This window comes from Rattus norvegicus, chromosome 9 (assembly GCF_021556685.1).
Source record: "Rattus norvegicus strain SHRSP/BbbUtx chromosome 9, alternate assembly SHRSP_T2T, whole genome shotgun sequence".
In the NCBI taxonomy this organism is placed as follows: domain Eukaryota; kingdom Metazoa; phylum Chordata; class Mammalia; order Rodentia; family Muridae; genus Rattus; species Rattus norvegicus.
The window spans coordinates 25,177,456-25,249,544 of record NC_141542.1 but is presented as its reverse complement, the minus strand read 5'-3'; the positions used below and the strand labels follow the sequence as shown (position 1 = coordinate 25,249,544).

Below are 72,089 nucleotides of genomic sequence, written 5' to 3'. Positions count from 1 at the left end.
TTTGTAAGTCACAAAAAGCAACTCACACTTCTTTCTTGGCTCCCACAACTGTCAAAGAGAACAACATTGTCGCTGTCCATTGTGCTTCCCTATCAATCCTGCTATAGATGGTAATACATTCCAGTCTTTTAAATGTGTAAACAGGCCACCAATTGAGGGGAAAGGTTATTATAATTACCCAAACCTGTATATTCTCTAAAATTTTCACATAGCATTTTACTGATATCACAATGCAAATTCACCACAAATATTTAACCAATGAAAAGAGAAATATTGAATAGCTCTGCAAATAGGATCAATAATCATATACACTTGAAAACAACTATCATGGAAACAAACGACATACTAGGAGAAAAGATACATCATTGAAAGGTACAGAAGCAGCAAAAAAGACACTACATTTCTTGGTTTAAAAGTTAGGTGATACACTTGATCTTTAAAGACAGACAATGTACTTGATCTTTAAGCCCTTCAACTGTGCCCTGTCCACATAGAAACTGCAGTAGATGACAATCTTTTGTAAGATTTATTTATTTATATGTCAGAAAATGCATCTGTCTTCAGACACAACAGAAGAGGGCATCAGTACTCATTACAGATGGTTATGAGCCACCATGTGATTGCTGGGATTTGAACTCAGGACCTCTGGAAGAACACTTGGTGCTCTTACCCACTGAGCCATCTCTCCAGCCCTCACATCGGCCTCTTACACAGCATCACAGTGGTCTATTTCACTAGATGGCTCCAGGATGATAACAGAGAAACTTTCACAGTTCCTGAGCACTTCTGAGTTCAAATACCACCAGTGCCAACTCTGTGCTGTTGGCACATTCTGACCTGTCTCCTAAGGGTTGTCAGCAACAAAAGGGACGGGTTAGCACCAGACAGTATTCACTGCCCTATCCTAAAAACCCCCTCGATTCTGAAAAAGCCACATTCCATGCTTGCTCCATATTTGAGGAAGCCAAATGCTTGATCTGGCTCAAGGCTCGACTTTTCTTAGCTCATCAACTTTCTTTTTCCACTTCTTGTCACAAGAAGTATTTTTTTTATGTTGCAACTACAGTGCAATGTGTGAAGGAAACCACCATAAACTCTGGGTGCCACCTCTTGAAATTTAAAATTCACAAAACAATTCATGGCTTTCTAATCAGCACCATGGAAAATAAACAAAAACAAGCAAAACCATTCCAAAGGAACTTGCTGATCTGAAGGTCTGCTCATAGCAGGTAGGAAAGAATTAAATTATGCAGAACTGTAATCTCTCAGAGCTTTGGAGGCTAAAAAAGAGGAAATCTCTGTTTATGTTCCCTTTCTCCGAGTAATTGAAGGAGGGTATTTTACATCCTCCAAATACAATCTCTTGCAAGGGGCAACCAATTACAAAGTAGATCAGAAGAAATCTATTAAATAATACATTCATTGCCTAAGGTTTTTAGAAAATATTTTCCCTTGATCCCAGGCCTTTATCTTACATTAGAAACATTACAGGGAGTGTGCCACCAGGCTAAGCTGCCTCTGAAAAGCCTATCCTGCCCTGGCAGGTACTGGCCATTTAATTCCAAATCAACTGGAGAGAGGTGACAGCCCCAATTTGCTCTGGGGATGTCAGAGCACAGCTCTCATGCACACTCCAGATTACCTCTCCACTCTTTCCCAATGCCATAGGCTTTCCAATCCCTGCTTCAGCTCTCCATACATCCCTGAACTCTCTCTTCCCCTACCCAATGGGCTCACTTTGCATTGCCTCCTTCTGTCACTGCTTTCGCAGGGCGGGGGAGGGCGGGCAGAACCAGTCCAATGAGGGGAGCAGGTCTCCTACCTACCTTGATGATGCTCCTCTTAAGGTGCAGCCCGCCCTGCTTGCTGCTTGCTGTCCCTGGGGACCAGACCGGAGGTCGGCCTAGGGGTCAGCGCGAGCACCAGGCCTCGAGGTCCCCTGGCAGGACTGGCCTCTTCCTTGGACACTGTGAGGCTGTAGTCTCCATTGGAAACCCCGCCGCTGTCATAGCATGCCCTCTGCTGGCCGAGGTGATGCCCAAAGGCGCTAAGGCCCCCTTCCCTGGCCGCTTCTTCTGCTTTTTCTTTTTTTTTTTCTTTTTTTTTCTTTTTTTTTTCTTTTTTCGTTCTCGGAGCTGGGGACCGACCCAGGGCCTTGTGCTTGCTAGGCAAGCGCTCTACCACTGAGCTAAATCCCCAACTTCTGCTTTTTCTTTTCTTTTCTTCTTTCTCTTTTTGTTCTCGATGTGGCTGCCCCTCTGCTCACTTTTCTGTTTCACAGACACAAGGCTTTTTTGTCCCAAGAAAGCCTCCTGGCTTAGCTGTGTGACTAAATGCTATTTGCCCTCTTCAGTGGACCTCTATTCTCAAGATTCTCTTGTTTTCTCAGCATCCCATTTGAGATGCTTGTTAGTAAGTGTTACAGGTCTTCTTTACCACTGAGGAAAGACGGAATCCTACTGGAGGCCAGAAAGAATGTTCCAGACATGGATACAAGGCCTTCACTTCTGCCTGTTGAATTCAATACGCCTAAAGGTAGGGAGTGCTCCAGGTCTGCCGCCAGGCTCCAAGGGTGGGTCTCTGAGGGGCTGGAAAATGCCCCACCAATCTGGCTAAGATAAGGAAAGGATATGAAGAGAAAGTTACAGAAATTTGAAGGGCTAAGCTAAGTCGCTGAGAGTTAGTATAAGTTACAGAGAAAGTAAGGTTAAAAGAGAAAGAGGTAAAAAGAGCAGGAAGCTAGGGAAGAGAAGAGATAGAAAGTTAAGAAGAAGTTAGAGAGCTAAAGAGAGATAAAAGACGAGAGAGGAACTTATACTGGCCACAGTAGTTAGGGAACCTAGGAAGATAGTACCTGGCAACAGAAGAGAATTCCTGGCTAAAGATCAGTGTGCCTAATGCAAAGAAAAAGGACACTGGGTCAGGGTCTGCCCAAGAAAGAACAAGAGGGGCCACTGGAGAGCTTCTTGGTCCTAGTGTGCTGGACAGGGACCCAATGCTCTGTGCTCCTATGCCCCCCAGTGGGCCAATATCCAAAGACCTTGAGTGCAAGGGGCTACTGAAAACGAACAATACCTATGGACTGCCCGAAGAACAGTGGACCTTGGCGTGGGCCGGGTAACCCACTAGTTCATAGTCATCCCTGACTGCCCCTATCCCTTTCTCATGTGAAAATTGCTCTCCAAAATGGCTTGCGTGGGCCAAAATGGCTGGGTGAGGCCATGTGTATGCATATCTACAGACTGTGTATGTGGAGCTTAAGACCTGTCTCAGTGCACCAGTACCTGATGCTGGGAGATGTGTGACTTAGTCCTGTTCTGCCTGGAACACATCACTCCTGCCAACCGGGCACTAACAATTATCACCCAATCAGGGCACTAACAATTATCACCCAATCCAGGACTTAAACTGTGATAGAGTGGCTGATGTTTTGCCTTTAAATAGAGTGTCCCAAAAGATGGGACCACTGGTCAGCTTCCATGGACTAGGTTCTCCACCAGTTGGGGACAATCTGGTCACCTTGCTGCCCAATCCGGACCTGGAGCCACCACAGCACGAGTGTCAAGTACTGGCAGAAGCCCATGGGTGGAGGAAAGACCTCTGCGACTGGCTGATTGACCCCTGCTGAAAGCCGAGGACCTTGTCCACAGACAGGAACAGTTCTCTTCATGAATGAAGGTCAGAGACAAGTGGGTGCTGCCATGGTGGACAACACAATGTCATCTGGGATGGCTGAACCTCTACCCCCCAGCACATCAGCGCTGCAGATGCCTTTACCATCTCTTGGATGCCCTGGTGAAGCCAACAACTGCAAGAGACAGCCTCGATAATCATCAAGAAGATACTGGAAGAAATCTTCCCCAGTCTGGAGTGCCCAAGGTAATCTGGTCAGACAACAGCCCTATTTTCGTTGCCAAGGTAAGCCAGGGTGTGGCCAAGTATTTAGAGGTCGATTGGAAATTACATTGTATCTACAGACCTCAAAGTTCAAGACAGGTAGAGTAAATAAATAAAATTTTAAAAGAGACCCTGACCAAATTAAATTAACCATGGAGACTGGCGAAGACTGGGTGACACTCCTTCCCTCTTGCTCTCTTCAGAGCAAGAAATACCCCTTCCAGATTCAGCCTTACCCCCTTTGAGATCTTATATGAGGCCTCAGCCCCCCTGACTGTATTAGATGATGTTACTGAACCAACACGTCATGGTGCCATAGTAATAATGATTTGTGTGCCAGACTAAAAGACCTACAGGTGATACAGAAAGAAATCTGCTCACAGCTGACAGCAGCCTATGCCCCGGAGACCCCTGAGACATCCCACCAGTTCCAGGTCGGAGACTGCAGCTACACTGAGCCCAGACACTCGAGCCACGCTGGAAAGGAACATACCTGGTGCTGCTGACCACCCTGACAGCTGTCAATTCTCAGCCCTCACCAGTCGTGTACTAGCTGTTGGGGCTGAGAGCTGGGACCTAGAGGGAAATTCAGTCATATTTGTCCTTGGTTCTATCAGGATAGGTGTGGGATAGGCTTGATTTCCATTACAAATGATGTAACATTACATATGTTTGTACTCCTAATACTTCTTGGGACTGTGCTTCAGGGATCACAGTCTGTATAAGTTTAGAAGTTCTAAAAGCTAGTCATGACCTTGGTGTATAGGCTTAGATAGTGTCCAGATTAGAATCCTCATGTTAAGACAACAATACCAAGCTGTTATGCTAGATGAAGCTGAGTTCTCCATGAAGTTCTAGGATAAGAACTACTCCCAAAAGGAAGTGGGGAATGAAGAATTAAAATTTCAAAAAGTTAGGACATGCCTGAGAGGGTATTAGAGATAGGACTTGCCAAACCAGCTATCAGCCCCAAGGACATTGACCATCTATAGCCACCCCCTCCCCTTCCTTCACCCCCCTGAGTGAGATGAGCCACCCTACCTGCCTGCCGAGCTGCTAGAGAGCAGGTACACCTTGCTGATGTAATTTCGCGCAGAAAGTAACTGTGCACCATTTGAAATGACCAATCATGTGTAACCTCGCGAATGCCCCTATATAAACCCCCGAGTTTGGAAGCTCAGGGTCGATTCCTCTGTCTCCTGTGTGGGATACGTGTCGACCCAGGATCCCGCTATACCGGGGATCTCGTTAATAAAAGCTACCTCCTGCTGTTACATCAAGATGGCTACTCGTGATTCCTGGGGGCACCCCATCCCGCAATTGGAGTGAGAGACGCGGCTCCCAGTTTATGGTCTTTCACCAGCTGCCCCAGGCTTGAGGCTTGGGCATGGTGATTGTGCTTGCCACTCTCCTAGGCCGGCTCAGCAGGGTGCAAGCCACCACCTGCTGTCCTCACCTGAAGGCATCCTGATGGGGCTTCAGAGCCCAGGTCCAGCAGGCGAGCCTCAGGGCACGGGGCTGGGGTCTTGGCTCTGCACCTTGTTGCCAGCCCCACACACATATGGCAGCATCACACATATGGCTCCTTCTACCAACCGCCACTAATTACCATTTGGACATTCCATCACAGTGTTCTCAAGAAGAAAGATTGTAAACAAACACAAAAAGAATGAAATTTAAAATCTTTTTTATCAGGCTGGAGAGATGGCTTGGTGGTTAAGAGCGCTGCTTCTCCAGTGCACCCATGTTCAATTCCCAGCAACCACATGGTGACCGACAACTATCTGTAGTGGGATCCAATGCCCTCTTCTGTCTGAAGCTCTCTTCTGACATGCAGGCACACTCGCACACAGAGTGCTCATGTACATAAATAAATAAATCTTTAAAAATAAAACCTTCTAATCAGTTAATGTATCTACATCTAGAAGCTAGAAAAGGGTCACAGCAATATTAAAAATAATTCAGAAATAGTAAAGGGATGTACGAGAGTCACAAAATTCACTGGGCAAGATGGTGTATACCTGCAATCCCAACACTCACAAGGCTGAGGTAGGTGGATTGCCTTGAGTTCAAGGCTAGCCTAAAGTGTGAGACCTTGTATTAGAAAACAAAACAAGTGGGGAGGGGATGGAGAGAGAGACAGAGAGACAGAGAGACAGAGAAAGACGGAGAGGGTGACAGAGACAGAGAGCCAGCGCCAGAGAGAGACAGAGAAAGAGACCTCGATGTCATTTCTTGCACTGATGACAAGCTACTGAAGAATGTGAATGTCTCCTACCAAGCACAGAGAGTGCTAATGACAAAATGGGTTTCTTATTAAGATATCATAAAATGTAGATGGAAAAATAAAGGAATGTATAATAAATAAAAGAGAAATCCTAAATTTGGAAAGCCTAAATTTAGAAGATTGTATAAGTTTAAGTCATACGGGTGGGGATGAGACGATGTGGGGGGAGAGAATAATCACAATAAATTATATATGTGTATGAAAATGTTAACTAAGAGCAACCAATGAAAAGAGAAAAGCAGGTTTGTTTTACGATGAAATTCATTTCCCATATGACACTATATAACATTTTGTAAATGGATTATATAAATTATCTGCAATAAAAAATCAATTGTTATTAAAGATGTGGTGGTGTTCATATTAATTTCAAGTGTTTTAACTTCTTTTTTTATTTGCTAATTTATTGATTGATTTTTTTAAGATAGGGTTTTTCTATGCAGACCAGGTTGACTCAAAAAAGAGATCAACCTGCCTATGCCTCCAAAGAGTTAGGATCAAAAGTATATACACACACATGAAATTTACATTCTTAAAGTGATAAAAAATTACAGCTATAACTTGGTACAATTTTTGAACAGTGATCAAGTGAATAGAAATATCAGAAACACATGTAAGGCATTAGGTTACTGTTGTTAAAAGGATCTTGAGCAGCATATATAATTCAAATCATCCAGGAGATACATTGTAAAAAAAAAACATGAAACTGGGTAAAGATGATTTAAATTTTTTTAATATTTAAAATTTTAAAGTGCATTCGATATGAAAGCTCTAAGTGATATACTTCACACTTTTGCTTATATACCATCTTCAATTTTATGTGCATTCTGCAGATATTGTCCATGTTTATTCAGGCTCTTAATATTTCCCCATGACTGATAACATTCACAGAAATCATATTGAGCAAACTGTATATGTTGACGTATAATAGAATTGTATTCTACACAGTATAGCATGGAAATATGTATACATAACTTCCCATATATGTGTGTATATACATATGTAAATGGCTCAAGAAAATGAGTATCACTTTATCATTGTGGTATTATTGTCATCAAAATCCTGAGAACATTGAAATGGCATCAAATAGTGACCAGATCGGCAAAAAAATCCACAAAATAAAACTCTTACAAAGAATCTAACAATACTAGTAAAAGATGCAAAAATATTAAAGTCTCAATGAAATAAAAAGCCCAGAGGAAATATTGTACAATATTTTCTCAACTCTAGGATAATGTATTTTTGTAAAACTATCCATAAAAGGCCTGAAGTTTGAAGAAATCAAAAGTAGTACAGTATAACTTTGCAGTGGTCAATATTGATGCATACCATTTTGCATAACTGCATAAACTGTCTTTCTTTTGTTCCGTGGTCTACCGTCGAACTCAGATAGATTTATGGGGAACCATTACATTGTAGACTTAAACTGGATTAATTTGGGGGTGAGTAAGTCATATTTTGGTAAAGTTGCTTTAAAAATAAACCTTTTGATATTAGTACAGCAAATAATTCTCCCTGAAGGAAAAACCAGACACCAAGAACCTAGACCACTGCTGTCCAGGAGAAATTTCTAGATGATAGAAATATTCTATATCTGCTGTGTTTCTGGCTATGGATTCTGGCTGGCTGTTTGCCTCCTGGTTTGCCTGCTGTGACTAAAGAGGCAGATTTTAGTTCTAAGTTTAGTTCATCTCAAATAGCCATGTGTGACCAGTGGGTGCCATTTGGACAGTGTAGCCACAGAAAACTGAAGCAGTGTAACCAAAGACTCACCTAGGAGTCAGTTGACCTCCTAGAAGGTGACTTGGGAAAACGTTGGCAATGATAGCCTCTTGGGGAGCTCACCTTCACCAAAAGCAAACTGTGAATCCTTTACTCTTCTGCAATAGTCAGAATGCAACTGGTCTCACACCCACCCCAACCCTCACCAAAGACACTTGAGAGGGAGCCTTACCCACTGTGTGCTTTAGATTTCAGTTTAGAAAGCACTTCCTTCAAAGTGGAGCAGACTGAGATTGCCAAGTCCTTTGTGTGGCTCCAGGGGCTTGGGCCTGACCAGGGGTGAGGAGGAAATGAAGAATGACATTGGACGCACATACATGGGGAAGGCTGGGTCCGTGAGCTGGAGAAAATGCAGCATCCCAGAAGCTCAGCATGTTTATTATATAGAGCTGGCCAGGAAGCAGGGCTGTTGCACAGGGCAGCAAGGAGGTGGGCATTACATGCAGATAAACAAGGAGGGGAGGACTATGCATATGCAACTGACAAGGGGCAGATTTAGCTAATCTCAGTAGGAGCAGTCTCTGCAGGGAGCAGTCTTCAGGCTGTAAATATCCAGATGGGGCCAGGGAGAAAGGTAGAGTAGACTTTTTCTGTACACACTATCAATGCCATCCTGAGAAGGCTTTGTTGTCTCTGAGTCTCAAGGGGCATGGGGGCCTTTGCCTTTTCCCCATGGATAAACGGCATTGGGTCCATGGCATGGTCATATCAGGTTTACAGCACACATCCACTCAGGGCTGCACTTCCTCAGGGCTTCCTCTGCTCCCACAGTGAGATCTCAAAAGAAAAACAGAAACCAAAGAAAAAATGTGCTCAGTTAACTGGTTAATTCCCTAAAGTATACAGATCCAGTGTCCTAACTAGGACTTCTTCAAAGGCTACAGAAAATCCTGTGGACCTAAAGTAAGCAAGAAAAAAAAACCCAAAGACCCTTCGTCCCCCAAAAGATGAATGGGAGAAAAAAATTATTAAAGGTTTTCATAGAAAATTGTTTAAGAAAAACACACGGGAATTGTACTTAATAGAGTTAGTGTGCTGAGATGTGAGGCCCACTCACAACATGCAGCATTTGGAAGTCTCAGACAACTTAACAGAAGAGGACTCCTAAATGTTCTTTGTGACCACTCTCCACATACTACTCACAGCTTAACACTAATTTCCAAAATTGAGTTGGGGACAGTGTTCACCATAGCAGATAATTGAAGCGTTAGTGCACACAGACACAGAGACAGACAGACAGACAGACAGACAGACAGACACACACACACACACACAAAACAAACACACACAAAAACACACTCACACACAAAACACACACAAAACACACACTCACACACACTCACACATACACTCACACACATACACACACACTCAAACACACACTCATACAAAACACACACACTCACACACACTCACACATACACTCACACACATATACACACACTCAAACACACAAGCACACACACATACACACACTCACACATACACACACACAAAACACACCAAACACACACACTCAGTAGCACACACAAGAGAAATATATATTCTATGAAATTTCTTGGTATATTTTTATTTGTAAGCCTCAATGCTGGAGTATTCTTGGTTTTGCATAAAGTGGGGGGAAAAGTCAGGCTTCATTTTCCCCCTTTTGAAATGACAGGTATCTGTGTGTTAAACATACTCTGATGGCTGTCCAGGCTGCCTCGGCCTATTTGACAGCATCCAGGTCACCTTGGTCAGGACACTGGTTGCTCTTCTTATTGGCAACTGGTTTGCATCACAAGAGTTTTTCACATCCTTACCAATATTAGAAGTTTGGTGACACAAGCAGCTTGACAAACAGTAAAATTATTGTGGTTTTGCCTTTCTGGAGGACATTAAAATTTACATGTTTTGCATACTGCTTTTTTTCTTAGCATTTAGTCCTGCTTTAGCACTGTTCAAATGTGGCCATGCAGCCAGCATCCCTTTGCTCCAGGCTCTCAGCACCCCATTCCCATCACTGATCTGATACATACTTGGTCCCAGAGATGGAGAGCAGAGGGATTTGACACACAGCATCCACTCTGCTCCACTGCTTTGCTTTTTGTAAATTCTTTACAATGGCTATTTCTTGATTTATTATTACTACGACCATGACTTGTCTTGATATTTTGAGATAGGATCTTCTTAGGCAGCCCAGGGTGGCCTTGATTTCACAATTCTCTGGACTTGGTCTTCCACCATTCCTGATTCTGAGTTTGTTATTAGAGGTAGTTATATGGCCCCATTTCCAAATAAAATGTTCTTCTGGCTCTATTACTTTGCCCTTTCAACAGACTTTTATTAATTATGCAAAGTAGATGGTGCTTAATGTCTAAATACTAGATATATTAACTCGTCAGTCCCAAAGACATCTCTGTGAATTAAACACTCGTTATCATCCTCACTGTGAAGATAAGGGAATTGAGTCACACAAAGGTAAAATAACTTCTCCACAGTTGAACATCTAATGGGTGTGAGAGCCAAGCTTTGAGTCCAACTACAAAGTAGATCGGCCTATAATGGGCTGGTCTGTGCTGCTGTATATTCAAATGCTAAATTCTGTCCCCTAAGGTCTGGTTGCTCCAAGACAAGGAGATCCTCATGTATACCAGATTTTTTTTTTGCCTCCTAAGTTATCCCTGATAGGTTAATAAAATCCCTACAACACGGGCTGGGCAGAAGAGAGGGGACAGAGCAAAGTATCCCTGGGCCTGGGGGCTCAGGCAGGGTCCACGAGGAGAGGGAAAAGACATGGAGGAGAAGGAAGGAGACAGCACCCCATAGGGTAGGTGGATCGTGAGTGTATTACCATGAGGGCTAGCCTGTTAGAACAGGAGTGGCCCAGGCAGAGCATGGCAAGCAATACCTCGGGGTTATTGACAGGGAAGCAGAAAAATAGCACAGAGGGTTGATGTCTGCCCAGCTCTAGTACTTTAAGGCTTATTCTAAATCTGAAAGTTTTGTGTCTTTTATTTGGGAACTAAATAATCTACGGTGGGGTAGAAAACCCCTAATAATATTTACTGTAGCAATGGCCACTCATTTATTGTGGTATTTTAAATATAACACAGATTGAATTTCACAATTCAGATGCAAGGCTTTTTATATTTCCAATGTGACTGTACATTTGAGGTCATGTGTAGGTATAGAGACATAACATGGCAGAAATACCTAGAACATTTTCAGGTCACCACAGGGAACAATGAAAGCCACAGGCTATACAGACTATGATGGATGAGGAGAAGGCTTAGTGCTCTCTGGGAGTCCCCTTCCCTAGTCTTGAGATAAGACTTCCAGTAAGCCAAGACCATAATCCTCTTTCATTTTCACTGAGCCAGGGTTAGACCCACATACATGATTTCTTAGCCTGCAGTGTTTTTTTTCCAAGCGCTGCCTTGTTTGAGGACTTGGCAAAGGTAAGCACCATCAGAGGAAGGCCAGCATATGAATTCTGTATAACTCTGCTCTGACAGCATGTACCTATCAAGTACTGGAAGCCTTGCTGGAAAGATTAATCAACCTCTAGGATCAAAAGGAAACAACCCGAGGGCCATATGGCTGTAAAGCAAGTCTGGAATCATAGCCCAGTATGGAAGTTCAGCCTTGGATCTTACATCAAACAGCAATAGCATCCAAAAGAAAAACGAAACTGAAATGGCAAGGTGACTGGTAATGACCTCATGGCAAGGATATCTAAGTCATGTGGAAAGATCCCAGTGCAAAGACACATGTCCACGAAGCTGTCACCAAGAATCCCTATTCTGTGTTCTACAACAGTATATATACACACACACAGTGAATACTCATTTATGGTCAGTTATGGGGATTGATTCTCTGGGAATCTGACTTTGAGATTGACATAGATGTATAAAGGTGTTTGACAAGTGCTCTTGGGGACCATGGCTGTGACAAAGAGGAGAGAAGAGGATGGGGCAGAGAGCACTCTGGCTCTAATGCAGTCACAAGGGTATGCAGGCAGCCCTGTGTGGGTCTCAGGAGCTGGCCTGACCCTGAAGTCTTAGCCTGCACTGGAACAAGCAGGAGGCCCGGCCTTAAAGTCTCCATTGGCTAAGGACGAGGTTCCTGGTCAGAACACAGTTACGACATTGTAACCACATAGCCATCCCTTCTCCAATATCATTCTTCCTGAATTTCCAAGTCCTATCATGAGGATATTTGGGGCTCCACTCTGATCTTTTGCTCATAGCAAACATAAAAATCAGGTGGATGGGCAGGGAGTGGAATGGCCTAAGGTTAGGCTATACCTCAATTTTAATGTGTCCATAAGTTCAGGAGGGAGTCCATTGGCATTGTCATCTGTGGCTTCTGGGTCCTTATCCCGGGTGAGCTGACTCTGTGATACGATGCCACCTCACCTCACAGATGTCAGGGTGAAAATCATGTATGACTTTTCTGGGAAGAACTCTGCTTTTTCCTACCATCTGGAGTTATACAACATCTCTATGCACAGCTCAGAAGAGAGGGGTGGAGATTGTGGAGGCCTTAGAAGTTGAGGATCTTTTCTGATTAAGGCACATATTTTTTCCTATGTAATTTTCCCCTTGCTCTTTCCCTAATGATGGTTGACTTCATTCCTGGCCTGAAGTAAACTGGATTCCAAGGTTTTGGATTAGGGAAGCCCCTAATTTTGAGATGACAGGCCCAGCAAGGGATCCCACTGCATACAGGTTCCTATTCCCAAGGAAGTTGTTGCTGCAGAATGACAGCATGGGGGCAGCAGCACAGGATATCTCCCAGCTTTCTCTCCTGCACCTGCTGCAACTGTAATAAGGCTGTTTGTTTGTTTGTTTGTTTGTTTGTTTGTTTGTTTGCTTTTTATTGGAAATACCTAAAAGCTGGTCAGAGTTAATACATGCCTTTAATACCAGCACCCACAAGGTATTTTTGTTTTTGCTTTTGTTTTTGTTTTATTTCATTTCATAATTTCTGTAATTGTTGTTAGGATTCTTATTGTTTTCTTTGGTAATTTCCTCTAGCTATTCACTCTGTACCTAGAATGTGAAGCCCATGCTCTGCATGGTCCTGTTATTCATGTTAAGGATTTTATTCTTACCACCGATGCCACAGATGAACACAATATTTACTTTCTAATCAGGGAAACAGGCATAAAGAGGAGAGCTATGTAGTTTGGTCTCAGGTAAGCAGGCAATCAGGAGTGTAGGATGGCTTCCCAATGTTTTGGATTAGGTAAGCTTCTGTTATTGAGATGAAAGGCCCTTGCTGAAACCTTCAGTTTAGTAACAGAGAGCCTGTAAAGACTGAAAGAGTGGTTGCACCTTGAAGGTGAAGGCTGGCCCTTCAGTGCCTCTGCAGCCTGAGGCAGAGTAATTTTGGGAACACAAGAGCACTTGGCCAGAGATCATAGGGGACTGCATTTTGCTTGAGCCCTGAGACCTGGATGAGAGGAGGCCTCCACAGTCCTGATAAAGGGAAGCAGAGTCACATAGATGGGAGGGAACAATGGATCTGTGATCTACATGTTATCCACTACATTTATCTTTGCTGTGTACATAGTATATGTAAACGACAAGGGCATCCTACTTTATCACATCTAGTCTCTCTAGATGTTAAAGCATGTGCAAGTGTAAACACAGTGGAGTTAGTTCAGCAATACATTGTGTCCCATTTTGTTAAAGACCTTTATTTTATTTCTATTTATATATCTTTTCTTTTTCACTTTACGTTCTGCTCACTGACTACTGATACTTAATTACTCTCTCCCACAATCCTTCCCCAATTCTCCTGGCACAGTCTTCTCTGAGTGTATGAGGGCCAACTGTCTCAATACCTCCCTTCTTTTAACAAAGCCTTCCCTGGTGTCATTGATGAGGATGCTGGTTTTGAATGCCTTGGACTTGGCTTTCTTCATGCTCCAGTTTGCTGGCTTTGAGAATTTGTGAAGAACTGTCTGTGAACTTGGTACTTCATCCAGATGGTACACAAGAGGCAGTGGTTTTGTTAATATTTTTGAGAGTATATTTCAATCAAACCTCTCCTACTAATATCCTAACAATGACAAAGGTAATGGGAGGCTACACATCTATTTCATTAGTTTTTAGTTCTCCTCAGACCAGCAGTGTAGAAGCCCACAAAGCTGGCAAAGTGAAGTGAGGTCACGCAGGCGTCCTAAGAGCATAGTCCTGCTTTCTTAGAGTAACTCCTAGGGACTTACCATATCCATACACCCGTAGCTCCATATGCACTGGACCCCAGTGAAGTGCTCAACATTCATTGCTTTTGCCACGCAGTTTGCCACAAATGTTAGAAATCTGAAAAGTTCAGCAAATTTGAAGGTGTGAATAACTCCCAGTGACTGGAGTAAGCTCAAACAGTCTGTGACAACGAAGAAATGATTAAGTATCCAAGAGAGAAGACCCTCACCAGGATCGTAGTCCTATTCCTGTAAGAAAATTTAATAATAAGGATTCAGGTGAAAAGATAAATTAGGAGATCTAGGCCAAATATTTTATCCTCTGCCCTCAGGGTTGCAGCCACTCTGTCAGCCTTTCCTGGCCTCTCACAGGATCAGAGTTCTCACCTGGAAGCAGGAATATCTTGAAGGCACATAATACATATCCACAGACGACTCTTTGGGTACAAACTGACAGGCAACTTCAAGGCTTAAAGTTATTCTCTCTCTCTCTCTCTCTCTCTCTCTCTCTCTCTCTCTCTCTCTCTCAATCTCTCTCTCTCTCTCTCAGCTTGAGGCTGCACACACTCTCATTCTTTTGTGCACTCTGCCTTTTTTATTGCAGTTTTCTTTTCTCAAACTCCCACAATCATTCACACGTCTGTTCATTACCCTTTCATTCTCACACACACTCTTCATACACACCTCATACATATCTCACACACACCACATGCACTCTCCTTTCACGCACACACACAATCTTCATACACAACTCATACATATCTCACACACAGCACGTGCACTCTCCTGTCACGCACACACACAATCTTCATACACACCTCACATTCTCTCCTCACTCATTTTCAAATTCTCCTCTTATGCTCTCTCCCTGGCTCTCATATTTGTTCTTACATTTGCTCTGTGATTTACTCTCTCATTCACTCCCTCATGCACTCTCTCATTTACTCTTCACATGTTCTGTAGTTATTAATAATCCAAAAGCGGGTAGAAAAAAGAGCTTTTATAATCATTGCCAAATCAAATGCAAAGAATGAATAAATCCCACCAAGAACTAAGAATTACAACTGTTCCCCAAAGTTTCAGGCTTGCCCTATACCCAGGCCTGTGGCCAATATAATAATAATAATTGTAAACTTATCATGATTTAAACTTTAACCATTTACTTTTATACTTCAGAGTCCAAAGCTCTGAGGTCAGCTAATTGCATTTTCCTGTGACACTCTAATGATAAATGACATAGGCAAAACTGCCAGGCAGTGGCCAGAAAGAATCAAGGTAACCCTTAGCACACTAATTCCACTAGCGTTCTGTTCCTTGCACACAATGACTCTCATAAGGGTTCCAGTAGTTAGACTTAGTTTACTAGTATATTATTTTATATATTCTATACTTCCTTAACCAGTCTATAATATTATGTAAAACTTACTTCCTAACTTCAATAACTTTTTCCTTTCTTGGGGTCCCAATGTTGGCTCTAATTCATTTTCTCTTATTTTCTTCAAGCTGTCTTTGCAAGTAAAACCCAAATCTAGAACTACAATTCTGCAGTTATTACATTTTTTTCCAAGATGAGAATACACAGTATGCACCTGGGCCACTAGGGCTGTGCTGTGCTATGCCCCTATGCATCAATTTCCAATTGTCTAAGAATCATAACATCAAGGAACATCTAGTTTCACAGAATTCACCAGAGCAGAAGGAGAAAGAAGTAGGAAAGTCAGATATAATACAATAATTGTGCACACCAAGGCCAACCGATAGGCAGTCACACACAAATGAAATCTATACAGCCGTTGTCCAGGGCTAAGGTTTGGAGAAATGGAAACAACCAGTTTTTACAAAAAGCTACTGCGGGCTACTGAGATGTCTCCATTGTATGTTGTCCCCAGTATTAGCCAGAACTCAGACAACAAAGAGAGGTCAAAAGGATACAGATTGGAAAGGAAGAAGTCAAAATATCATTGTTGCAGAGGATAGGGTAGTATACATGGGACACCCCAAAAGTTACAACAGAGAACTCCTAAGCCTGATAAACAACTTCAGCAAAGTGGTTGGGTATAAAATTAACTCAAACAAATCAGTAGCCTTCCTCTACACAAAAGATAAACAAGCTGAGAAAGAAATTAGGGAAATGACACCTTTCATAATAGTCCCAAATCATATAAAAATACCTCAGTGTGACTTTTATCAAACAAGTGAAAGATCTGTGTGACAAGAACTTCATGATATGAAGAAAGAAATTGAAGAAGATCTCAGAAAATGGAAAGATCTCCCATGTTCATGGCTGGCAGTATGAAGATAGTAAAAATGGCCATTTTCCCAAAGTGACCTACAGTTGCAATGCACTCTCCATCAAAATTCGATTCCAATTCTTCATAGGGTTAGACAGAACAATTTGCAAATTCATTTGGAATAACAAGTAACGCAGGATAGCTAAAACTATCCTCAACAATAAAAGGACTTCCCTGGGAATCACCATCCCTGAACTCAAGCAGTTTACAGAGCATTAGTGATAAAACTGTATGGTATTGGTACAGAGACAGGAAGATAGACCAGTGGAATAGAACTGCAGACCGAGAAATGAACCAGCACACCTATGGTCCCTTGATTTTTGACAAAGGAGACAAAAGCATCCAGTGGAAAAAGGACAGTATTTTTAGCAAAGGGTGCTGGTTCAAATGGAGGTCAGCATATGGAGGAGTACAAATCATCCCCTTCTTATTGCCCTGTGTAAAGCTTAAGTCCAGGTGGATCAAGGACCTCTACATCAAACCAGATCACTCAAACTAATAGAAGCAAAAGCGGGGAAGAATCTTGAACACATGGACACTGGAAAAAATTTCCTGAACAAAACACGAATGGCTTATGCTCTACGATCAAGAATAGACAAATGGGACCTCATAAAGCTACAAAGCTTCTGTAAGACAAAGGACACTGTGGTTAGGACAAAACAGCAACCAACAGATTGGGAAAAGACCTTTACTAATCCTACAACTGATAGAGGGCTAATATCCCAAATATACAAAGAACTCATGAAGTTGGACTGCAGGGAGACTAATAACCCTATTAAAAATTGCAGTTCAGCGCTAAACAAAGAATTTATAGCTGAGGAATATGGAGTGGCTGAGAAGCACCAAAAGAAATGTTCAACATCTTTAGTTATGTGGGAAATGCAAATCAAACAACCCTGAGATTCCACCTCACACCAGTCTGAATGGCTAAGATAAAACACTCAGGCGACAGAAGATGCTTGCACGGATGTCAGAAAGAGGAACATTCCTCCATTGTTGGTGAGATTGCAGACTGGTACAACCATTCTGGATATCAGTCTGGAGGTTCCTCAGAAAATTAGACATTGCACTAGCTGAGGACCCACCTATACCTCTCTTGCACATATACCGAAAAGATGATCCAACATACAACAGGGCACATGCTCCACCATGTTCATAGCAGCCTTATTTATAATAGTCAGAAAATGAAAAGATCCCAAATGCCATTCAACAGAGGAATGGAAACAGAAAGTGTGGTACATCTACACAATGGAGTACTACAGAGATATCAAAAACAATGACTTCATGAAATTCATAGGCAAAGAGAATGAACCAGAAAATATCATCCTGAGTGAGTTAACCCAATCACTAAAACACACACATGGTATGCACTCACTGATAAGTGGAATTTAGCCCAATTGCTCAAGTTCTCCAAGATTCACAGACCAAATGAAATTCAGGAAGGATGACCAAAATGCTGATTCTTCACTCCTTCCTTTAAGGAGAAGAAGAATCCCTATTGAAGGGATAGGGAGGCAAAGTTTAGAACAGAGCCTGGAGGAATGGCCATTCAGAGTCTATCCCACGAGTGGCCTATACATATACAGCCTCAAACTAGATAAGGTGGATGAAGCTAAGAAGTGCAGGCTGATAGGAACTGGATATAGATGTCTCCTGAGAGGCACAGCCAGATCATGTCAAATACAATGGCAAATGCTAGCAGCAAACCATTGATCTGAGAAATGGACCTCAGTTGGAGGAATTACAGAAAGATTGAAAGAGCTGAAGGGACTTGCAACCCCATAAGGACAACCATGCCTGCCAAGCAGAGTTTCCAGAGACTAAACCAATACCAATCACTATACAGGGACTGTGCCATGGCTCCATCTGCATGTGTATCAGAGGATGGTCTTCTTGGGCACAAATGGAATGAGCAGCCCTTGGTCCTAGGCTGGGAAAGTAGATGGCTGGTGAAGGGAATACTTTTATAGCAGAGGTGGAGGGCAATGGTATTCAGACTTATTTCTGGAAAACAAGGAAGGAATAACATTTGAATTCGAAATGAAAAATATCCAACTAAAAATCAACAACAACAAAATGGTATTTTGAGCTTTGAATCAAAAAAAGCCACAGTCAGGAAACAGAGAATTGTATGCTTCTGGTTTTCTTCAAATATGCTCAGGGCCCAGGTAGGTTCTGGGCCCAGGCTGAACCAAGCAGGTTCCTGCCACTGACTTCTCCTCTATTCCTGTTTCCAGAGGCATCATGCAGATTAATATTGGGCCAGAGATGTGGGCAGAGCTGGTCAGAAGTGGCTTTCTTTCCTGTGGTCTCAGGATTATCTGCATTCCAGGGTGATCAGCATTTTCTGCCCCGGGATTTGGGTGCAGGGTTCCCGATGGCTTTAAACTCCCTTATACCATGTTTATATGTCCTGGGAGGTGTTACAGAAAAATTAATGTTTATCCTATTAATTTGGTCAAAACTCTCATCGACAGAGTATAATTTAGAGGTAACTATATATTTGACAGCAAGCATACACAGTGGGTAATGTATGCATGATGAAGTTGAAATTCAGAGTTGGAAACACAGTGCACAGTGACTGTATAAATTCCTGTGAATCTCAGTCTGACTGGGAAGTGATTTGATGCCCAGTCCCCATGAGAATGCAGAGATCCATCCCTCCCTGATAGCTGTGGGACTTCAGATGTTGACACTAATGATCAATAAAGAAGGTTCTTAAGAGTGAAGAGTTTGAGATTACTCCTTTATTGACCAGAATACATCCAATTTACTTGATAGTAACCAGATGCAGGTAGTCAATATATACAGTCTATATCCTTATCAAAATAGAAAAGCAAATGAAGAAAACAAAAACAACAGATAAATAACAAATCTTCAAATGAATAGAAGGAAAACCAAATAACCAAAACAATTAAAAATTAACCAAACTTTAAATAGAGGAATTGCACTAAGCATTTTTTGCTGCTCCTTTTGCAGAATAGACTTATAGCCTGTGGCTTGCCTTGGAGACATAGTAGACAAGCAGTTAGTGATGGTAATAATCTTTTCAAGAGGAGTGGAAGTAGGTCTGTTTTGTTGGAGTGGGGGTATTAAGGAAAAAGCCATCCAACACTGAGTAGAAATTATATTACAGACTTTGTCACAAAGTCTTTCCAATATTGTGAACTGATCTCCATGAAACTCTTCTGGATGACCCACCAGGACAAGTACAAATTTACATGTGCACAGTCTTTCTGGATGACCAGCAGCTCTTGATTGATGTGCATCAGCACTTCTCTGAGTCCCTCAAAAAGTGTACACTTGCTGGAGAGAGGCATGGTGAAAATACAGCGTATTCAATCCAAAGAAATCAAACTAGAGGAGGAAAATGCAGTCCACAGTTGCTATGGACATTACAGGTGAGATGCAATAGTGGTGTATTTGCTGTGCACACTTAGTTCTCCTCCTGTAGCTCTTCTCTCCAAGGGAGATCTTGTCCTGGACTGTGTCATGTTCGAGTTTCTGCTTGAGAATTTCAGACCTAGCAGAGCAAGGGAAAAAAAGGTTTAGTGAGTGGTTGTCAATTCGGCTCTCCCTCATATATCAGCTCTATTCAGTTGGACAATCCAGCATGACCTGTCAGCTGAGGTCAGTCCCTGCATCCCCAAGTGTCCTAGAGTACCTGCGCTTGGATTTATATCTCACCTTTCAAACTGTTAGAATTTGAACTGTGGATTATGCACTGTACTGGGATTAAGAGAAAAATGAGCATTTTTTTCCCACTGGTCCAGGTATATGACATTGAATAATAACATTGTAGCTATGTCTGAATCTGAGTTCAAGAGAGGTATGAGCAACCTAGAATACCATGTGGATTCCTTCTGGAGAACATGCCCAGAATTGAGGTGAAATTTCTGATTATGTTAGCACTGAAGGAACCCGTCTAGTTTCTATTTGTAACCACTGAGTCTGCAAATACACAGGGAAGCCATCTCACATCAAATCCATGGGAATTGCATAGATCCTGTAATCACTGAGAATGTGCTCCATGCAAATCTTCCCAGCGTACACATGGACATTAAAGGTGATTGTGATGTAGAAACAGAACAGCACCCCAGTAAGTCTATGGCTAGTGTAAGGCAATTTGTGAGAGGACAGAAGAGAAAATGTCCTCAGATCTTTCCGGAGAGATCACAGGAAGAAAGGAGTAGAACATAGCAAGAAATCCAGAGGATCATATATATTGTTTCATGGGCAAAATTCACATGAACTGTACCAGAACAATACTCTGAGTAGATCTTTAACTGCCTGAGGCTGAAATCCAGGTGGGGTGGTCATCCACCCAAAAAGGGTATTTATATAGGGAAGGATATTCAAATGGCTTCTTCCAGCCTGTGTCCCTACCTGAACATTAATGCTTAATGTAAAGATTCCCCAGGATTCGCTGGAGGCATAAAAAAAAATGTTGAGTGGGATATGTACATAGTGGCCAGAGCCTATAGACAGCTCAGTCAGTGATGTGCTGTCCTCCCATAAACCGTCATAGAGTCAGGGTTCTTTTTCCATTAACAATCTGGCTTAGCAAGTCCCAAAGGCTGTGTAGAGCTGTCTTGTTGCTCAGCAAAGGATCATATATTGGTGGTGGACTAGACTCTTTTTCTTGTTCACTCTTTCAGACTTTCCCCAAAGTGTGCAACTTCTTCTAATTGGAGCTGTCTTTACCATAGCCTGAGTGACTTCATGCCCAAAGCTAGAATCATAGGAAATCTCCATAACCAGGATCCAAATCAACAAATTTTCTCCCCGTAATGTGATTGCTCCAAAGATAATTTGAATAAGTAAGTAAAAGCTTGCATGGATTATCTCACACTGAATCAGAATCTATGGAAGGGCTCCATCGTATGGTACACTTTTACTCCTTGGCTGATGGACGTCTGGATAGATTCTCCTTCAAGGTTACTCTGGGACCACTACAACATTGATGCTCCCAGTTGCAATGGCAATACCTACTCCTTGTTGTGGAATCACTGGGTTAACTAAAACTTCTGTTCCACTTTCTGAACATGGCTTCTCATAGGGCTACCTGTTCTTACACTGTCAGACCCATTTGAAGCTCATCATTTCTCCTAACCCATTGAGGCTGAAATTAACTGAGAGAAAATGATGTTGATTGACAGCACTTGCAGAATGCTACACAGATAACATAGAGGAGCGCTTTGGATTATCTGTGCACCTAAAGGGGTCCCTGAAACTGCCCTGTTCTTGCACCACAGCATAGCTATGGGGCTTTTTTCTGGATGACGATACAATTCCAAGCAACTCAAATTCTCAATGAATAAAATCCAAGCCAAACTCCCAGGGGAAGTTGTAGTGTGCCAAGGTAGCTCGAAAGAAATGGTAGCAGGCAATGTGAAAAGCAACCTTGGAGAAGACACAGTGAGTGACATAACCTTCCAATGGGCTTTCACAATTCACAAAGAACAGAGAAGCAGAATAAACTCATGGATTTTTCTAGAGAAGCCTTGCCCTTACCTCCCAGTACTCCATTCCTTTGATGTGCTCCAAAGGATTTCAATGCAGATCAGTAGTTTTGCCCCTAATCACTTGAAAATCTAACTTTACAGGTGTTTTTGTGTCCTCGTTTTGGGGGTTGCATTTCTAAAGGATTTTATTGTCCTGCTTCTACACCATAACAAAAAGGGACCTGCAAGCTCTAGGCCTGTACCATTTGTTACCCCTGTGAAACATGACTCACTTGAACATATTTCCACTCCTCCCCCAGACTTCACAGGATAATTCTGTTCTGAAATTTTTGGAAACAATAAATTAGTAATTTAAGTGTCCTTTTCCTGTACAGAGCTAGATGGAGATGCCAAATGACTGGGCAGCTCTATTTCATGTTTCATGGATGTAAAGTGAACGCTTAGAGTACTTTTCTCATGAAACTTGGAAATAGAGGGAAACACACGTTCACTACTGCAAACACACACACACACACACACACACACACACACAAACACACACAAACACAGACACCCAGATACACACTCACATGCACAAATGAAAACTTTGCTCTTATGCAGCACATTTCCTGTTGAGTGAGGAATTAGTGGGAACAATGCTGTGTACAAGTCTCTTAGACTCAAGCAATATGTGCTGCCCTGACCTGTACTCATTTCCACTTCAGGAAACCTTTCTATGCAGATACTTGCTGGTCCGATAAGTAAGTTACATGTTCTGCACAGATAGCCTAAACAACACAACATCAAATCCCCAAGAGAGAAATTTCTAGGAAAAGACTCCATCAAGCTCTATGCTGACTCATCATAGGCCCCTCACTAAAACTACCCTGTTTCCTTCATAGAAGACTTTGGAAGCACCAGAGAAGACAGTAACTCATGGTCAGTTCCGAGGATCATTTGATCACATTAGAGTTCCTGTGATATAAAAACAACCTCAATGTCAGTCAGTAAAAGGCTAAATAAATAACATACAGTGAATTTTCTGAAATGCAGCACTGTGTACAATATTGGGAGGGAATCTATCCTGAAAGAATGCAGTGCCCATGATATAGTCAGCAAAGCAATGTCAGCAGAGGGTTGCACTCTAGGATTCCATGCAAGATCATGGGGAAGCCAATAAGACAATACAGAATCTTTCCGGGGGATAACTCTGTTCAGGTAAAGTAAAGAAATCTAATCCTTATTTTTAAAATAGCTAAATGGTTTAAGAATGTGTTGAGACAAATAAGAGAGGGGGCTCCACTTGGAACTGGATGAATGATGCAAAGACTGCTGGCCAGCACAAAACAGGAAGCTTCATGTTTGTTGAGAGACCTAGGCTTAAAGGACTAAGTTAGATAATGACTGGACAAAACTGCATGTCATGAACTGGCCTCCCCGCATGCTCCCTAAGATGCAGGTCAGCACAGCAATGCACCTTTCTTGGTGAGAATTGGGGGTACATACGGATAACTTTGTTCTTGAAGTCTCAAGTCTCTCATGCCAACCCTCAGCCTTTGAGAAACCTTTTCCACATCCTTGCTCTTCTAACCAGCTTCAGGTTGTAAGGCCCAGTTATGAACTCTCAGGGGCACTCAAATAAGACAGAATTGACATACTGATACACAGGCTCTGTAGTTACCCAAGATCTATGAAGCATGAAGTCACCGTCTTCATATATAGGGACATGAGGGGAGGAAGAACAAAAGCCACCACAAATGACAATGAGAACCATTTCTTTGGCATTTCCACCAGGCTCTCCTCCTTGAAAACTACTTACTTCCTGAGTCTCACACGATCCTGAAAATAAAATGAGCTCCAGGCTTTTGCTTCATCCCTCAAAGCCCTGTTCTAGTCTAAAGAGGGGTTCCCACATAGCACCCTCCATACATAATGGCATGTAGTGCTGTGCTGTGTGATCAACCTATCTCCCTTAATGAAGTGCAGATTCTCGAAGAGGAGGAGCATTTGCTTTCCAACATGCAGTTTCTTGAAAAGGGGCTATCTCCACAGAAAGCCTTGTAAACCATCACATGAATGAACACTTGGATGAGACCTAGGTCAGGACATGGATCAGTCAATAGACAGTTACATTGGTTTGTCTATGATTATGGTAAGACATGAGGACAACCTGACCCTGAGGCCCAACCCTACCTGCTGTTGCTTGGCTCTGGGGTCACAGATGTTCATTCCGGCCTCTTCACAGAACCTCTTTGTCTCCACAGAGGATGCTGGCAGTTCAGTCTGCTCCACCACCAGTTTTCTCTTCTCATTCAGCAAAATCTGTATATTGTTCTCCAATTGAGCTTGTTCACGCAGGAGCTGGGATTGCCTGATGCTGAACCACAAACAAACAATGGTAAATCCCAGCCAGCTTCTATTTGCCTGTCACTCCTGCAAGTCCAGTCATCCCTTCAAGGGCCCTCATCCCCAGAAATCACCAGAATAGAGCCACACTATACAAGTTAGCACCAATTAGAGGAGGTCAAATCCAGAGGATACATTCCTTGTGAATCAAAGTACTTCTGAAAATCCTGACACTAAGACGGTTTATATAAATCAAGGAAGAAGAAATGGTCCATATGGGTGCTTATATGTCCATAGCATGCTGAAAACATCTTCACGGAGTGGGGAAATTCCCTCTGAGCGGTGGTTGAAGATCCAATAGCTGTATAATCTTTCCATGTGTTTCTCATGGATCATAGACATCCTGTCAGAGTCCTAGAGATTCAGAGTTGATTGATATTCCCATCATGGTGCAAACCTTTTCTATCTTGAGGATCTTTAATGGGGAAAATAACAATTGGAGGGTCTTCTACACCCTTCACATGTAGGACAACTGAGTCCAAGAGCTACAAATCTAAGACCCTTGCCACAAGGCAGGCTTCTTTTTAAGAGTCAGACACTACAGAACCAGAGCCCTGACTTTGGTTCAAAGTCACACAGGACAGAAGCATTCCCTGCCTAGTGCTGGGTTTTCATCTCTGTCAGCGACTCACCGGTAGGAACTGTTCACTTGTATGAGCTCCTTGTACCTCTCCATGGCATCACTTATTGAGTTGGTCATCATTTGCATAGCCATCATTCTCATCTCATGTTCAGATTGAAGGACTGGCAATTCGACATCCAGCCTGGGTTAGGTCATGGCCAAAGGAACAAATAACATTTTGAACTCATGATTTCAGAATTAGGTGAAATGTAAATAAAAAATATATAATAAAACAGTTCAAATTCAAGGAATGGTGGAAGGGAAGAAAGTGGCAAACTCAAAAACCAGACCAAAACCCAAGAGTGAGACTCAATCCACAGAAAATATTTCCATGTACATAAGCAAACATTTGTTTTGATATAAGGACTCCTTGGAATCTTGGGGAGATATGGTTCTGCAAAGACTCCCTATATAGGAGAGGGCAGAGCCTGAGAGCTGCCTGTTTGGGAATAACAACGGTCAAGACCACAGTGACCATTTCTAGGTCACAATGAACAATCCCTGGATAGTTAAAAAAATAAAAAACTAAAGATCAAAGCAGGTGAAACAAATTAGGTAAAATCAGACTGTTCTCTCGATTACTTAAACTCAGTATGTACCACATACTTGCTCCTTCAAAGTATTTGTACTGGTTAAGTTTATTATCCTGGGCACAGGACAACAGAGCCAAGGGACCAATTGGAGGGACCTGAGCTTCAAGAGCTGGCCAGGTGAGCATGATGGAATTGACTAGTTCAGGAAGAAGATTCCTCCAGTCTGTGCCACAGCTTTGGGCCCAAGAGAAAGCTGTGATGACATTTCTCTTGTTTTGAATACTCAATCCTTGGTTTCTATTGTTACATGAATTCTCAGAGGGCATAAATATGTTTGACAGGGAAGAGGATTTATAGCACCTCCTCCCCTCAGGAGAGTCCTGTGTGCCACCAAGGTATACAGAAGGAGCAAAGTGCTCTGTAGATCAATGTGGGCCTCCACGTACTCATCACTATCATGACCTGCAAACTGTCCATCACACAAATTCTCAGACCCCATCAAAGGTCCCAGACGTCCTGATCCTGAGTAAAACACCAACAAATACATCCACATATATACATACCAACCCATATCCAAAAACATTTAGAATGCCAACTACATCCATGGAGGTGCCATAGAATCAGTGTATAATGAACAAATTCAGAGGAAAAGAGTGATGACCTGCAGGCATTTCATTCACACACACACTTGCAGTAAGTGTGACCAGGTCCTTCCAGCTGTTGACAGAACCAATGCATCTCCAACCACCTCAGGCTCAACTACAAAACAGGTTAACCCCAAACACACAGCACCTAGCTTATCTCACAAGCTAATGCATGCCAAGTCTCCTTAAAATCCAGGATGAGAGGTGAAACTCTCTCGTGCTATGAGGAAATCTTGGGTTAGCAGAGAGAGAGCACAAGACAGTGAACAGGTTACTGGGCATAATGATTACCTGTGGTCCCAATCATCATAGATATAAAGGTCCAGGATTTGGTAAAGTTCATCCCTCTCGAATTGACACTTCTGGATTTCAAATTTGAGTTCCTCCAGTTCCTTTAGACACTCCACTTGCTGACTTATGACACTTTGGGATGATGCCTTCCTACCAAAACCTGTAGATAGATAAACCCAAGTTAATTTGCATATTTGATGGCCCATGGGAGGAAAAGACCATTCCGAATACCAAACGGCAGTTGAGGAAGATGAAATGGTAGACTGGGTGAATCCCAAAAAGAACAGAAAAGCTATTTTGAAGCTGGACTTTAAGCTATGACCCTCTTCCCAACCTCTAATGCCATACACGTGCCACACTCACTATTATTGGACCCCTGGCACTGAAAGTTATAACCTGACTGAGACATAAACATCTGGGATAATGTTATCTCATATCAGATGTGGTGCAGTTAATCCTGGAGTTCATAATGCTTAGCTCCATCAAGCTCTAATCATCTATGTTCCAGTCCAAAGTGTCTGAGAACTCAATTCATGACTAGGGGTGCATCCTTCCTTGTTCTCACCATAGAGACTTATGTAACCTACAGTAATCTAGAGGATGAAGTTCTTCAACTCCCAACCATGGATGGTCACATTGTTAATCTCACAGTGCCTCCTCCTGCCATTCATTGACATTCACAGTTAAAAAACTTCAAGAAAAGACACTGAAGGCTTACCACTTTATGTCTTTCAAATTTAAGATTAGGAACTCCTGACTCTTGGTTTGCCTTTGAGAAATCCCAAGGCTCCTGCTTGTAAGGCCTAGCCTTAGAAGGCACATCTCAAACCTACCTCCTTGAGGATGTTCCCCAACTCTGCCCAGGACTCACCAGGCCTTCCCCAGAATGATTTCCTCCTTCCTGTTTCACTAGAGAGGGGGTCAGCTTCCCTCTGACCTGGTATGGTCTCTCCTTGATCTCCCCTTTCCTTCCGAAATAGCCTGAGCAGCTGGCGAAACATGCCTGCTTGTGAACCCAAAGGGAACTGAAGAAAGATCCCAAAGGCAGTTGGTGTCACCACAACACTGGTGACATCACAGAAGATTCTAGGGATCTCTTAGATACAATAGATTGCCCAGTGAAGTGCTTACTGGTGATGTCACTGGAAAGTTCTATGGCCTACCTACTAACCAGCTCTCCCCAAACTAATGATTTTCTGTGGGGACCCTTTCCTCCAGTCTCTCATGTGTCGCTGGGAATACCATTTGGCAACCTCTATTTCAAAGCTAGATATTTCTCTCTGCTTCATTAAAAGTCAACAATGCTTTTGCTGGGGAGGGCTGCTTACAACCCTGAATTTGAGAGCAGATTTTTCTTAGCACCCAAATCTCTAGGGACCAAGGAGGAGGGAGACTTTACTTAAAAGTAAATCTACTACTTGAGACAATGCATGTGACACACATTTCCATTCCTAAGGTTTTCCCTTTTTCTGGAGGCCAATATATTTCTTCTATACCTCTGAGTGTATAAAACCTGGAAATATTTGCTTACTGTGCAGTCCTTGACAGCCGACATTGTTTCCATTTACATATCCATGTATTTCACAAAATCAATGGTCTATAATCCTATTTCTTTTGCAATAAAAACTCCTTTTCCATGGGAACATAGTGATCAACTACAGGGCATATATAAAAGAATAAGTTTCTGTCCCTTTTATATATTATGTAGGATATCTTCCTTTTCTCAAATATAACAAGACAATTAAATTGGACATCAGTGAGCAAATGTCAACCTGGACCTTGTGTTACTACATTGTAACTACGTAGCCATCACTTTTACAATATCATTCTTCCTGAATAGCCAAGTCCAGGCATGAGAATATTGGGGGCTGCACCATGATCTTTTACTTCTAGCAAACATAACAATCAGGAGAACGGGAAGGGAGTGGAATGGCGTGAGGTCAGGTTGAAGCTCAATTTTAATGGGTCCATAAGTTCTGGAGGGTGTCCATTTGGCATTGTGATATGTGGATTCTGTCTTCTTATCCTAGGTTTTATAATCCCACCTGAATGTGTGCTATAATGCCACCAAACCTCACAGATGTAAGAGTGAAAATCATGTATGACGTTTCTGGGAAGAACTCTGCCTTTTACTACCATCTGGAGTTATACAACATCACTATACAAAGCTCAGAAGAGAGGGGTGCAGATGTGCGGGCCTTAGAAGTTGAGGATCTTTTCTTCTGATTAGGGCACTTATGTGTCCTATGTACTTTTTCGCTTGCTCTTTTACTAATGGTGGCTGACTTCTTTCCTGGCCTGAGGTAGACTGGAGTCCAATCTTGTGGATTACTGAACCTTCTATTTTTGAGATGACAGGCCCACCAAGGGTCCTACTGCATACAGAAGGTGTGAATAATTCTCAGGGGCTGGAGTAAGTTAAAAACGTCTGTGACAACAAAGAACTGATTAAGAAAACAAGAGCCCAGCTGCTCATCAAGATCACAGTTGTATGATAGTAAGAAAATGTGAATAGGCATCAGGTGAAAAGATAAATTAATTAGGAGGTCATAGGCCTAGAAGGGTTATCCTTTGCTCTCAGTGGAGCTGCCCTTCTTTCTGCCATTCCTCGCCCTCTGCCACAGGACCAGAGACTTCCCCAGACAACTGGCTGGCCTTGCCAAAGACCTGGCAGGGCTTCTCCCTGCAGAATAGGACATGTAGAGTCCTTGAGGACTCACCAAGAGGTCTCCTCCACACAGGTTCCTTGTTGTCAAAGGGAAATGTTCCTGCAGAATCCTGCCATGGCAGCAGGAATTTCAACCTGGCTGCTCTTGGTCCAGCTCACTGGGTGCAGGCCTGAGGCCCAGGGGTATCTGGGGAAAGAAGCAGCACACACTACCTCACAGCTCTCTCTTTGTTGGATGCAACTGCTAGGACTGTGATAGGATTTTTGTTTCTTTGTGTGTTTATTAGAAATACCTACAAAGCTGATTAAAGTTGTAACATGCCTTCATACCCAGAATGCAGAATGTTTTTAAATCATTGTTGTTCCTGTTTTATGTTTGGATTTTGTTCTTTAATCCCCTCAGGAAATTTCCCTGTGCTTAGAATGTTAAGCACATGCTCTGGAGGGATCGATTATTCAAGTTAGGCAAAGCTTTTGTTCTCACCATCACTCCACAGATGATGCCATTACTTACTTTCAAATAAGAAAACAGTCATAGAAAAGTAAATTAACCTGTAAGCTATCACAGAAGAAACACATCATGATTGTGGAATGGTAACCCAGTATTTTGTATTTCCTAAGTTATTTTTATTTTAAACTTTTTTATTGGATTTTTTGGGGTACATTTCATTTTTTTTAAATCTTTAAAGGTATCTTTTATTCCTCTCCTCCCATTTACAAGGTGGAATTTCACCTGTGATTGTTAGTCCAGATAGTTTGGTCAATGGCTTAGATATCACCTTGGCCTAGTTTCCTTGGCATAAGCTGAGTTAGAAGCAGACTCAAAGATTCAGGACCAACAAATAATGAATTCCACTACATCTGGATCCCCAGCCTCACAGCCAGGAAGGGACTGGATTTCCATTCACTATTTAAAAAGATGCAGTTCATTAACATGTAAAAAAATTTCTCAAGTATATTAAAGTGTTGACCATGATCATACAGTTTTTCAAATACCTGGCATTCATCTTTTTCCAAATCCTAAAATTTCTTTCTTATTCACATTTTTTGATTATTTTTTGGCATTAGTATCATTTTTTTAAATTTTAGTTTTTTTAATAGATATATATGTTTTATTCAAACGTTATTCCCTTTCCCAGCTTTTGGTCCATAAACCCCCCTGCCGTGCCCTCTCCCATATATATGGTCCCCCAATCCATGCCACTTAGAAACCCCTTCCCGGATATTTCCCTGCACTCAGGGTCCAACCTTGTTAAGAACAAGGGCTTCCCCTTCCACAGGTGCCCCAACAAGGCTATTCTCTCCTACATATGCAGTTGGACCCCTGGGTCAGTCCACGTATAGTCTTTTGCTAGTGGTTTATTTGGTTGGCATTGCTGTTCTTATTGGGTTGCAAGCCCTTCAGCTCTTTGAATCCTTCCTCTAATTCCCATAAATGGCGTCCTGCTCTCAGTTCACTAGTTTACTGCCAGCACTGACCTCTTTATTTGAAATGCTCTGCATGTGTCTCTCAGTGGAGATGTATATCCAGTCCCTTTCAGTAAGCACTTTTTAGCTTCATCAATCTTACCTAGTTTTGGTGGCTGTATATACATGGGCCACATGTGGGGCAGGCTCTGAATGGCTGTTCCTTCAGGCTCTGCTTTAGATTTGGCCTCCATATCCCCTCCTATGGATACTTTTGTTCCCCATTTTAAGAAGGTGTGGGAACATCTGCACTTTGGTCATCCTTTTCTTGAGTTTCCTGAGATCTGTAGATTGCATCTTGGGTAATTTGAGGTTTTGGTCAATATCCACTTATCAATGAGTACATACTGTCAATGAGGGGTGCTGAGAATCTGGAAGAGAATGGGGGACAAAAGACGTGACGAAGGACTCCAAGACAAGAGTCTGATCAAGGCGACAATTTTATTTTTCCCCAAGGCTGAATTTGTACCATAAAAAGGGTAACAGAGAGAGGAGAGAAGTAAAAAACAATTACCCACGCCAAGGACACAATATTCATGTGGTCAGGGAATCGGCTGATGTTGACATGTTGTCAGAAAGTTCACAGGTTTGTCATATCTATTAGTCAGCAGGATGTTGGTTTTTCAGAAAGGTTACAGGTCATGACATTGGGTATCTTAACGTCACACGTTATCATATGATTATTCATCTTGACCACCACATTTGTATTAGTCTTCTGCAGCTGGCTGGGGATTTTCCATGAACCCAGTCATACTTAATGCTAACCATAATAATAACATCAATAATGGAGGGCTTCAAGGCCATCGCTACCAAGAGCATACCAAGTGTGTTTTTCTGTGATTGGATTACCTCACTGTGGATGATATTTTCTAGTTTTTTCCATTTGCCTATGAATTGAACGTAGTCATTGTTTTTGATAGCTGAGTGGTACTCCATTGTGTAGATGTACCACATTTTTCGAATCCATTCCTCTGTTGAAGGGCATCTGGGTTCACTTCAGGTTCTGGCTATTATGAATAAGGCTGCTATAAACTCAGTGGATCATATGTGTTTGTTTTATGTTGGAGTATCTTTTGGGTATATGCCCAGGACAGGTATAGCTGTGTGCTCAGGTAGTGCAATGTCCAATTTTCTGAGGAACCTTCCGACTGATTTCCAGAGTGCTTGTACCAGTTTGCCATCCCAGCAACAATGGAGGAGTGTTCCTCTTTCTCCACATCCTCACCAGCATCTGTTGTCACCTGAGTTTTTGATCTTAGCCATCCTGACTGGTGTGATGGGAGATGTTTAATAGCAGTTTCTATGTCTTTATGAGTTACGGGTTTGTTTCGAAGGTATATTTATTCCTGATTTAACTGTGGTACCTGGTATCTGTATAGAAAATTGTCCATTTCCTCTACATTTTCCAGTTTTGTTGAATATACGTTTATGTAGTAGGATTTGATGATCTTTTTAATTTCTTCAGATTTTGCTGTTATGTCTCCCTTTTATTTCTGATTTTATTAATTTGGATACACTCTCTGTGCCCTCTGGTTAGTATGGCTAAGCGTTTATTTATCTTGTTGATTTTCTCAAAGAACCAGCTCCTGGGTTTGCTGATTCTTTTGATACTCGGTTATGTTTCTTCTTGTTTGATTTCAGCCCTGAGTTTGATTATTTCCTGCTTTCTACTTCTCTAGGGTTTATTTAATTTTTTTCTAGAGCTTTTAGGTGTGCTGTGAAGCTGCTGAAATATGCTCTCTCTTGTTTCTTTTTGCAGGCACTCAGAGCTATGATTTTTCCTCTTAGCGTTGCTTTTATTGTGTCCCATAAGTTTCAGTATGTTGTATCTTCATTTTCATTTACTTCTAAGAAATCTTTAATTTTTTTCTTATGTCTCCAATGACCAACCAAGTTGTCATTGACGTCAACTTCCATGTATATGTGGGCTTTCTGTCCTATTTGTTGTTATTGATCAGTAGCCTTAGTCCGTGGTTTTTTGATAGGATACATGGGATTATTTCTATCTTCCTGTATCTGTTGAGGCCTGTTTTGTGACCGATTATATGGTCAATTTTGGAAAAGGTACTGTGGGATGCTGAGAAGAAGGTATATCCTTTGGTTTTAGGGTGGAGTGTTCTATAAATATATGTTAAATACATTTGGTTCATAACTTCTGTTAGTCTTTCTATGTCTCTGTTTAATTTCTGTTACCCTGATCTGTCCATTGATGAAAGTAGGGTGTTTAAATCTCCTACTATTATTGTTTGTGGTGCAAAGTATGATTTTTTGAGCTTTAGAAAGGTTTCTCATTGTTTAGGGACACAACTGCTATATACTTGACAAATATAGCAATCACGCAGAACATCTGTAGAAAGCCTGTGACCGTTGGCCATATGAGGATGAGTGTCTTTCAAATATCATCATGATTTTTGGTAAGATCTTCCCTGTAATTGGTGGCATGGCTTCCCACAAACATGGTCCAGTTGTCTAAAATCTACTCCTTGGTAAGAATCTTTTTTTATCTGACTCATACACCAGATGCCAGAACTCACCCTGTGCATGGTCATAGTCCTGAGGGAGGATCCAGTGGCGAATCTCATCCTAGTCCAGCTTCCCATCCTTGTTCAGATCTGGGAAATCATTGAACTGCTCCCCAGACAAAACCAAGTCTGTCTCAGGGCAATTGTCCTCGTGAGAAAAAGATGTTCACAATGTACTCATCCTGGTCCACAAAACCATCCCCGTTCTTGTCGATATCCTCCAGGGTTTCCAGAACTACAATCTCCTTCATATGTTCTAAATCCTCTTAGTGTAGAAAAGCAATGAACCCGTCCTGAGTAGCTGTCAGGTCACCGTCAAGGCCTTAAACCTCCTCTCATCTCATGGAGGCAACTTTTTAAAGTTGTGATGATCAGAGCTATCTTGGAATTCAGCAAGGTTTCCCAGGTAGTAGCCATAGTTGGCCTGATTGTATTCTTCCCAGGAGATCTTTTCGTATATGTATCCCAATCCTTCCAGAGTTTAGCCACATTATGGTTGATGTATCTTTTCTGTACCTGTTTGATCCAAACTTTCAGGTCTTCAGTAGTAACAAGGCCACCTCCATCACTGTCAATTGGATCAACAATTTTCCCCAGCCTCTCCTGCTCTCGTCCAGGCTTACTATCAAAGGTCTTGGAGTCCTCCTTGCCCAGGAAGTCCTCATGATTGTACAGGAAGCTGTCCTAATCCTCTGGTGGCCACTCACCCAGCTCTGAATCGGGACAAACCATGTGCTCCTTGCTCATCATGCTCTTGGCCCTGAACATCAGGACCAGTGCCAGCAGCATCCCATGGGGAGTCCCAGGCTGACACCATACACCACAGTCGTGATCAAAGGGAGGCAGCAGGGAAGGAGGTGCTCAGAGCATCCTTAGCCGCTGTCCATCCCCAGAGAGGGCTTTTGTTACATTTCAAATGTTATCCCTTTTCCTGGTTTCCCATCCACTAAACCCCTTATAACACGCCTCCCCCTTCTACTGTGAGGGTGTTACCACCCACCCAAACTCCCAGGCCGACCTGCCTCCCTGTTCTGGTTTCCTCTATACTGGGGCATAAAGCCTTGACAAGACCAAGGGCTTCTCCTCCCATTTGTGCCCAAGAAGGCCATTCTCTTCTACATATGCAGCTGTAGCCATGGGTCTGTCCATGTGTACTCTTTGGATGGTGGTTTAGGCCCTGGGAGCTCTGGGTGTTTCTTACTGTTGTTCTTATGTGGCTGTAAACCCCTTCAGCTCCCTCAATCCTTTCTCTTAACTCTCCATTTGGGACCCTGTTTTCAGCTAAATGGTTGACTGCAAGCATCTGCCTCTGTATTTGTCATGCTCTTTACCCCACTCTTTTGAGCAGATCACCACAGAGCAACAAAGATGTATTGTCTTGGCGTGATGATGTATAGACAAATAGTTGATTTCTTAATTCCTAATGATGGTTCTATAAGAATTCCTAAATTAGATTAGTAATTTTAAGCTTTTATAATAGGACTGCTATTATGTTTTCTCTGGTGATCAAAATTGCATTGAGATCTCTTCTATTCTTAAAGTGTCATGAGTGAATTGCTTCTCCAATACCAAGGAGGCATCTACAAATTAGAGCCCATCCTAAGAGGGTATAAACCAATTAACCAAAGTTCATAAAAGGAGAACAAATCATTTACTATAGGTGCATGGACTGAACATAAATAACTGACTGGATTTGCCTATAGGTAATTTCACTTATTTTTTTCTCATAAAAATTACAGCTTTTAACTCTCCATGAATGTGCAGAGCTGGTGACAGATGGTGACTGTTTATCCTGAGGATTACTCTTCATGGATATGCATGTAAACATTCTCTGTCGTAAACTGATTATCCAACTTATGATTTGAATTCCTGTGCAAACTTGTGGTGAACATTTCACCATGTGATGCTGTGTTCAGAAAGATATACAAATACTGAGTACAAAGAGAGAGAAGCTTTTTAGACAGAACTGAACTGAAGAGAACAGAACTCAAGAAGAACTTAGAAGTAAAGGCACAGCGTTGAGAGGAAGGCCTTGAGAGTAAGGAAATTATTGTGTCATAAGAGCAAGAGGAAAGGAGATAAGAAGAAGAGAGCAAGGAGAACCTCTTTAGTCAAACTTTATGGAGGGAAACTTTTGTCTTTTAGGAAAACTGAAGAACTTAGAAATAAAGGTTAAAATCACTGCTCTTCAGCCTTCAGTCAGGCTCACTGGCTAGCCTGTGCTCTTCAGTCAGGTTCACTGGCTAGCCTCTGCTCTTCAGTCAGGCTCACTGGCTAGCCTGTGCTCTTCAGTCAGACTCACTGGCTAGCCTCCGCTCTTCATTCAGGCTCACTGGCTAGCCTCTGCTCTTCAGTCAGGCTCACTGGCTAGCCTCTGCTCTTCAGCCTGGCTCACTGGCTAGCCTCTGCTCTTCAGCCTGGCTCACTGGTTAGCCTCTGCTCTTCAGTCAGGCTCACTGGCTAGCCTCTGCTCTTCATTCAGGCTCACTGGCTAGCCTCTGCTCTTCAGTCAGGCTCACTGGCTAGCCTCTGCTCTTCAGCCTGGCTCACTGGCTAGCCTCTGCTCTTCAGACTGGCTCACTGGCTAGCCTCTGCTCTTCAGTCAGGCTCACTGGCTAGCCTCTGCTCCTCAGTCAGGCTCACTGGCTAGACTCTCCTCTTCAGCTGGGCTCACTGGCCGATGGAGCCCTAGCACATTGCTTAACCATCTGCTCATGACTGCGTGACTACGCTGACCACCTGACCGCCCTGACTTCTTAAAGTCATTCTCTAGAAAGAGCACAAGAAACCAAAGAGAAACACCGCAGCAAACTTTTCCCATGGGCTTTGCTTAACCTTAAGTGCTTTCATTATTTCTTTAAAAGAGTGAAATATAATTTAGGCTATTTATATGTCCAAGAGAGCTGTGCAGTAGTCATTGCTTTAGGGAATTTGGTGCTAAATCAAAAGATTCCTTTATTCTATTACGATGTTATCTGTATGCTGTACGATGTATGTTTAGAAAACACAAAACTAAATTCCTAAATCTAGATGTTTTAAGACATCAGCTCATGGAGAAACATATCTGCTTACCTATCTAGACTGGCCTTTTTTGCTATACTGCAGGTAAAATCAATTTTCCACACTAATTCCATGATTTTCAAGAATGATTAAGAGTAAAATATGTTGAACATAATGGCCAGAAAGGGGGTTCTGTCAAGTTGTCTTATGTGGGTCAAGATACCAAGCTATAACTGGTCAACCTAAAACCACCTGTTCCCAAAACTAACAGAACTTACAGAAAATACATACTTTCTTATCATTCCTCCTCCCCAATGGTCAGTGATTTATTGAGCACCTAATACGATCCTAGCACTGTGCATCTAAGGGTGTAATGGTGAATAAAAAGCTTAATAAAAAGCCTCATTAAGTAATAAAGAAAAATGAAACATAACTTTGAAACTCAGAATTCAATATAAGAAAACCACCATTTCTTTAACTGGTGATTTCTGAAAACTTCATCATTTTTTCCATGGGCTTCTACAGTAATGATACTCAGTCTTGATTTTGTAAGTCACAAAAAGCAAGTCACACTTCTTTCTTGGCTCCCACAACTGTCAAAGAGAACAACACTGTCACTGTCCATTTCGCTTCCCTATCAATCCTGCTATGGATGGTAATGAATTCCAGTCTTTTCAATGTGAAAACAGGCCACCACTTGAGGGGAAAGGTTATTAAAATTACCCAAAACCGTATATTCTCTAAAATTTTCACATAGCATTTTACTGATATCACAATGTAAATTCACCACAAATATTTATCCAATGAAAATATTGAATAGCTCTGCAAATAGGAGCGATAATCATATATACTTGAAAACAACTATCATGGAAACAAATGACGTAATAGGAGAAAAGTTACATCACTAAAAAGTACAGAAGCAGCAAAAAAGACACTACATTTCTTGGTTTGAAAGTTAGGTGATGTCTACGGCCATACCACCCTGAACGCGCCCGATCTCGTCTGAAAGTTAGGTGATACACTTGATCTCTAAAGACAGGCAATGTACTTGATTTTTAAGCCCTTCAACTGTGCCCTGTCCACACAGAAACTACAGTAGATGACAATCTTTTGTAAGATTTATTGATTTATATGTGAGACCATGCAGCTGTCTTCAGACACAACAGAAGAGGGCATCAGTACTCCTTACAGATGGTTGTGAGCCATCATGTGGTCGCGGGCATTTGAACTCAGGACCTCTGGAAGAACACTTGGTGCTCTTACCCATTGAGCCATCTCTCCAGCCCTCACAATGGCCTCTTACACAGCATCACAGTGGTCTATTTCACTAGATGGCTCCAGGGTGATAACAGAGAAACTTTCACAGTTCCTGAGCACTTCTGAGTTCAAACACCACCAGTGCCCAATCTGTGCTGTTGGCACATTCTGACCTTCTCCTAAGGGTTGTCAGCCACAAAAGGGACGGGTTAGCACCAGACAGCATTCATTGCCCAATCCTAAAAACCCCCTAGATTCTGAAAAAGCCACATTCCATGCTTGCTCCAAATTTGAGGAAGCCAAATGGTTGATCTGGCTCAAGGCTCCTCTTTTCTTAGCTCATCAACATTCTTTTTCCACTTCTTGTCACAAGAAGTATGTTTTTATGCTGCAACTACACTGCAGTGTTTGAAGGAAACCACCATAAACTCTGGGTGTCACCTCTTGAAATTTAAAATTCACAAAACAATTCATGGCTTTCTAATCAGCACCATGGAAAATAAACAAAAACAAGAAAACCATTCCAAAGGAACTTGCTGATCTGGAGGCCTGCTCATAGCAGGCAGGAAAGAATTAAATTATGCAGAACTGTAATCTGCATAAATTGCCTGAGGTTTTAAGAAAATATATTCCCACGATCCCCATCCTTTAACATACAATGAAAACATTACAGGGAATGTGCCACCAGGCTAAGCTGCCTCTGAAAAGCCTGTCCTGCCCTGGCAGGTACAGGTCATTTAATTCTAAGTCAATCTAGAGAGAGGTGACAGCCCCAAGTTGCTGTGGGGATGTCAGAGCACAGCTCTCATGCACACTCCAGAGCACCTCTCCATTCTTTCCCAATGCCATAGGCTTTCCAATCCCTGCTTCAGCTCTCCATACATCCCTGAACCCTCCCTTCCCCTACCCAATGGGCTCCCTTTGCATTGCCTCCTTCTGCCACTGCTTTCCCAGGGCTGGGGTGGGGGCGGCCCAGAAGGAGCCTTAGGAGGGACACGGGTCTCCTACCTACCTTGATGCTGCTGCTCTTAAGGTGCAGCCCGCCCTGCTTGCTGCTTGCTGTCCCTGGGGAGCAGACCGGAGGTCGGGCTAGGGGTCCGCCCAGGCGCCAGGCCTCCAGGTCCCCTGGCAGGACTAGCCTTGGCTTCTTCCCTGGAAACTTCAGGGTGGAGTCGCCGTTGGAAACCCCGCCACTGTCTTAGCGCGCCCTCCCGTGGCCGAGGTGACCCCCAACGCCGTTACCGCCCCCTTCTCTGTCAGCTTCTTCTGATTTTTCTTTTCATTTTTTTCTTTTCTCTTTTTGTTCGCGACGTGGCGCCTGAGAAGAGCTCGCCTCCAGGAAGGAGGACATCGTGCAGGCAGAATCACGTCTGGGCCCTGCCGGGGTCGGAGAGGGAGAGAGAGGAGTCAGCTTGGGCGGAGGCGCCCCGGCTGCCGGCACCCGCGGAAGGAAAACTCGCCCAGGCACACGCGCTGCTGCGGGCGCGAAATATAACGCGAGCGCCCGGTCCCCTCAGGCCCCGCGCTCACCCACCAGCTCCGCGTGCCCTGAGGCCCGGCTCGGGCGCGGTCGAGCGGCGGGGTGGGAAGGACACGTGTGCCCACTCCGTGGCGCAGACAACACCCGGAGGCAGGACACGGGGAGGCGTGTGGTGTGGAGCTCCGGGCTCCGCTCAGGCCCGTCAGTCCCCTCTCAGGGCCCGCTGAGGCCGGGGCGGCTTCTTCGGGCCTCCAGGCCCACTGTGACCAACCTGAGGCCATCACAGCCGGAGCTTCCTGGTGCCCCAGGCTGGAGGCTTGGGCATGGCAAGCATGGCAATTGTGGTTGCCACTCTCCTAGGCCGGTTCAGCAGGGCACAAGCCACCACCTGCTGTCCTCGCCTGAAGGCATCTTGATGGGGCTGAGAGCCCACATCCAGCAGGTGAGCCTCAGTGCTCAGGGCCATGGTCTTGGGTCTGCACCTTGTTGCCAGCCCCTCACACATATGGCAGCATCACACATATGGCTCCTTCTACCAACCGCCACTAATCACCATTTGGACATTCCATTACAGGGTTGTCAAGAAGAAAGACTGCAAACAAACACGAAAAGAATGAAATTTAAAATCTTTTTTATCAGGTTGGAGAGATGGCTTGGTGGTTAAGAGCGCTGCTTCTCCATTGCTCACAAGTTCAATTCCCAGCAACCACATGGTGACCCACAACTATCTGTAGTGGGATCCAATGCCCTCTTCTGTCTGAAGCTCTCTTCTGACATTCAGGCACACTGGCAAACAGAGTGCTCATGTACATAAATAAATAAATCTTTAAAAATAAAACCTTCTAATCAGTTAATGTATCTACATCTAGAATCTAGAAAAGGGTCACAGCAATATTAAAAATAACTCAGAAATAGTAAAGGGATGTACGAGAGTCACAAAATTCACTGGGCAAGATGGTTTATACCTGCAATCCCAACACTCACAATGCTGAGGTAGGTGGATTGCCTTGAGTTCAAGGCTAGACTAAAGTGTGAGTCCTTGTACTAGAAAACAGAATAATTGGGGAGGGGATGGAGAGAGAGACAGAGAGACAGAGAGACAGAAGAGACAGAGAGACAGAGAGACAGAGAGGGAGACAGAGACAGAGAGACAGAGATAGAGAGAGAGCTTGATGTCATTTCCTGCACTGATGACAAGCTACTGAAGAATGTGAATGTCTCCTATCAAGCACAGAGAGTGCTAATGACAGAATGGGTTTCTTATTAAGATATCATAAACTATAGATGGAAAAGTAAAGGAATGTATAATAAATAAAAGAGAAATCAGACATCGGAAACCTAAATTTAGAAGACTATATATGTTTAAGTCACAGGGGAGGGAATGGGACGATGTGGGGGAGAGAATAATCAGAATAAATTATATATGTGTATGAATATGGAAACTAAGAGCAAGCAATGAAAAGAGAAAAGCAGGTTTATTTTACGATGAAATTGAGTTCCCATATGACACTATGTAACATTTTGTAAATTGATTATATGAATTATCAGCAATAAAAATCAATTGTTATTAAAGATGTGGTTGTGTTCATATTAATTAGAAATGTTTTAAATTCTTTTTATTTATTTGCTTATTTATTGATTGATTTTTTTTTTAAGATAGGGTTTTCCTATATAGACCAGGTCGACCTCAAAAAACAGATCCACCTGCTTATGCCTTCAAAGTGTTAGGATCAAAAGTGTATATTCACACATGAAAGTTTCATTCTTAAAGTGATAAAAAAGAAAGTACAGTTATCAACATGGTAAAATTATTGAACAGTGATCAAGTGAATGGAAATATCAGAAACACATTTAAGGCATTAGGTCACTGTTGTTAAAAGGATCTTAAGCAGCATATATAATTCAAATCATCCAGGAGACACATTTCGAAAAAAAACAAGAAACTGGGTAAAGATGATTTAAATTTTTTAATCTATTAAAAATTTTAAAGTGCATTCGATATGAAAGTGTAAGTGATATACTTCACATTTTTGCTTATATACCATCTTCAATTTTATGTGCATTCTGCAAATATTGTCCATGTTTATTCAGGCTCTTAATATTTCCCCATGACTGATAACATTCACAGAAATCATATTGAGCAAACTGTATATGTTGACGTATAATAGAATTGTATTCTACACAGTATAGCATAGAAATATGTATATATAACTTCCCATATGTGTGTATATACATATGTAAATGGCTCAAGAAAATGAGTATCACTTTATCATTGTAGTATTATTTTCATCAAAATCCTCAGAACATTTAAATGGCATCAAATACTGACCAGATTGGCAAAAAACAAAAAAAACAAAAAACAAAAAAAAAACTCCAAAAAATAAAACTCTTATAAAGAATCTAACGATACTAGCAAAAGATGCAAAAATATTAAAGTCTCAATGAAAAAAAAAAGCCCAGATGAAATACTGTATATTTTCTCAACTCTAGGATAATGTATTTTTGTACAACTATCAATAAAAGGCCTGAATTTTGAAGAATTCAAAAGTAGTGCAGTATAATTATGCAGTGGACAATACTGTTGCATACCATTTTACATAACTGCATACACTCTCGTTCTTTTGTTCCGTGGTCTAGCAACGAACTCCGGTAGATTTATGGGGAACTCAGGTAGATTTATGGGGAACCATTGCACTGTAGACTTAAACTGGATTAATTTGGGGATGAGTAAGTCGTATTTTGTTAAAGTTGCTTTAAAAATAAACCGTTGGATATTAGTATGGCAAGTAATTCTCCCTGAAGGAAAAACCAGACACCAAGAACCTAGACCACTTCTGTCCAGGAGAAATTTCTAGATGATAGAAATATTCTATATCTGCTGTGTTTCTGGCTATGGATTCTGGCTGGCTGTTTGCCTCCTGGTTTGCCTGCTGTGACTAAAGAGGCAGATTTTAGTTCTAAGTTTAGTTCATCTCAAATAGCCATGTGTGACCAGTGGGTGCCATTTGGACAGTGTAGCCACAGAAAACTGAAGCAGTGTAACCAAAGACTCACCTAGGAGTCAGTTGACCTCCTAGAAGGTGACTTGGGAAAACGTTGGCATTGATAGCCTCTTGGGGAGCTCACCTTCACCAAAAACAAACTGTGAATCCTTGCTCTTCTGAAATAGTCATAATACAACTGGTCTCACACCCACCCCAACCCTCACCAAAGACACTTGAGAGGGAGCTGAACCCACTGTGTGCTTTAGATTTCAGTTTAGAAAGCACTTCCTTCAAAGTGGAGCAGACTGAGATTGCCAAGTCCTTTGCCTGGCTCCAGGGACTTGGGCCTGACCAGGGGTGAGGAGGAAATGAAGAATGACATTGGACACACTTACATGGGGAAGGCTGGGTCCATGAGCTGGAGAAAATGCAGCATCCCAGAAGCTCAGCATGTTTATTATATAGAGCTGGCCAGGAAGCAGGGCTGTTGCTCCAGGCAGCAAGGAGGTGGGCATTACATGCAGATAAACAAGGAGGGGAGGACTATGCATATGTAACTGACAAGGGGCAGATTTAGCTAATCTCAGTAGGAGCAGTCTCTGCAGCTGGCAGTCTTCAGGCTGTAAATATCCAGATGGGACCAGGGGGAAAGGTAGAGTAGACTTTATCTGCACACACTATCAACACCATCCTGAGAAGGCTTTGTCATGTCTCTGAGCCTCAAGGGGTATGGGGGTCTTTGCCTTTTCCCCATGGATAAATAGCTTTGGGTCCATGGCATGGTCATATCATTTTTACAACACACATCCTCTTAGGGCTGCAGTTCCTCAGGACTTCCTCTGCTCCCACAGTGAGATCTCAAAAGAAAAACAGAAACCAAACAAAGAAAAAATGTGCTCAGTGAACTGGTTAATTCCCTAAACTATACAGACCCAGTGTCCTACGTCTAGGACTTCCTCAAAAGCTACAGAAAATCCTGTGGACCTAAAATAAGCAAGAAAAAAAAAAGAAAAAAGGAAAAAAAAAACAAAACAAAGACCCTTGTCCCCTCCACAAAAAATGAATGGGAGAAAAAATTATTAAAGGTTTTCATAGAAAATTGTTTAAGAAAAACACACGGGAATTGTACTTAATAGAATTAGTGTGCTGAGATGTGAGGCCCACTCACAGCATGCAGCATTTGGAAGTCTCAGACAACTTAACAGAAGAGGACTCCTAATTATTCTTTGTGACCACTCTCCACATACTACTCACAGCTTAATAAAACCTTCATAATTGAGTTGGGGATAGTATTCACCATAGCAGATAATTGAAGCATTTGTGCACACACACACACACACACACACACACACACACACACAAACATGCACACAAAACACACACACTCACACACACACTCACACACATACACACAGACACACACACATGCACACAAAACACACACACACATTCACACACATACACACAGTCATACACACATGCACACAAAACACACACTCACACACACACTCACACATACACACACTCACACATACACACACACAAAACACACACAAAACACAAACAAAACACACACACTCAGGAGCACACACATGAGAAATGCATATTCTATGAAGTTTCTTGGCATATTTTTATTTGTAAGCCTCAATGCTGGAGTATTCTTGGTTTTGCAAAAAGTGGGGGGAAAAGTGTGGCTTAATTTTCCCCCTTTTGAAATGACAGATATCTGTGTGTTAAACAGACTCTGATGGCTGTCCAGGCTGCCTCGGCCTATTTGACACCATCCAGGTCACCTTGGTCAGGACACTGGTTGCTCTTCTTATTGGCAACTGGTTTGCATCACAAGAGTTTTTCACATCCTTACCAATATTAGAAGTTTGGTGACACAAGCAGCTTGACAAACAGTAAAATTATTGTGGTTTTGCCTTTCTGTAGGACATTAAAATTTACATGTTTTGCATATGGCTTTTTTTCTTAGCATTTAGTCCTGCTTTAGCACTGTTCAAATGTGGCCATGCAGCCAGCATCCCTTTGCTCCAGGCTCTCAGCACCCCATTCCTGTCACTGATCTGATGCATACTTGGTCCCAGAGATGGACAGCAGAGGGACTTGGCACACAGCATCCATTCTGCTCCACTTCTTTGCTTTTTGTACATTCTTTACAATGGCTATTTCTTGATTTATTATTATTATGAACCTGACTTTTCTTGATATTTTGAGATACGATCTTATTATGCAGCCCAGGCTGGCCTTGATTTCCCAATTCTCTGGCCTTAGTCTTCCACCATTCCCTGATTCTCAATTTGTTATTAGAGGTAGTTGTATGGGCCCATTTCCAAATCAAATGTTCTTCTGGCTTTATGACTTTGCCCTTTCCACAGACTTTTATTAATTATGCAAAGTAGATGGTGTTTAATGTTTAAATACTAGATATATTAACTCGTCAGTCCCCAAGACAACTCTGTGAATTAACACTCGTTATCATCCTCACTGTGCAGATAAGGGAATTGAGTCACACAAAGGTAAAATAACTTCTCCAGGTTGAACATCTAACGGGTGTGAGAGCCAAGCTTTGAGTCCAACTACAAAGTAGATCGGCCTATAATGTGTCTGCTGCTGCTGTATATTCAAATGGTAAATTCTGTACCCTAAGGTCTGGTTGCTCCAAGACAAGGAGATACTCATGTATACCAGATTTTCTTTCTTTCTTTCTTTCTTTCTTTCTTTCTTTCTTTCTTTCTTTCTTTTTTTTTTTTGCCTCCTAAGTTATCCCTGATTGGTTAATAAAATCCCTACAACATGGGCTGGGCAGAAGAGAGGGGACAGAGCAAAGTTTCCCTGGGCCTGGGGGCTCAGGCAGGGTCCACAAGGAGAGGGAAAGGACATGGAGGAGAAGGAAGGAGACAGCACCCCATAGGGTAGGTGGATCGTGAGTGTATTACCATGAGGGGCAGCCTGTCAGAAGAGGAGTGGCCCAGGCAGAGCATGGCAAGCAATACCTCGGGGTTATGGACAGGGAAGCAGAAAAAATAGCACAGAGGGTTGATGTCTGCCCAGCTCTAGTACTTTAAGGCTTATTCTAAATCTAAAAGTTTTGTGTCTTTTATTTGGGAACTAAATGATCTACGGTGGGGGAGAAACCCCCTAATAATATTTACTGTAGCAATGGCCACTCAATTATTGTGGTATTTTAAATATAACACAGATTGAATTTCACAATTCAGATGCAAGGCTTTTTATGTTTCCAATGTGACTGTACACCTGAGGTCATGTCTAGGTATAGAGACAGAACATGGCAGAAATGCCTAGAACATTTTAAGGTCACCACACCAACCAAATGAAAGCCACAGGCTATACAGACTATGATGGATGAGGAGAAGGCTTAGTGCTCTCTGGGAGTCCCCTTCCCTAGTCTTGGGATAAGACTTCCAGTAAGCCAAGACATATTCCTCTTTCATTTCTCAAGGAGCCAGGGGTAGACCCACATATATGATTTCTTTGCCTGCAGGGTTTTTTTTTTCCAAGCGCTGCCCTGTTTAAGGACTTGGCAAAGGTAAGCACCATCAGAGGAAGACCAGCATATGAATTCTGTGTAACTCTGCTCTGACAGCATGTACCTATCAAGTACTGGAAGCCTTGCTGGAAAGATTAATCAACCTCTAGGATCAAAAGGAAGCAACCCGAGGGCCATATGGCTGTAAAGCAAGTCTGAAACCATAGCCCAGTATGGAAGTTCATCCTTGGATCTTACATCAAACAGCGTTAGCATCCAAAAGAAACACAAAACTGAAATGGCAAGGTGACTGGTAATGACCTCATGGCAAGGATATCTAAGTCATGTGGAAAGATCCCAGTGCAAAGACACATGTCCACGAAGCTTTCACCAAGAATCCCTATTCTGTGTTCTACAACATTATATATATACACACACAAAGAATACTCATTTATGGTCAGCTATGGGGATTGATTCTCTGGGAACCTGACCTTGAGATTGACATAGATGTATAAAGGTGTTTGACAAGTGCTCTTGGGGACCATGGCTGTGACAAAGAGGAGAGAAGAGGATGGGGCGGAGAGCACTCTGGATCTAATGCAGTCACAAGGGTATGCAGGCAGCCCTGTGTGGGGCTCAGGAGCTGGCCTGACCCTGAAGTCTTAGCCTGCACTGGAACAAGCAGCAGGCCCGGCCTTAAAGTCTCCATTGGCTAAGGACGAGGTTCCTGGTCAGAATCCAGTTGCCACATTGTAACCACATAGCCATCCCTTCTCCATTATCATTCTTCCTGAATTTCCAAGTCCTATCATGAGGATATTTGGGGCTCCACTCTGATCTTTTGCTCATAGCAAACATAAAAATCAGGTGGATGGGCAGGGAGTGGAATGGCCTAAGGTTAGGCTAAACCTCAATTTTAATGTGTCCATAAGTTCAGGAGGGAGTCCATTGGCATTGTCATCTGTGGCTTCTGTGTCCTTATCCCGGGTGAGCTGACTCTGTGATACGATGCCACCTCAACTCACATATGTCAGGGTGAAAATCATGTATGACTTTTCTGGGAAGAACTCTGCCTTTTCCTACCATCTGGAGTTATACAACATCACTATGCAAAGCTCAGAAGAGAGGGGTGGAGATTGTGGAGGCCTTAGAAGTTGAGGATCTTTTCTGATTAAGGCACATATTTTTTCCTGTATAATTTTTCCCTTGCTCTTTCACTAATGATGGTTGACTTCATTCCTGGCCTGAAGTAAACTGGATTCCAAGGTTTTGGATTAGGGAAGCCCCTATTTTTGAGATGACAGGCCCAGCAAGGGATCCCACTGCATACAGGTTCCTATTCCCAAGGAAGTTGTTGCTGCAGAATCACAGCATGGGGGCAGCAGCACAGGATGTCTCCCAGCTTTCTCTCCTGCACTTGCTGCAAGTGTAATAAGGCTGTTTGTTTGTTTGTTTGTTTGTTTGTTTTTTATTGGAAATTACTACAAAGCTGGTCAGAATTAATACATGGCTTTAATACCAGCACCCACAAGGTATTTTTGTTTTTGCTTTTGTTTTTGTTTTATTTCATTTCATTATTTCTGTAATTGTTGTTAGGATTCTTATTGTTTTCTTTGGTAATTCCCTCTAGCTATTCAATTGGCAAGTAGAATGTAAAGCCATGCTCTGCATGGTCCTCTTATTCATGTTAAGGATTTTATTCTTACCACCAATGCCACAGATGAACACAATATTTACTTTCAAATCAGGAAAACAGGCATAAAGAAGAGAGCTATGTAGTTTGGTCTCAGGTAAGCAGGCAATCAGGAGTGTTGGATGGCTTCCCAATGTTTTGGATTAGGTAAGCTTCTGTTATTGAGATGAAAGGCCTCTGCTGAAACCTTCAGTTGAAAGAGTGGTTGCACCTTGAAGGTGAAGGCTGGCTCTTCAGTGCCTCTGCAGCCTGAGGCAGAGTAATTTTGGGAACACAAGAGCACTTGGCCAGAGATCATAGGGGACTGCATTTTGCTTGAGCCCTGAGACCTGGATGAGAGGAGGCCTCCACAGTCCTGATAAAGGGAAGCAGAGTCACATAGATGCGAGGGAACAATGGATCTGTGATCTGCATGTTATCCACTTCATTTATCTTTGCTGTGTACATAGTATATGTAAACGACAAGGGCATCCTACTTTATCACATCTAGTCTCTCTAGATGTTAAAGCATGTGCAAGTGTAAACACAGTAGAGTTATTTCAGCAATACATTGTGTCCCATTTTGTTAAAGAACTTTATTTTATTTCTATTTATGTATTTTTTCTTTTTCACTTTACGTTCTGCTCACTGACTACTGATACTTAATTACTCTCTCCCACAATCCTTCCCCAATTCTCCTGGCACAGTCTTCTCTGAGTGTATGAGGGCCAACTGTCTCAGTACCTCCTGTCTTTTACCAAAGCCTTTCCTGGGGGCATTGTTGAGGATGCTGGTTTTGAATGCCTTGGACTTGGCTTTCTTCATGCTCCAGTTTGCTGGCTTTGAGAAGTTTGTGAAGAACTGTCTGTGAACTTGGTACTTCATCCAGATGGTACACAAGAGGCAGTGGTTTTGTTAATATTTTTGAGAGTATATTTCAATCAAACCTCTCCTACTAATATAATAACAATGACAAAGGTAATGGGAGGCTACACATCTACTTCATTAGTTTTCAGTTCTTCTCAGACCAGCAGTGTAGAAGCCCACAAAGCTGGCAAAGTGAAGTGAGGTCACGCAGGGGTCCTAGGGGAGCACAGTCCTACTTTCTTAGAGTAACTCCTAGGGACTTACCATATCCATACACCCGTAGCTCCATATGCACTGGACCCCAGTGAAGTGCTCAACATTCATTGCTTTTTTACTCAGTTTGCCACAAATGTTAGAAATCTGAAAAGTTCAGCAAATTTGAAGGTGTGAATAAGTCCCAGTGACTGGAGTAAGCTCAAACAGTCTGTGACAACGAAGAAATGATTAAGTATCCAAGAGAGAAGACCCTCACCAGGATCGTAGTCCTATTCCAGTAAGAAAATTTAATAATAAGGCTTCAGGTGAAAAGATAAATTAGGAGGTCTAGGCCAAATATTTTATCCTCTGCCCTCAGGTTTGCAGCCATTCTGTCAGCCTTTCCTGGCTCTCTCACAGGATCAGAGTTCTCACCTGGAAGCAGGAATATCTGGAAGGCACATAATACATATCCACAGACGACTCTTTGGGTACAAACTGACAGGCAACTTCAAGGCTTAAAGTTATTCTCTCTCTCTCTCTCTCTCTCTCTCTCTTTCTCTCTCTCTTTCAGCTTGAGGCTGCACACACTCTGCATTCTTTTGTGCACTCTGCCTTTTTTATTGCAGTTTTCTTTTCTCAAACTCCCACAATCATTCACACATCTGTTCATTACCCTTTCATTCTCACACACACTCTTCATACACACCTCACACATATCTCACACACACCACATGCACTCTCCTGTCACGCACACACACAATCTTCATACACACCTCACATTCTCTCCTCACTCATTTTCACATTCTCCTCTCATGCTCTCTCCCTGGCTCTCACATTTGTTCTTACATTAACTCTGTGATTTACTCTCTCATTCACTCCCTCATGCTCCCTCTCATTTACTCTTCACATGTTCTACAGAACTACAGCCTTTCTCTTGCCCCAGTCCTTTATTAATAATCCAAAAGCAGGTAGAAAAAAGAGATTTTATAATCATTGCCAAATCAAATGCAAAGAATGACTACATCACACCAAGAACTAAAAATTACAAATGTTCTCCAAAGTTTCAGGCTTGCCCTGTACCCAGGCCTGTGGCCAATATAATAATAATAATTGTAAACTTATCATTATTTAAACTTTAACTCTTTACTTTTATACTTCAGAGTCCAAAGCTCCGAGATCAGCTAATTGCATTTTCCTGTGACACTCTAATGATAAATGACATAGGCAAAACTGCCAGGCAGTGGCCAGAAAGAATCAAGGTAACCCTTAGCACACTAATTCCACTAGCGTTCTGTTCCTTGCACACAATGACTCTCATAAGGGTTCCAGTAGTTAGACTTAGTTTACTAGTATATTATTTTATATATTCTATACTTCCTTAACCAGTCTATAATATTATGTAAAACTTACTTCCTAACTTCAATAACTTTTTCCTTTCTTAGGGTCCCAATGTCGGCTCTAATTCATTTTCTCTTATTTTCTTCAAGCTGTCTTTGCAAGTAAAACCCTAATCTAGAACTACAATTCTGCAGTTATTACATTTTTTCCAAGATGAGAATACACAGTATCCACCTGGGCCACTAGGGCTGTGCTGTGCTATGCCCCTATGCATCAATTTCCAATTGTCTAAGAATCATAACATCAAGGAACATCTAGTTTCACAGAATTTACCAGAGCAGAAGGAGAAAGAAGTAGGAAAGTCAGATATAATACAATAATTGTGCACACCAAGGCCAACTGATAGGCAGTCACACACAAATGAATTCTATACAGCCGTTGTCCAGGGCTAAGGTTTGGAGAAATGGAAACAACCAGTTTTTACAAAAAGCTACTGCGGGCTACTGTGATGTCTCCATTGTATGTTGTCCCCAGCATTAGCCAAAACTCAGACAACAAAGGGAGGTCAAAAGGATACAGATTGGAAAGGAAGAAGTCAAAATATCACTGTTGCAGAGGATAGGGTAGTATACATGGGACACCCCAAAAGTTACAACAGAGAACTCCTAAGCCTGATAAACAACTTCAGCAAAGTGGGTGGGTATAAAATTAACTCAAACAAATCAGTAGCCTTCCTCTACACAAAAGATAAACAAGCTGAGAAAGAAATTAGGGAAATGACACCTTTCATACCAGTCCCAAATCAAATAAAAATACCTCAGTGTCACTTTTATCAAACCAGTGAAAGATCTATGTGACAAGAATTTCATGATCTGAAGAAAGAAATTGAAGAAGATCTCAGAAAATGGAAAGATCTCCCATGTTCATGGCTTGGCAGTTGGAAGATAGTAAAAATGGCCATTTTCCAAAAGTGACCTACAGTTGCAATGCACTCTCCATCAAAATTCGATTCCAATTCTTCATAGGGTTAGACAGAACAATTTGCAAATTCATTTGGAATAACAAGTAACGCAGGATAGCTAAAACTATCCTCAACAATAAAAGGACTTCCCTGGGAATCACCATCCCTGAACTCAAGCAGTTTACAGATCATTAGTGATAAAACTGTATGGTATTGGTACAGAGACAGGAAGATAGACCAGTGGAATAGAACTGCAGACCCAGAAATGAACCAGCACACCTATGGTCCCTTGATTTTTGACAAAGGAGACAAAAGCATCCAGTGGAAAAAGGATAGCATTTTTAGCAAAGGGTGCTGGTTCAAATGGAGGTCAGCATATGGAGGAGTACAAATCATCCCCTTCTTATTGCCCTGTGTAAAGCTTAAGTCCAGGTGGATCAAGGACCTCTACATCAAACCAGATCACTCAAACTAATAGAAGCAAAAGCGGGGAAGAATCTTGAACACATGGACACTGGAAAAAATTTCCTGAACAAAACACAAATGGCTTATGCTCTCAGATCAAGAATAGACAAATGGGACCTCATAAAGCTACAAAGCTTCTGTAAGACAAAGGACACTGCGGTTAGGACAAAAAAGCAACCAAAAGACTGGGAAAAGACCTTTACTAATCCTACAACTGATAGAGGGCTAATATCCAAAATATACAAAGAACTCATGAAGTTGGACTGCAGGGAACTAGTAACCCTATTAAAAATTGCAGTTCAGAGCTAAACAAAGAATTCATAGCTGAGGAATATGGAGTGGCTGAGAAGCACCAAAAGAAATGTTCAACATCTTTAGTTATGTGGGAAATGCAAATCAAAACAACCCTGAGATTCCACCTCACAGCAGTCTGAACGGCTAAGATAAAACACTCAGGTGACAGAAGATGCTTTTGCGGATGTGAAAAAGAGGAACACTCCCCCATTGTTGGTGAGATTGCAGACTGGTACAACCATTCTGGATATCAGTCTGGAGGTTCCTTAGAAAATTAGACATTGCACTAGTTGAGGACCCAGCTATACTTCTCTTGCACATATACCTAAAAGATGCTCCAACATACAACAGGGCACATGCTCCACCATGTTCATAGCAGCCTTATTTATAATAGTCAGAAAATGAAAAGATCCCAGATGCCCTTCAACAGAGGAATGGAAACAGAAAGTGTGGTACATCTACACAATGGAGTACTACAGAGATATGAAAAACAATGACTTCATGAAATTCATAGACAAAGAGAACGAACTAAAACATATCCTCCTGAGTGAGTTAACCCAATGACAGAAATACACACATGGTATGCACTCATTGATAAGTGGATATTAGCCCAAATGCTCAAATTCTCCAAGATTCACAGACCAAATGAAAGTCAGGAAGGATGACCAAAATGCTGATTCTTCACTCCTTCCTTTAAAGGAGAAGAAGAATCCCTATTGAAGGGATAGGGATGCAAAGTTTACAACAGAGCCTAGAGTAATGGCCATTCAGAGTCTACCCCACATGTGGCCTATACATATATAGCCTTCAAACTAGATAAGGTGGATGAAGCTAAGAAGTGCAGGCTGACAGGAACTGGATATAGATGTCTCCTGAGAGGCACAGCCAGATCATGTCAAATACAGTGGCAAATGCTAGCAGCAAACCATTGAACTGAGAACCGGACCTCAGTTGGAGGAATTACAGAAAGATTGAAAGAGCTGAAGGGACTTGCAACCCCATAAGAACAACCATGGCTGCCAAGCAGAGTTCCCAGAGACTAAACCAGTACCAATCACTATACAGGGACTGTGCCATGGCCTCATCTGCATGTGTATCTGAGGATGGTCTTCTTGGGCACAAATGGAATGAACAGCCCTTGGTCCTGCCTAGGCTGGGAAAGTGGATGACTGGTGAAGGGAGTACTTTTATAGCAGAGGTGGAGGGCAATGGTATTCAGACTTATTTCTGGAAAACAAGGAAGGAATAACATTTGAATTCGAAATGAAAAATATCCAACTAAAAATCAACAACAACAAAATGGTATATTGAGCTTCGAATCAAAAAAAGCCACAGTCAGGAAACAGAGAAATGTACGCCTATGGTTTTCTTCAAATATGCTCAGGGCCCAGGTAGGTTCTGGGTCCAGGCTGAACCAAGCAGGTAACTGCCACTGACTGCTCCTCTATTCCTCTTTCCAGAGGCATCATGCAGATTAATATTGGGCCAGAGATGTGGGCAGAGCTGGTCAGAAGTGGCTTTCTTTCCTGTGGTCTCAGGATTATCTGCATTCCTGGGTGTTCAGCATTTTCTGCCCCGGGATTTGGGTGCAGGATTCCCGATGGCTTTAAACTCCCTTATACCTTTTTTATATGTCCTGGGAGGTGTTACAGAAAAATTTATGTTTATCCTATTAATTTGGTCAAAACTGTCATCGACAGTATAATTTAGAGTTAACTATATAGTTGACAGCAAGCATACACAGTGGGTACTGTATGCATGATGAAGTTGAAATTCAGAGTTGGAAACACAGTGCACAGTGACTGTATAAATGCCTGTGAATCTCAGTCTGACTGGGAAGTGATTTGATGCCCAGTCCCCATGAGAATTCAGAGATCCATCCCTCCCTGATAGCTGTGGGACTTCAGATGTTGACACTAATGATCAATAAAGAAGGTTCTTAAGAGTGAAGAGTTTGAGATTACTCCTTTATTGACCAGAATACATCCAATTTACTTGATAGTAACCAGATGCAGGTAGTCAATATATACAGTCTATATCCTTATCAAAATAGACAAGCAAATGAACAAAACAACAACAACAGATAAATTACAAATCTTCAAATGAATAGAAGGAAAACCAAATAACCAAAACAATTAAAAATTAACCATACTTTAAATAGAGGAATTGCACTAAGCATTTTTTGCTGCTCCTTTTGCAGAATAGACTTATAGCCTGTGGCTTGCCTTGGAGATATAGTAGAAAAGCTGTTAGTGATGGTAACAATCTTCTCGAGAGGAGTGGAAGTAGGTCTGTTTTGTTGGAGTGGGGGTATTAAGGAAAAAGCCTACCAATACTGAGTATAAATGATATTACAGACTTTGTCACAAAGTCTTTCCAATGTTGTGAACTGATCTCCATGAAACTCTTCTGGATGACCCATCAGGACAAGTACAAATTTACACGTGCACAGTCTTTCTGGATGACCAGCAGCTCTTGATTTATGTGCATCAACACTTCTCTGAGTCCCTCAAAAAGTGCACACTTGTTGGAGAGAGCTGAGGTGAAAGTACAGCCTATTCAATCCAAAGAAGTTAAACTAAAGGAGGAAAATGCCGTCCACAATTGCTATGGACACTACAGATGAGACGCAATAGTGGTGTATTTGCTGTGCACACTTAGTTCTCCTCCTGTAGCTCTTCTCTCCAAGGGAGATCTTGTCCTGGTCTGTGTCATGTTCGAGTTTCTGCTGGAGAATTTCAGACCTAGCAGAGCAAGGGAATAAAGATTTATTGAGTGGTTGTCAATTCAGCTCTCCCTCTTACATCAGCTCTATTCAGTTGGACAATCCAGCATGACCTGTCAGCCTAGGTCAGTCCCTGCATCCCCAAGTGACATAGAGTACCTGTGCTTGGATTTATATCTCAGCTTTTAACACTGCTAGAATTTGAACTGTGGACTATGCACTGTACTGGGATTAAGAGAAAAATGAGCATTTTTTCCCACTGGTCCAGGTATATGACATTGAATAATAACATTGTAGCTATGTCTGAACCTGAGTTCAAGAGAGGTATGAGCAACCTAGAATACCATGTGGATTCCTTCTGGAGAACATGCCCAGAATTGAGGTGAAATTTCTGATTATGTTAGCACTGAAGGAACCTGCGGAGGTTCAATTTGTAACCACTGTATCTGCAAATACACAGAGAAGCCATCTCACATCAAATCCATGGGAATTGCATAGATCCTGTAATCACTGAGAATGTGCTCCATGCAAATCTTCCCAGCGTACACACGGACATTAAATGTGATTGTGATGTAGAAACAGAACATCACCCCTGTAAGTCTATGGCTAGTGTAAGGCAATTTGTGAGAGGACAGAAGAGAAAATGTCCTCAGATATTTCCGGAGAGATCACAGGAAGAAAGGAGTAGAACATAGCAAGAAATCCAGAGGATCATATATATTGTTTCATGGGCAAAATTCACATGAACTGTACCAGAACAATACTCTGAGTAGCTCCTTAGCTGCCTGAGGCTGAAATCCAGGTGGGGTGGTCATCCACCCAAAAAGGGTATTTATATAGGGAAGGATATTCAAATGGCTTCTTCCAGCCTGTGTTCCTACCTGAACATTAATGCTTAATGTAAAGATTCCCCAGGATTCGCTGGAGGCATAAAAACAAATGTTGACTGGGATATGTACATAGTGGCCAGAGCCTATAGACAGCTCAGTCAGTGATGTGCTGTCCTCCCATAAACCGTCATAGACTCAGGGTTCTTTCCCCATTAACAATCTGGCTTAGCAAGTCCCAAAGGCTGTGTAGAGCTGTCTTGTTGCTCAGCAAAGGATCATATATTGGTGGTGGACTAGACTCTTGTTCTTGTTCACTCTTTCAGACTTTCCCCAAAGTGTGCAATTTCTTCTAATCGGAGCTGTCTTTACCATAGCCTGAGTGACTTCATGCCCAAAGCTAGAATCATAGGAAATCTCCATAACCAGGATCCAAATCAACAAATTTTCTCCCCGTAATGTGATTGTTCCACAGATAATTTGAATAAGTAAGTAAACGCTTGCATGGATTATCTCACACTGAATCAGAATCTATGGAAGGGCTCCATCGTATGGTACACTTTTACTCCTTGGCTGATGGACGTCTGGATAGATTCTCCTTCAGGGCTACTCTGGGACCACTACAACACTGATGCTCCCTAGTTGCAATGGCAATACCTACTCCTTGTTGTGGAATCACTGGGTTAACTAAAACTTCTGTTCCACTTTCTGAACATGGCTTCTCATAGGGCTACCTGTTCTTACACTGTCAGACCCATTTGAAGCTCATCATTTCTCCTAACCCATTGAGGCTGAAATTAACTGAGAGAAAATGATGTTGATTGACAGCACTTGCAGAATGCTACACAGATAACATAGGGGAGCGCTTTGGATTATCTGTGCACCTAAAGGGGCTCCTGAAACTGCCCTGTTCTTGCACCACAGCATAGCTATGGGACTTTTTCTGGATGACGATACAATGCCAAGCAACTCAAATTCTCAATGAATAAAATCCAAGCCAACTCCCACGGGAAGTTGTAGTGTGCCAAGGTAGCTGGAAAGAAATGGTAGCAGGCAATGTGGAAAGCAACCTTGGAGAAGACACAGTGAGTGACACAACCTTCCAGTGGGCTTTCACAATTCACAAAGAACAGAGAAGCAGGATAAACTCATGGATTTTTCTAGAGAAGCCTTGCCCTTACCTCCCAGTACTCCATTCCTTTGATGTGCTCCAAAGGATTTCAATGCAGATCAGTGGTTTTGCCTGTAATCACTTGAAAATCTAACTTTACAGGTGTTTTTGTGTCCTCTTTTTGGGGGTTGCATTTCTAAAGTATTTTATTGTCCTGCTTCTACACCATAACAAAAAGGGACCTGCAAGCTCTAGGCCTGTACCATTTGTTACCCCTGTGAAATACGACTAACTTGAACATATTTCCACTCCTCCCCCAGACTTCACAGGATAATTCTGTTCTGAAATTTTTGGAAACAGAATAAATTAGTAATTTATGTGTCCTTTTGCTGTACAGAGCTAGATGGAGATGCCAAATGACTGGGCAGCTCTATTTCATGTTTCATGGATGTAAAGTGAATGCTTAGAGTACTTTTCTCATGAAACTTGGAATTGAGGGAAACACACGTTCACTACTGCAAACACACACACACACACACACACACACACCACACACACACACACACAAACACTCACACAAACACAGACACACAGATACACACTCGCATGCACAAATGAAAACTTTGCTCTTATGCAGCACATTTCCTGTTGAGTGAGGAATTAGTGGGAACAATGCTGTGTACAAGTCTCTTAGACTCAAGCAGGCTGTGCTGCCCTGGCCTGTACTCATTTCCACTTCAGGAAACCTTTCTATGCAGATACTTGCTGGTCAGACAAGTAAGTTACATGTTCTGCACAGATACCCTAAACAACACAACATCAAATCCTCAAGAGAGAGATTTCTAGGAAAAGACTCCATCAAGCTCTATGCTGACTCATCATAGGCCCCTCACTAAAACTACCCTGTTTCCTTCATAGAAGACTTTGGAAGCATCAGAGAAGACAGTGACTCATGGTCAGTTCCCAGGAATATTTCATCACATTAGAGTTCCTGTGATATTAAAACAACCTCAATGTCAGTCAGAAAAAGGCTAAATAAATAACATACAGTGACTTTTCTGAAAGGTAGCACTGTGTACAATATTGAGAGGGAATCTATCCTGAAAGAATGCAGTACGCATGATATAGTCAGCAAAGCAATGTCAGCAGAGGGTTGCACTCTAGGATTCCATGCAAGATCATGGGGAAGCCAATAAGACAATACAGAATCTTCCCGGGGGATAACCTGTTCAGGTAAAGTGAAGAAATCTAATCCTTATTTTTAAAATAGCTGAATGGTTTAAGAATGTGTTGAGACAAATAAGAGAGGGGGCTCATCTTGGAACTGGACGAATGATGCAAAGACTGCTGGCCAGCACAAAACAGGAAGCTTCATGTTTGTTGAGAGACCTAGGCTTAAAGGACTAAGTTAGATAATGACTGGACAAAACTGCATGTCATGAACTGGCCTCCCCGCATGCTCCCTAAGATGCAGGTCAGCACAGCAATGCACCTTTCTTGGTGAGAATTGGGGGTACATATGGATAACTTTGTTCTTGAAGCCTCAAGTCTCTCATGCCAACCCTCAGCCTTTGAGAAACCTTTTCCACATCCTTGCTCTTCTAAACAGCTTCAGGTTCTAAGGCCCAGTTATGAACTCTCCAGGAGCACTCAAATAAGACAGGACTGACATGCTGATACACAGGCTCTGTAGTTACCCAAGATCTATGAAGCATGAAGTCACCATCTTCATATACAGGGACATGAGGGGAGGAAGAACAAAAGCCACCACAAATGACAATGAGAACCATTTCTTTGGCATTTCCACCAAGCTCTCCTCCTTGAAAACTACTTACTTCCTGAGTCTCAAGGATCCCTGTAAAGAAAATGAGCTCCAGGCCTTTGCTTCATCCCTCAAAGCCCTGTTCTAGTCTAAAGAGGGGCTCCCACATAGCACCCTCCATACATAATGGCATGTAGTGCTGTGCTGTGTGATCAACCTATCTCCCTTAATGAAGTGCAGATTCTCAAAGAGCAGGAGCATTTCATTTCCAAACATGCAGTTTCTTGAAAAGGGGCTATCTCCACAGAAAGCCTTGTAAACCATCACATGAATGAACACTTGGATGAGACCTAGGTCAGGACATGGATCAGTCAATAGACAGTTACATTGGTGTGTCTATGTTTATGGTAAGACATGAGGACCACCTGACCTGAGTCCTAACCCTACCTGCTGTTGCTTGGCTCTGGGGTCACAGATGTTCATTCCGGCCTCTTCACAGAACCTCTTTGCCTCCACAGAGGATGCTGGCAGTTCAGTCTGCTCCACCAGCAGTTCTCTCTTCTCATTCAGCAAAATCTGTATATTGTTCTTCAATTGAGCTTGTTCACGCAGGAGCTGGGATTGCCTGATGCTGAACCACAAACAAAAAATGGTAAATCCCAGCCAGCCTCTATTTGCCTGTCACTCCTGCAAGTCCAATCATCCCTTCAAGGGTCCTCATCCTCAGAAATCCCCAGAATAGAGCCACACTATACAAGTTAACACCAATTAGAGGAGGTCAAATCCAGAATCCACATTCCACATGAAGCAAAGTACTTCTGAAAATCCTGACACTAAGACGGTTTATATAAATCAAGGAAGAAGAGATGGTCCATAAGGGAGCTCGTATGTCCATGGTATGGTGAAACCATCTTCACGTTGTGGGGAAAGCCCCTCTGAGGGGTAGTTGAAGACCCAATAGCTATACAATCTTTCCATGTGTTTCTCATGGATCACAGATCTTTATATCTCCTGTCAGAGTCCTAGAGATTCAGAGTTGATTGATATTCCCATCATGGTGCAAACCTTTTCTATCTAGAGGATCTTTAACGGGGAAAATAACAATTGGAGGGTCTTCTACACCCCTCACATGTACGACAACTGAGTCCAAGAGCTACAAATCTAAGACCCTTTCCAGGAGGCAGGCTTCTTGTTAAGAGTCAGACACCATGGAACCAGAGCCCTGACTTTTGTTAAAGTCATACAGGACAGAAGCATTCCCTGCCTAGTGCTGGGTTCTCATCTCTGTCAGCGACTCACCGGTAGGAACTGTTCACTTGTATGAGCTCCTTGTACCTCTCCATGGCATCACTTATTGAGTTGGTCATCATTTGCATAGCCATCATTCTCATCTCATGTTCAGATTGAAGTATTGGCAATTCGACATGCAGCCTGGGTTAGGTCATGGCCAAAGGAACAAATAATGTTTTGAACTCACGATTTCAGAATTAGGTGAAATGTAAATAAAAATATATAATAAAAAAGTTCAAATTCAAAGAATGTTGGAAGGAAAGAAATTGGCAAAGTCAAAAACCAGACCAAAACCCAACAGTGAGACTCAATCCACAGAAAATATTTCTATGTAAATAAGCAAACATTTGTTTTGAAATAAGGATCCTTGGAATTCTGAGAGATATGGTTCTGCAAAGACTCACTATATAGGAGGGGGCAGAGCCTGAGAGCTGCCTGTTTGGGAATAACAACGGTCAAGACCACAGTGACCTTTCTAGGTCACAATAAACAATCCCTGGATAGTTAAAAAAATAAAAAACTAAAGATCAAAGCAGGTGAAACAAATTAGGTGAAATCAGACTGTTCTCTCGATTACTTAAACTCAGTATGTACCACATACTTTCTCCTTCAAAGTATTTGTACTGGTTAAGTTTATTATCCTGGGCACAGGACAACAGAGTCACGGTACCAATTTGAGGGACCTGACCTTCAAGAGCTGGCCAGGTGAGCATGATGGAATTGACTAGTTCAGGAAGAAGATTCCTCCAGTCTGTGCCACAGCTTTGGGCCCAAGAGAAAGCTGTGATGACATTTCTCTTGTTTTGAAAGCAGGTATACTCAATCCTTGGTTTCTATCGTTACATGAATTCCCAGAGGGCATAACTAAGTTTGACAGGGAAGAGGATTTATAGCACCTCCTCACCTCGGGAGAGTCCTGTGTGCCACCAAGGTATACAGAAGGAGCAAAGTGCTCTGTTGATCAGTGTGGGCCTCCACGTACTCATCACTACCATGACCTGCAAAGTGTTGATCAAACAAATCCTCAGACCCATTCAAAGGTCCCAGACATCCTGATCCTGAGTAAAACACCAACAAATACTGCCACATACATACACACCAACCCATATCCAAAAACATTTAGAATGCCAACTACATCCATGGAGGTGCCATAGAATCAGTGTATGATGAAGAAATTCAGAGGAAAAGGGTGATGATGTGCAGGCATTTCATTCACACACACAGTTGCAGCAAGTGTGACAAGGTCCTTCTAGCTGTTGACAGAACCAAGGCTAATCCAATGAGATCAGGGTCAAGTACAAAAAGTTTGACCCTAAACACACAGCACCTAGCTTATCTCACAAGCAAATGCATGCCAAATCTCCTTAAAATCCAGGATGAGAGGTGAAACTTTCTCGTGCTATGAGTAAATCTTGAGGTAGTAGAGAGAGAGCGCAAGACAGTGAACAGGTTACTGGGCATAATGACTACCTGTGGTCCCACTCATCATAGATATAAAGGTCCAGGATTTGGTAAAGTTCATCCCTCTCGAATTGACACTTCTGGATTTCAAATTTGAGTTCCTCCAGTTGCTTTAGACACTCCTCTTGCTTACTGATGACATTTTGGGATGATGCCTTCCTACCAAAACCTGTAGACAGATAAACCCAAGTGAATTTGCATATTTGAACCAATGGGCAGAATAGATCATTCTGAATCCGAAAAGGAGGTTGAGGAAGGGGAAATGGTAGGGACTGGGTGAATCCCTGAAAGAGCAGAAAAGCTTTCTTAAAGGTTGATTCTTAAGCTATGTCCCTCTTCCCAACCTCTAATGCCATATGCGTGCCACACTCACTATTACACAAACCCCGGCACAGAAATGTATAATCTGACTGAGACATAAACATCTGCGACATTGTTATCTCATATCAGATGTGGTGCAGATAATCCTGGAGTTCATAATGACTTCATAATGCTTAGCACCATCAAGCTCTAACCAAGTGTGGTCCAGCCCAAAGTGTCTGAGAACTCAATTCATGACTAGGGGTGCATCCTTCCTTGTTCTCGCCATCAGAGACTTCTGTAACCTACAGTAATCTAGAGGATGAAGTGCTTCAACTCCCAACCATGGATGGTCACATTGTTAATCTCACAGTGACTCCTCCTGCCAATCATTGACACTCACAGTTAAAAAGCTTCAAGAAAAGACACTGAAGTCTTACCACTTTATGTCTTTCTCTCAAATTAAAGATCAGGAACTCCTGACTCTTGGTTTGCCTTTGAAAAATCCCAACTCTCCTGCTTGTAAGGCCTAGTCTTAGAAGGCACATCTCAAACCTACCTCCTTGAGGATGTTCCCCAACTCTGCCCACGACTCACCAAGCCTTCCCCAGAATGATTTCCTCCTTCCTGTTTCACTAGAGAGGGGGTCAGCTTCCCTCTGACCTGGTGTGGTTTCTCCTTGATCAACACTTTCCTTCCGAAATAGCCTGAGCAGCTGGCGAAACATGCCTGCTTGTGAACCCAAAGGGAACTGAAGTAATATCCCAAAGGCAGTTGGTGTCACCACAACACTGGTGACATCACAGAAGATTCTAGGGATCTCTTAGATACAATAGAGTGTCCAGTGAACGTCTTACTGGTGATGTCACTGGAAAATTCTATGGCCTACCTACTAACCAGCTCTCCCCACACTGATGAATTTCTGTGGAGACCCTTTCCTCCAGTCTCCCATGTGTCACTGGGAATACCATTTGGCAACCTCTATTTCAGAGCTACATATGCCTCTCTGCTTCATTAGAAGTCAACAATGCTTTTGCTGGGGAGGGTTGCTTACAACCCTGAATTGGAGAACAGATTTTTCTTAGCACCCAAATCTCTAGGGACCAAGGAGGAGGGAGATTTTTCTTAAAAGTAAATCTACTACTCGAGACAATGCATGTGACATGTACTTCGATTCCTAAGCTTTTCCCTTTTTCTGGAGGCCAATATATTTCTTCTATACCTCTGAGTGTATAAAACCTGGAAATATTTGCTTACTGTGCAGTCCTTGACAGCTGACATTGTTTCCATTTACATATCCATGTATTTCACAAAATCAATGGTCTATAATCCTATTTTTTTTCCAATAAAGACTCCTTTTCCTTGGGATCATAGGGATCAACTACAGGGCATATAAAAATAATAAATTTCTGTCCGTTTTATATATAAAGTAGGGCATCCTCCCTTTCTCAAATATAACAAGACAATTAAATTGGACATCAGTGAGCAAATGTCAACTTGGACCTTGTGTTACTACATTGTAACTATATAGCCATCACTTCTCCAATATCATACTTCCTGAATAGACAAGTCTAGGCATGAGGATGTTGGGGACTACACCATGATCTTTTACGTGTAGCAAACATAAGAATCAGGAGGATGGAAAGGGAGTGGAATGGCCTGAGTTCAGGTTGAACCTCAATTTTAATGGGTCCATAAGTTCAGGAGGGAGTCTATTTGGCATTGTGATATGTGGATTCTGTCTTCTTATCCTAGGTGTTATAATTCCACCTGAATGTGTGCTATAATGCCACCCAACCTCACAGATGTAAGAGTGAAAATCATGTCTGACCTTTCTGGGAAGAACTCTGCCTTTTACTACCATCTGGAGTTATACAACATCACTATACAAAGCTCAGAAGAGAGGGGTGCAGATGTGCGGCCCTTAGAAGTTGAGGATCTTTTCTTCTGATTAGGGCACTTATGTGTCCTATGTACTTTTTCCCTTGCTCTTTTACTAATGGTGGCTGACTTCTTTCCTGGCCTGAGGTAAACTGGAGTCCAATCTTTTGGATTACTGAACCTTCTATTTTTGAGATGACAGTCCCACCAAGGGTCCTACTTCATACAGAAGGTATGAATAAGTCTCAGGGGCTGGAGTAAGTTAAAAACGTCTGTGACAACAAAGAACTGATTAAGAAAACAAGAGCCCAGCTGCTCATCAAGATCACAGTTGTATGATAGTAAGAAAATGTGAATAGGGCATCAGGTAAAAAGATAAATTAATTAGGAGGTCACAGGCCTAGAAGGGGTAGCCTTTGATCTCAGTGGAGCTGCCATTCTTTCTGCCATTCCTCGCCCTCTGCCACAGGACCAGAGACTTCCCCATACAAATGGCTGGCCTTGCCAAAGACCTGGCAGGGCTTCTCCCTGTAGAATAGGACACATAGAGTCCTTGAGGACTCACCAAGAGGTCTCCTCCACACAGGTTCCTTGTTGTCAAAGGGAAATGTTCCTGCAGAATCCTGCCATGGCAGCAGGAATTTCAACCTGGCTGCTCTTGGTCCAGCTCACTGGGTGCAGGCCTGAGGCCCAGGGGTATCTGGGGAAAGAAGCAGCACGCACTACCTCACAGCTCTCTCTTTGTTGGATGCAACTGCTAGGACTGTGATGGGATTTTTGTTTCTTTGTGTGTTTATTAGAAATACCTACAAAGCTGATTAAAGTTGCAACATGCCTTCATACCCAGCGTGCAGAATGTTTTTACATCGTTGTTGTTCCTGTTTTATGTTTGGATTTTGTTCTTTAATCCCCTCAGGAAATTTCCCTGTTCTTAGAATATTAAGCACATGCTCGGGAGGGATCGATTATTCAAGTTCGGCAAAGCTTTTGTTCTCACCATCACTCCACAGATGATGCCATTTCTTACTTTGAAATAAGAAAACAGTTATAGAGAAGTAAATTAACCTGTAAGCTATCAAAGAAGAAACACATCATGATTGTGGAATGGCACCCCAGTATTTTGTATTTCCGAAGTTATTTTTATTTTAAATTTTTTATTGGATTTTTTTGGGTACATTTCATCTTTTTTAAATCCTTAAAGGTATCTTTTATTCCTCTCGTCCCATTTACAAGGTGGAATTTCACCTGTGATTGTTAGTCCAGATGGTTTGGTCAATGGCTTAGACATCACCCTGGCCTAGTTTCCTTGGCATAAGCTGAGTTAGAAGCAGACTCAAAGGTTCAGGACCAACAAATAATGAATTCCACTACATCTGGATACCTAGCCTCACAGCCAGGAAGGGACTGGATTTCCATTCACTATTTAAAAAAAGATGCAGTTCATTAACATGTAAAAAATTTCTCAAGTATATTAAAGTGTTTACCATGGTCATACAGTTTTTCAAATACCTGGCATTCATCTTTTTCCAAAACCTAAAATTTCTTTCTTATTCACATTTTTTGATTATTTTTTGGTATTAGTATCATTTTTTAAATTTCAGTTTTTTTACTAGATATATATGTTTTATTCAAACGTTATTCCCTTTCTCAGCTTTTGGTCCATAAGCACCCCTGCCATGACCTCTCCCATATGTATGGTCCCCCAATCCATGCCACTTAGAAACCCCTTCCCGGACATTCCACTGCACTGAGGGTCCCACCTTTTTAAGAACAAGGGCTTCCCCTTCCACAGGTGCCCCATCAAGGCTATTCTCTCCTACATATGCAGTTGGACCCCTGGGTCAGTCCATGTATAGTCTTTTGCTAGTGGTTTATTTGGTTGGCATTGCTGTTCTAATGGGGTTGCAAGCCCTTCAGCTCTTTGAATACTTCTTCTAATTCCCATAAAGGGCGTCTTGTTCTCAGTTCAGTAGTTTACTGCTAGCACTGACCTCTTTATTTGACATGCCCTGGATGTGTCTCTCAGGGGAGATGCATAATCTGTCCCTTTCAGTAAGCACTTTTTAGCTTTATCAATCTTACCTAGTTTTGGTGGCTGTATATATATGGGCCACATGTGGGGCAGACTCTGAATGGCTGTTCCTTCAGTCTCTGCTTTAGATTTGGCCTCCATATCCCCTCCTATGGATATTTTTGTTCCCCATTTTAAGAAGGAGTGGGAGCATCTGCACTTTGGTCATCCTTCTTCTTGAGTTTCCTGAGATCTGTTGATTGCATCTTGGGTAATTCGAGGTTTTGGTCAATATCTACTTATCAATGAGTGCATACTGTCAACGAGGGGTGTTCAGTACCTGGAAGAGAATGAAGGACAAGAGATGTGATGAAGGACTCCAAGACAAGTGTCTGATCAAGGCGACAATTTTATTTTTCCCCAAGGCTGAATTTGTACCATAAAAAGGGTAACAGGGAGAGGGGGGGAAGTAAGAAACATTTACCCACGCTAAGGACACAATATTCGTGTGGTCAGAGAATTGGCTGGTGTTGACAGGTTGTCAGAAAGGTCACGGGTTTTTCATATCTATTAGTCAGCAGGATGTTGGTTTTTCAGAAAGGTTACAGGTCATGACATTGGGTATCTTAATGTCACACGTTATCATATGATTATTCATCTTGACCACCACATTTGTATTAGTCTTCTGCAGCTGGCTGGCGATTTTCCATGAACCCAGGCATACTTAATGCTCACCATAATAATAACATCAATAATGGAGGGCTTCATGGCCATCGCTCCCAAGAGCATACCAAGTGTGTTTTTCTGTGATAGGGTTACCTCACTGTGGATGATATTTTCTAGTTCTTTCCATTTGCCTATGAATTGAACGTTGTCATTGTTTTTGATAGCTGAGTGGTACTCCATTGTGTAGATGTACCACATTTTTCGAATAAATTCCTCTGTTGAAGGGCATCTGGGTTCATTCCAGCTTCTGGCTAATATGAATAAGGCTGCTATGAACATAGTGGATCATATGTGTTGTTGTATGTTGGAGTATCTTTTGGGTACATGCCCAGGACAGGTATAGCTGTGTGCTCAGGTAGTGCAATGTCCAATTTTACAGGAACGTTCAGACTGATTTCCAGAGTTCTTGTACCAGTTTGCCATCCCAGCAACAATGGACGAGTGTTCCTCTTTCTCCACATCCTCGCCAGCATCTGTTGTCACCTGATTTTTTGATCTTAGACATCCTGACTGGTGTGAGGTGGATTCTTAGGGTTGTTTTGATTTGCATTTCCCTGATGACTAAGGATATTGAGCATTTCTTTAGGTGCTTTTCAGCTATTCTATATTCCTCAGCTGAGAATGTTTTCTTTAACTGTGAACCCCATTTATTAACAGGGGTGTTTGGCTCTCTGTACTCTAACTTCTTCTGTTTTGTGTATACTTTGGATATAAGCCCTCCATCAGATGCAGGATTGGTAAAGATTTTTTCCCAATCTGTGGGTTGCCTTTTTGTCCTAATGACACTGTCCTTTGCCTTACAAAAGCTTTTCAGTTTTATGAGGTCCCATTTGTCGATTCTTGATCTTAAAGCATAAGCCACTGGTATTTTGTTCAGGAAATTTTCCTTAGTTCTTATGTCTTCGAGACTCTTCCCTACTTTTTATCCATTACTTTTAGTGTATCTGGTTTGATGTGGAGGTCCTTGATCCACTTGGACTTAAGCTTTGTACAGGGTAATAAGAATGGGTCAACTTGCTTTCTTTTACATGTTGACCTCCAGTTGATCCAGCACCATTTGTTAAAAATACTATCTTTCTTCCATTGGATGTTTTACCTCCTTTGTCAAAGATCAAATGACCATAGGTGTGTGGGTTCTTTTCTGTGTCTTCAATTATGTTCCACTGATCTGCCTGTTGGTATGCCAATACCATACAAACTATTGCTCTGTAATACTGCTTGAGGTCAGAGATGGTGATTCCCCCAGAAGTTCTTTTATTGTTGAGTATAGTTTTGCTATCCTGGGTTTTATGTTCTACCAAATGACGGCAAATTGCACTTTCTACCTTTATAAAGAATTGAGTAGGAATATTGTTGGTGATGGCATTGAATCTGTAGATTGCCTTTGGCAAAATGGTCATTTTTTACCATATTCATCCTGCCAATCTATGAGCATGGGAAATCTTTCCATCTTCTGAGACCTTCTTCAATTTCTTCAGAGATTTGAAGTTCTTGTCATACAGATTTTTTACTTGCTTGGTTCAAGTAACAGCAAGTTATTTTATATTATTTGGGACTATTGTGAAGGGTGCCATTTCCCTAATTTCTTTCTCAGCCTGTTTACCCTTTGAGTAGAGGAAGAATACTGAATTGTTTGGGTTAATATTATACTCGGACAGTTTGCTGAAGTTGTTGATCAGGTTAAGTAGTTCTCTGGTAGAATTTTGGTGTTGCTTAAGTAGACTATCATATCATCTTCAAATATTAGTGTTTTGACTTCATCCCTTCTATTTTTTTCCCTTTGACCTACTTTCATTGTTTGATTGCTATGGCTAGGACGTTAAGTACCATATTGAAAAAGTAGGGAAAGAGTGGGCAGCCTTGTCTAGTCCCTGATTTTAGTGGGATTCCTTCAATATTCTAAGTTTAGTTTGATGTTAGGTACAGGTTTGATGTATTTTGCATTTTCCTATATTTAGATATGGGCCTTCAATTCCTGATCTTTCCAGGACTTTATTAATGAAAGGGTAATGAATTTTGTCAAATAATTTCTCAGCATCTAATGAAATGATCATGTGGTTTTGGCTTTGTTTATATGATGAATTTCGTTGATGGACTTCTGTATATTAAACCATCCCTGCATCCTTGCCATGAGGTCTACTTGACCATGATGGATGATTGTTTGGATGCGTTCTTGGATTCAGTTTGCAAGAATTTTATTGAGCATTTTGATCAATGTTCATAAATAAAATAGGTCTGAATTTCTCTATCTTTGTTGTATCTTTGTGTGGTTTAGGTATAAGAGTAATTGTGGCTTCATAGAAGGGGTTTGGTAGTGCTCTGTCTGTTTCTATTTTGCGGAATAGTTTGGACAGTATTGGTATGAAGTCTTCTATGAAGGTCTGATAGAATTCTGCACTAAATCCATCTGGTCCTGGGCTCTTTTTGGATGGGAGATGTTTATTAGCAGTTTCTATGTCTTTATGAGTTATGGGGTTGTTTCAATGGTTTATATGTTCCTGATTTAACTGTGGTACCTGGTATCTGTATAGAAAATTGTCCATTTCCTCCACATTCTCCAGTTTTGTTGAATATATGTTTTTGTAGTAGGATCTGATGATCTTCTTAATTTCTTCAGATTTTGTTGTTATGTCTCCCTTTTATTTCTGATTTTATTAATTTGGATACACTCTGTGACCTCTGGTTAATATAGCTATGCGTTTATGTATCTTGTTGATTTTCTCAAAGAACCAGCTCCTGGGTTTGCTGATTCTTTTGATACTAGGTTTTGTTTCTTCTTGTTTGATTTCAGCCCTGAGTTTGATTATTTCCTGCCTTCTACTCCTCTAGGGTTTATTTAATTTTTTCTAGAGCTTTTAGGTGTGCTGTCAAGCTGCTGACATATGCTCTCTCTTGTTTCTTTTTGCAGTCATACAGAGCTATGTGTTTTCCTCTTAGTGCTGCTTTTATTGTGTCCCATAAGTTTTGGTATGTTGTATCTTCATTTTCATTAAATTCTAAGAAGTCTTTAATTTCCTTCTTATGTCTCCAATGACCAAGTTGTCATTGACTTCAACTTCCATGTATATGTGGGCTTTCTGTCCTATTTGTTGTTATTGATCAGCAGCCTTAGTCCGTGGTTTTTTGATAGGATGCATGGGGTTATTTCTATCTTCCTGTATCTGTTGAGGCCTGTTTTGTGACTGATTATATGGTCAATTTTGTAGAAGGTACAATGGGATGCTGAGAAGAAGGTATATCCTTTGGTTTTAGGGTGGAGTGTTCTATATATATATATATGTTAAATCCATTTGTTTCATAACCTGTTAGTCTTTCTGTGTCTCTGTTTAATTTCTGTTTCCCTTATCTGTACATTGATGAAAGTGGCGTGTTTAAATTTCCTACTATTATTGTTTGTGGTGCAATGTATGATTTTTTTGAGCTTTAGAAAGGTTTCTTATTGTTTAGGGACACAACTGCTATATATTTGACAAATATAGCAATCACCCAGAACATCCGTAGAAAGCATGTGACTGTTGGCCACATGAGGATGAGTTTCTTTCAAAGATCATCATGATTTTTGGTAAGATCTTCTCTGTAATTGGTGGCATGGCTTCCCACAAACATGGTCCAGTTGTCTAGAATCTCCTCCTTGGTCAGCATCTCATCCTTGTTTTTATCTGACTCATACACCAGATGCTGGGCCTCAGCCTGTGCATGTTCATAGTCCTGAGGGAGGATCCAATGGTGAATCTCATCCTAATCCAGTTCCCCATCCTTGTTCAGATTTGGGAAATCATTGAACTGCTCCCCAGACAAAACCCAGTAGGTCTCAGGGCAATTGTCTTCGTGAGAAAAAGATGTCCACAATGTACTCATCCTGGTCCACAAAACCATCCCTGTTCTTGTCGATATTCCCCAGCGTTTCCAGAACTACAATCTCCTTCATATGTTCTAAATCCTCTTAGTGCAGAAAAGCAATGAACCCGTACTGAGTAGCTGTCAGGTCACCGTCAAGGCCTTAAACCTCCTCTCATCTCGTGGAGGCAACTTTTTAAAGTTGTGATGATCAGAGCTATCTTGGAATTCAGCAAGGTTTCCCAGGTAGTAGCCATAGGTAGCCTGCTGGTATTCTTCCCAGGAGATTTTTCATCTATGTCCCTATCATAATCCTTCCAGAGTTTAGCCACATTTTGGTTGATGTATCTTTTCTGTACCTGTTTGATCCAAACTTTCAGATCCTCAGTAGTAACAAGGCTGCCTTCATCACTGTCAATTGGATCAACAATTTTCCCCAACTACTCCTGCTCTCGTCCAGGATTAGGTATCAAAGGTCTTGGAGTCCTCCTTGCCCAGGAAGACCTCATGATCGTACAGGAAGCTGTGCTTATTCTCTGGTGGCCACTGGCCCTGCTCTGAATCGGGACAAACCATGTGCTCCTTGCTTATCATGCTCTTGGCCATGAACGCCAGGACCAGTGCCAGCAGCAGCCCATGGAGAGTCCCAGGCTGACACCATGCACCACAGTTGCGATCAAAGGGTGGCAGCAGGGAAGTAGGGGCTCAGAGCACCTTATCCGCTGTCCCTTCCCCAGAGAGGGCTTTTGTTACATTTCAAACGTTATACGTTTTCCTGGTTTCCACAAAACCCCTTATAAAACCCCCTCCCCCTTCTACTATGAGGGTGTTACCACACCCACCCAAACACCCAGGCCTATCTGCCTCCCTGTTCTGGTTTCCCCTACACTGGGGCATCAAGCCTTGACAAGACCAAGGGCTTCTCCTCCCATTTGTGCCCAAGAAGGCCATCCTCTTCTACATATGCAGCTGTAGCCATGGGTCTGTCCATGTGTACTCTTTGGATGGTGGTTTCGGTCCTGGGAACTCTGGGTGTTTCTTAGTGTTGTTCTTATGGGGCTGTAAACCCCTTCAGCTCCCTCAATCCTTTCTCTTACTCCTCCATTGGGGACCCTGCTCTCAGTTGAATGGTTGGCTGCAAGTATCTGCCTCTGTATTTGTCATGCTCTTTACCCCACTCTTTTGAGCAGATCACCACAGAGCAATGAAGATGTATTGTCTTGGCATGATGATGTACAGACAAATAGATGATTTCTTAATTCTTATGATGGTTCTATAAGAATTCCTAAAATTAGATTAGTAATTTTAAGCTCCTTTATAATGGGACAGCTATTATGTTTTCTCTGGTAATCAAAATTGCATTGAGAACTCTTCCTTCTTAAAGTTTCATGAGTGAATTGCTTCTGCAATACCAAGCAGGCATCTACAAATTAGAACCCATGCTAAGAGGGTACAAACCAATTAACCAAAGTTCATAAAAAGAGAACTAATGATTTACTATAGGTGCGAGGACTGAACGTAAATAATTGACTGGATTTGCCTATAGGCAATTTCACTTATTCTTTTCTCATAAAAATTACAGCTTTTAACTCTCCATGAACATGCAAAGCCAGTGACAGATGGTGACGGTTTATCCTGATGATTACTCTTCATGGATATGCATGTAAACATTCTCTGTCATAAACTGATTATCCAACTTATGATTTGAATTCCTGTGCAAACTTGTGGTGAACTTTTCACCATGTGATGCTGTGTTCAGAAAGATATACAAATGCTGACGACAAAGAGAGAGAAAGCTTTTTAGACAGAACTGAACTGAAGAGAACAGAACTCAAGAAGAACTTAGAAGTAAAGGCATAGCGTTGAGAGTAAGGCATTGAGAGTAAGGAAATTATTGTGTCATAAGAGCAAGAGGAAAGGAGATAAGAAGAAGAGAGCAAGGAGAACCTTATAAGTCAAACTTTGTGGAGGCAAACCTTTGTAGAAAGTTTAGGAAAACTGAAGAACTTATAAATAAAGGTTAAAATCACTGCTCTTCAGTCTTCAGCCTGGCTCACTGGCTAGCCTGTGCTCTTCAGGCAGGCTCACTGGCTAGCCTGTGCTCTTCAACCTGGCTCACTGGCTAGCCTCTGCTCTTCAGTCAGACTCACTGGCTAGCCTGTGCTCTTCAGTCAGGCTCACTGGCTAGCCTCTGCTCTTCAGCCTGGCTCACTGGCTAGCCTGTGCTCTTCAGCCTGGCTCACTGACTAGCCTCTGCTCTTCAGTCAGGCTCACTGGCTAGCCTCTGCTCTTCAGCTAGGCTCACTGGCTAGCCTCTGCTCTTCAGTCAGGTTCACTGTCTAGCCTCTGCTATTCAGTTACGCTCACTGGCTAGACTCTGCATCTCAGCTGGGCTCACTGACCTATGGGGCCCTAGCACATCGCTTAACCATCTGCTCATGATTGCCTGACCACACTGACCACCTGACCGCCCTGACTTCTTAAAGTCATTCTCTAGAAAGAGCAAAAGAAACCAAAGAGAAACACCACAGCAAACTTTTCCCATGGGCTCTGCTTTAACCTTAAGTGCTTTCATTATTTCTTTAAAAGAGTGAAATATAATTTCGGCTATTCATATGGCCAGGAGAGCTGAGCAGTAGTCATTGCTTTAGGGAATTTGGTGCTTAATCAAAAGATTCCTTTATTCTCTCACGATGTTATCTGTATGCTGTAAGATGTATGTTTAGAAAACACAACACCAAATTCCTAAAATCTAGATGTTTTAAGACATCAGCTCATGGAGAAACATAACTGCTTCCTATCTAGACTGGGCTTTTTTGCTATACTGCAGGTACAATCAATTTTCCACACTACTTCCATGATTTTCAACAATGATTAAGAGAAAAATAAGTTGAACATAATGGCCAGAAAGGGGGTTCTGTCAAGTTGTCTTATGTGGGACAAGATACCAAACTATGATGGTAAACCTAAAACCACCTGTTCCCAAAACTAACAGAACTTACAGAAAATACATACTTTCTTATCACACCTCCTCCCCAATGGTCAGTGATTTAATGAGCACCTACTACGATCCTAGCACTGTGCATCTAAGTGTGTAATGGT

General features: G+C 42.1%; 2 protein-coding genes and 1 pseudogene across 6 annotated transcripts; all 3 read right to left on the bottom strand.

Moving 5' to 3' along the window:
• Nucleotides 1–19,182: 19,182 nt before the first annotated feature.
• LOC134480506 (uncharacterized) lies at nucleotides 19,183–38,678 on the bottom strand. 3 transcript variants are annotated; one of them, NM_001447302.1, is given in 6 exon segments: nucleotides 19,183–19,973; nucleotides 24,088–24,271; nucleotides 24,933–25,064; nucleotides 26,391–26,550; nucleotides 30,629–30,896; nucleotides 38,317–38,678. In NM_001447302.1, coding segments are annotated over 5 exon segments (573 nt in total). In that variant the 5' UTR covers nucleotides 30,720–30,896; nucleotides 38,317–38,678; the 3' UTR covers nucleotides 19,183–19,967.
• A 14,331-nt stretch (nucleotides 38,679–53,009) lies between these two features.
• Nucleotides 53,010–64,685, bottom strand: LOC134480482 (uncharacterized). Of its 3 annotated transcripts, none has more exons than XM_087568881.1 (5): nucleotides 64,496–64,685; nucleotides 60,242–60,401; nucleotides 58,781–58,912; nucleotides 57,929–58,112; nucleotides 53,010–53,800 (listed from the first exon to the last, which is right to left on the bottom strand). In XM_087568881.1, the coding sequence occupies exons 1-5, from the start codon at nucleotides 64,584–64,586 to the stop codon at nucleotides 53,795–53,797; spliced, it is 573 nt and encodes a 190-aa protein (XP_087425007.1). In that variant the 5' UTR covers nucleotides 64,587–64,685; the 3' UTR covers nucleotides 53,010–53,794. The 3 variants fall into 3 exon arrangements, with proteins under 3 accessions (XP_087425007.1, XP_087425006.1, XP_087425005.1); XM_087568880.1 differs by lacking the exon at nucleotides 64,496–64,685 and adding an exon at nucleotides 61,130–61,354; XM_087568879.1 differs by lacking the exons at nucleotides 53,010–53,800; nucleotides 64,496–64,685 and adding an exon at nucleotides 61,130–61,354 and having other exon boundaries at nucleotides 57,798–58,112.
• A 3,958-nt stretch (nucleotides 64,686–68,643) lies between these two features.
• Nucleotides 68,644–69,632, bottom strand: LOC148003588 (reticulocalbin-1 pseudogene; annotated as a pseudogene).
• Nucleotides 69,633–72,089: the final 2,457 nt, after the last annotated feature.

Bases quoted from the DNA above. Each gene is read 5' to 3' on its own strand.
- LOC134480482 (XM_087568879.1), bottom strand. From the start codon at position 61,259: ATGTTTCGCCAGCTGCTCAGGCTATTTCGGAAGGAAAGTGTTGATCAA. The intron at 60,402-61,129 runs GTGAGTCGTGGG...ATCTGTCTACAG, and splicing joins ATCATTCTGGGGAAGGCTTG to GTTTTGGTAGGAAGGCATCA. The intron at 58,113-58,780 runs GTGAGTCGCTGA...TTTGTGGTTCAG, and splicing joins CAAGTGAACAGTTCCTACCG to CATCAGGCAATCCCAGCTCC.